The following is a 67,635-nucleotide window of genomic DNA, read 5'->3' as shown; positions in this document are numbered from 1 at the left end:
TATGTAAGACTTGTAAGTACTGCTGAGGGGAAAAATTCACTGTATCTACAAATATAGCGAATTATTGTCCAATGTTTCATACATTCAGTACAAATCCATATGAATACATAGTTTAAAGCCATAATCTTACATGCTGTTGCTTTTGTGGCAAAATAACATACATCAGAAACGCTAACTTTACAGGAGAAGAAAAAACTTTGTACTCTCTTTTTGCAGGCTTACTAGTGGATATTCCACCAGATTAATTAGGACACTGTTGGTTCTCTGTGTGTGAAATATTACAACTCTGTAATGAGCTGCTAGTGAGCAATGAGGACAGAAGAGGACAGGGTAATAACTCCTGTCTGTGGTGGACAGTAACTAAGTAAATGTAATTCATCACTGTACTTAAGTAATTTTTTCGTGTAGCTGTATTTTACTGAAGTTTGTGTAGTGGAGTGAAACTATAAAAGTCGCCCAAAATGGAAAAACTTCAGTAAAGTACAGATTACTTTACTGAAGTTTTTCCATTTTGGGTGACCTTTTTACTTTCACTCCACTACATTTCAAGTCAAATATCTTACTTTTTACTTCACTACATTTTGTGAAATCTGTCGTCCCTTTTGGCTTATGTGTGTATAAAAACGTAACCTATCAAAATGAACACCAATCAGGGCACAGTGTGCACTTTGTTTTGAGCTTGTTTTGACCTGTTGGGTATATCGACCCAGTGCATGCAAACAGTTCAACAGCAGCAGCGTAAAACTTCTATTAAAAGACTGGTTTACTAAGAGTGGCACTCGAGTATTTTCACCTAAAATGAGTTAATGAAGTGAGAGTCTTGTTACAAAAAATATAACAGGACATTAGAGTCATAATGAATTTTTTTAGTACTTTTACTTTTGATACTTAAGTACATTTGAAGGCAAATACTTCTGTACTTTTACTCAAGTGGAGGTCTAAAGGGAGGAACCTCTACTTTTAGTGGAGTAATAATTTACCTTGGGTATCTCTAAGTCAAGTACGTGATTTGTGTACTTCGTCCACCACTGGTAAAAACGCTTCACACTGCTCCAGACAGACAGCCGTGCTGAGATAAAACAGGCTGCACTCCTGCAGGTTTTTTCATACAAAAAACCCCCACAAAAATGTAAACAGAATAAAAACAGCAATAAAAGTATCAATCTGCTTCTTTGCCTTTGATTTTTGTAAATCTTACACATTTCAATGGAAATATATTACATCTTGAAAAAATATATAGTTCAAATAATTCCAAAACAGGCAGAAATCGCATTTTATGCTTGCTGTGGAAAAGTTTTAATGTGTTACTATAACAAGACTTTATTCTACATAAGTGTGGACCATTTCTATTGGTCCATTCATCAAGTAATATAAATAGTCAATAAGAAATGTACACAAATGTACACATAAAAAAACAATAACATTGTATATATGACTTTTTAATTTACTACATAGGTGTGTTAAATATATAATTCACATATAGATTGCATTGAGAAATTACATAGGGACCCACAGTGATTATTGCAATGTTTTGCATTATATTTACATTTACATTATATGCATTATATATATATTATATATATATATTGCATTATATTTACATTTACATTATTATACCACCTTCCACTACATGTTTTTTTAGGTTTTCTAGTAGTTTTGTGCCTGTTTTGTGCACAATAAACTCTTCGAGCATTTGCATCCAACATTTGTCTTGTTAAAGGTACACTATAGTCACAAGATTTTGGAACATGGAGACCTCTCTGGTGGAAATGTATAATTGCACAGGACATGTGGAAGAACATTGGTTGTGTTTCGGACCCCTTCCCCAGGTGGATAAATCTGACTGCAGCACTTTGAAAGTATAATCAGAGAGAACTTATCAACACTTTATAAGCGATGTGTCTTCTGAGGATGTAGGTGAATTATGTAGTATCTACTATGTACAACACTATAATATTATTTTGCTTTTGAGACCTAAACATCGGGCCAGATGTTCTTTTTGACTGTGATATTAATATGTAAAGACGCATGAGCTTTACGTATTATGATGTCCAAAAATCTCCCACGAAATCCAACCCGACACCTCTGACTTTTTAATTATGATTTCAGTCTTTACAGGGCAACTCACGACAGCGCACGCACACCATGGTTTAGCATGTTTTTTGTCTCCTGACTCAGTAATGCTACTTCTTACAATTTTAACAAAAAAAAATCTGCCATATTGTGGCTTTAAGTAAAGACTTTATCATTGTCAGCGGATGTGGCCCCTTTGCTTCCTGTTCTTGCAACCCTTCTTTCACTGGGACTGGCCTGTCAGACTTATACTTCCGTCCATCTGTGATGTGGCTTAACAACCAGTTGCTTCATTTAGATGTGTAGCAGGAATTTGTCACTTAGTGACAGCCCTGCCAGGTAAAACAAACAAACAAAAAACTCTGTAGTTGTTGCTGATTTGTCAAACTAACCTAGCAACATGGTCAGTTGTGCTAGGTCAGCAGACTGGTAGCAATGAGAGTTTCTGCACCCGCTTACATGATTTTTTTTTCTAGGACACAGAATTAGAAAGTAAGAGTCTTGTGGTCAGGGATCGGACACGTTCGTCATTTATCATGATTGAGACGTAAATGCCCTGCCATTGTGCCTCGTTCTTTTCACTGCAGGGAGCACAAGTTAACATTTCAAATTATTCTAATTTTAATTTTAGTTATAAAGCCAAAACTATAGTATAGTTCTAGGTTTCTAGTTAGTTAACCTTTAAGGCAAGCCATGTATTTAGTGTATAAAAAAGAAGAAGTTAAATAACGAGTCAGCCTAGCACCTCAGCGTGTTAATCTAACTCATGCAACATTCTCGAGATGAAAGGAAGCTGTCTTGATGATGCTGCTGATGTGTCATTTAAAGGTCAAGAAAGTTTCTCTTGAAGTAAATGGAAGTGACTTTAAGTACATCTCTATTCAGCAGATCTACAGTGCTGAGTAAACAGTGTATTAACACATGTAACAGCTATTTTGGCACATAAGCAAAATATATGTATAAGATTAGCACTTGAAGAGTGACTTTGTTTTCAGCTTTACAGCATTTTAGCTAACTGGAAACATATATAAAGAAAACTGAAGCAGACCAAACATGTGCCCATGTGGGGTGTTTTTGTCTTTGTCTTTTTGTTTTTGTTGGAATACTGACAAAACATCTGCCAACTTATTCAAGCTGTTACAAAGAATCCACTCTATTTCCAATTTTGAACATAATTACAGTGTCAAATGCTGCACTTAACTCCAAAAGGACAAGAACAGAAATGTTTTCAGACCATTCACCATGTCCACTAATGTACAAATGTTTGGCCCTTGGCATACAAGACAACACAGTCCATGTCCTATGATTAACACCACTGGGGCCTTAACACATTTTCAGCATCTGTGGTGGGGAAGTCCAGTAATTTCTGAAGATTTCATGCCTGGAGATGATGAGCTACAAACTAAAAACAAAACCAAGCATCCAAGAGGATTCATGTGCAGACATAAAAGCCAGTCTTCCATTCTTCTCTGTCTTACTTGCATTTTGCTTCACCTTTTAGTCTAAAGTCTCTTAGCATTTGGTGCCAAAGTGGATCTGAAAGTGATCAATTCAGGGCCATCAATGACAAATTTAACTGTGATGCAGAAGGAAACACACACACATACACACACACACACACACACACACACTAGCAAACCACAACATTTTGTGGTCAGTGCATTTCTTCTTGGTCACTTCTTATGTTTCCAGCAAACATGTGGACTTCTGGCTCAACAAAGTATTGTGGGAACTGAATCAAGTCACATGCGGTATCTTATACGTTGAAGCTCATCTTTCTTAACATTATCTTCCATATGCATTTGCATTCATGAATCTCAGTCTCGCGAAATGTTTCCAATCACTGGTTTATTTCTCAAACCTCCATGAGCGTAATTTTGTTTGTCATCGGGATGCGGTTGAAACATCAGCATTCACATTTTAAGATTTCAGGCAGTATTGTGGTCAGTCCATGTCTTTGTGAGGTCACGCATGAGAAAAAGAAACTGCTCCTAAAAAGTATAAGCTAAAAAAAGTGAGCAGTAGACCAAACCCAAAAAATGCCAGATTGTTTCCAAGAAAATTGGACTCTTTGTGAAGCGATGAGATATATATCAAAGTGTCAAGAGTCGAGAAGAACTTCCAATCATCCCATCCAACATACAAGTACACAATGGAATGAAACATTGTTCCTCACGGACTAGTGTTTACTGGACCACACAGTACAGGTGACCAAGGCATACTTTATACACTTTATGTCCCATTCATACACTAAACACAAACACTATATTGTACTGTGTATTATATTATAGTCTATTATAATCTAAGATTTTAGTAGGTTACAGAAAATGTGAATGTTCTCTACTATATTCTGCAGAGGAGTGCCTTTTTTTGCTAAGCTTACACGTATGTTCCAGATAGATTTTCTAAGTGAGCTAGCTAGCTATGATGCAAGGCTCCAATTTTTCAAAAAGCTGTGAGTTGGTCCTCTCTTTCCACTTTGCATTGCATTGTGAGACAATAGAGTCCACGAGTAGCATATTCAAACACATGACTGTGGCCAGAACTAAATAAAAAGTGGGCTATCAGAAAACCACAGCTTTAGAAATTACAGGGCAAAAAATCTATGGTAGATTTGTTCGAAGAATCCACGCATTCAGGAATAAATCAACAGTAAAGCCACATTAACAGCAAATCACCAAAGTTTGACTCATTAAGGAAATCTGTGTATTTATCTTCCCGCAACAGGCATCGCATCCCTACAATGCAGCCAGTTCAAAGTGATGCATGCAAAACCTCCCGTATTAAACATTGTTGCCTTCTAAGCCAGGTGCGGATTGCGTGCACATAGAGTGCAGTTTCACTTTGAGTGCTTTTTGCTGCTTGTCGCTATAAAGTCATTTTGCTGCTATTGCACAAAAACCTTACCACCCATTTTTGACGTTTTGTACTTCTTGCATAATTTGAAAACACTAGTTACATCACAGATTGTGTTAAAAGATCATGAAGAATGGAATAGAAAAGGTCAAAATTACTTGGAAAAAAATTGTTACATAGCTTCATTACAAGTAAAACCGTTTTTTTCTTTAAAGTTATCATTTTGGACATATACATTTTTGCGACAATATACAAACTAGTGTGTTTAGTGGGGCATGTTGACTGGTTGGCAGGACATTGCCCCATAAATGACCCTATACCATCAGGCTTGCTTAAAAGTTGAGTGAGAATGTATGCAAGCGTGCTTTGGCACTTGAGAATACAACATACCTCAAAAACGGGAGAACGCCTTAATTCCTAGAATGCGGTTGGAATGCAACAATATTCTACATACAGTGCGAGGAAACAGGTCAGTGCAGTACAACTGATCAGTGTTCCTCAAAGGATGAGTAATCTGATTCCTCTTTCAGAAATAAGGAAAAGCTTACCACTATACAAGTCACTGCTGCTTACTAGTGAAACATTGCGAACACAGCAATAAGGATGGGGGAGTATAAGTGAAAGACATGGCTGTTTACCACATCTTATCCAAACAGCTTGAGCTCATGAATCATGCTGTCCTGCGTCTTTTTTCAGTATTTACCTCTCACATCCCTCTTCTGCAAATTTCAGCAGGACGTACTTGAGCATTGCACCACGTTCCACTCCCTGCCATTTACTGTGCTTTTGAGCGTGTGGGGAATTGGGAGTGGGGTCTATTTAAGTGTCGCACCATGCTGTGCAGCACACCGCTGACTTTGACACCACGCTGACAGCATAATCACAGACTATGCGGAGGGGACGAGACTGAAGTTTTACGAGCCATCATTAAAAATATGCACCATCCGATTTTTTATTCTGGGCTGTAAAGCCAGCTCTCTTTTCCGTCAATGGAAAAGCCCACTTTGAAACCATTTGTAACACCATTAACTGTGTAATTTAATCTCTAATGTATAAAAAAGGTGGTTTGGCATAACAACAAAGTACTAAACAGCAATTTGGGATGAACAACTGAATTTTAGATTTTGACATTTTACCTTGCTTTGACTTTATTGTCTGATTGCTCAGCAGTTCCTTTCCAGAGAAGTGGCAGCAGAACTGCCATGACCCATCACACTAGTTCTACACGAAATGAAATGAAAGACATTTCAAAAGAGATTTCAAAAGATGATTTCTTACGATACTGTATTTTGACTGATTGTGTGATGATAAATGATAATGATGAATAATACACTGTTAGACTCTAACAGAAGAAACATTATTTACATGGTCACTAGAAGTCAGAATCAACTTGAGGGCGCTTAATAATAATAATTATTTATTTACAGTAATTCCTTGCAAATTTGTCAGTTTGATATTTCATCACCACTTTACAGGGGTTTACACTTTAAATATGATGCATTAAAGATGTTTTACAGCTTTCGCAATGTTTACATTTACTCATTTAGCAGATACATCATATCCAGAGGGACTTACAAAATGTGCAAAAATTTTCAAAATGTGAAAACACGGTGATACAATGTGTGAAGAGAATGGAGGCATCTTGAACTGTTTTAAGTATGAACTGAGTTAAAGTGGAAAGGATTGAAGAGAAATGACACAGCAGTTCAGAGAGTGAGTGCAGAAAGGTGTTAACCTAGGGGTTGTCTGAAGAGGTGAGTCTTCAGACCATGCCGGAAAGAGTGATTATGCAGTGCCGAGTTCAGGGGGAAGTTCATTCCACCACTGAAGGGCTAGGATACTTTTGAATGGTAGTGTAAGTACAGTTATATGGAAAGGTTTGAACAGACCCGGTCATGTTGTGTTGACTTTCTAGGTGAAGATAAGCTAACATGTCATCTACAGAGGACATATTTCAATATGGCAAATTGTAGTGCACTATTTCTATTAATTTGAATTTAATATATCGTGGAATAAATTAAACATTACTGTTGCACAGGCCACATTTTATGTTCTATTTTTTCCAAAATGTAGTCATTTGACCAAAACTTTTGCACGCAATTATATAATGATGAGCTAATAACTTCTTTTAATATTTCTATTTTTTGACATTTTTAGTGTGATTTCTGGAGGTATCTGGTGGTATATCCCCTCTTTGTCTATTGTTCTGGAGTGACTCTTGCAGAGGCGGTGTGAAATTGTCGACTGCAGCAGAATTTCTTCATGTGGGAGCGCAGAGGACAAAACCTCAACCAAAGGGACGCATCAAAACCATGACCCAGATCATTCTCACACATGCATGCACACACACACGCACGCACACACACACACACACACACACACACACACACACACACACACACACACACCTAAGCCCTCTTCTTCTCCTTTTTGCTCCCTTCAGAGCAGAGACGCGTCTGACTCCTCTTTCTCTCTTTACACAGCCATGCACACACACAGCGGCGTGACAGTGTGGAGGGTGTGACCTTGCTGTTGGACTAGGTGAGTGGTGGTTGTGATTATGAGGGGACTGGGGTGCGGGCTGTGACCCCCGTTTGGCAGCTGCCCTGCTGATCTGAAAGAGGCCCCGGAAACATCCTGACACATCGCGCAGGGTGAGGAGGAGAAGAGAGGAATGAGAAATTGTAGAGAGGAGTGAGAACATTGTAGGAATTAACTGATAGCAGTTTTTAAAAGCAAAGTGTTTTTTAAGTTTTATTGGTTCAGAGAAAAATCTAATTTACACAATTTATCACTGTAGCTGATCAGCTAAGACAAGTTTGGAGTCCAAGTTTTGCTTATTTAGTTTAGCACTGGAGCTGCAGGACTAACATTGCTCAAAGTGCATACAGATCTTCATGGTCACACATGGATGAAACTTTAGGGTGTAGTTGAGCGGTGGGGTCAACCACTATAGATAAAAAATCCTTTTTTTAGGCTGTTTGTGTGACTTCTATTTTTTTGTTAGCAAAGTTAGCCTCATATCTCCAGCGCTAAAGAACCAACATTTGGATACCAAACATTTCCCAATTGATTGACTACGTCCAGGGTAAGTGGAAGTTTGTGTACATGTGATTTTTTGCAAAAGCGTTCCTTTAACTGCTGCTAAGCTTGGACTGTTTTTCCCTCTACAGCAACAGTTATTTCTTGATAAAGAAACAGGCTGTTCTACTGAGGGAAAAGGCCTCAGTGGGACTAAACTGACATTAATCAATGTCAAATTAAGAGCTTGTTTCCTGACTACTAAGTTACTGTTTAAGAGGTTGTTGGGCAATGATATTGCCAAAACCCTTGTCAGAGCAAGACCAAGGCTAGTCTGAACTGCACAGAGCGACAGACAGAGAGAGAAAGAGCAGCATGGTGGGGGAGTGGTGGTGGTGGTGGAGGGATGGGTGGGTGAAGGGAATGCATACAGAAAGCACAGCACGAGATGGAGGAGAGAGCGTTTTTTTTTTTTATTATTATTATTCGTCAGGCTCGTCTCAGACAATGTGACATGGCACACGTTATTAATTCTGGCTGAGTGGAGCGCCTGCCCCGCCATCTGCTTAGGTCACCCCTGCTCGCTGAGGTCAGCGTCGCCCCTCCTTTACCCCTCCGTTAACTCCATCCCCCTCCCACTACTCCAACACACAACTAGCTTGTCTCATACACACACACACAAACACACAGTGCAGACAACTTGCTATGAGGAAGCAAGATAGAAGGGGAGAATAAGGGAGGGAGGGAGAGAGAGAGAGAGAGAAAGAGAGAGAAATGGTGGGTCTTGGAGAACAATGTCAGGTGATTGCATGGCACAAGTTGATATACATTACAAAAGAGCTTTCCAGCCCCCTTTAGCTGTGCACGCACACACACACACACACACACACACACTGCCTCTGTGTTTGAGCTTGCCGTTGTGGTCTTCCACTTCCCTGAAATCCCCCTCCCCACCTCCACGATCCCCACCACCCCTATGACCCCCTCCCCACCAACGACACACACACATACAAAAGCCTTTTCGCGTGGCAGGGCGTGTGTGTGGGCGGGGAGGGGAGCCGAGGGTAAAGAGGGGTTTTGTGTGTATGTGTGTGCGTGTGCAGAAAGGACATCATCTGTTATCCTCCTTCCTTTTTAATCAGCATTGATTGATGACGGTGTTTGGGTGTCTATGTGCCGCACGCTGCTGGTTAAAAAGACTCCTCTGTCCTGAATGACACTGCGTTCAGCCAGAGAAAACATGCCTAATGCGTCTGAATGGACTCAGAGACGCTGTAGAAACGAGGAGGATGAGCTGCATGTGTTCATGAGGTGGTTGTATCTCAACACTACCAACTTACTTTTTTTTTCAATTTTTTTATAACTTGTCAATACATGAGATATTTCATATATGAAGAGTTTCATTCCAAAAGGCTGTGCAGAACAATTTTGCATTACAATAAAGAGGTTAAAAAAGAATACCTAGTACCTACAATGTTAGAGATAAACGTACCATGCAGGTGCATGATTCATTCATCAAGGCACAAACAATGTAAGTATACCCTTGAAGGTACAACAGTGGTTTTAAGGTCCAATGGTCTACCTTACATGGGTTTTTCCTAGTGGAAATGTGGATATTTTTACCTTTTCATAACTGAATGTTTTAAAACAGAACAGTAAAATAAAAGTTCTGGAGATGGGACGGAATATGTGGAGTCAATACAACTTAACGAAAATATAATTTCAATGGATTGTGGTACAGTTATGTTCCCTGATTAAAGGTACTGGGATGTACCCTTGAGGGTACCTTCTGAGAGTGTATATGTAACATTCATTCAATAATCAGAAATAAATATATCAGCTTTCAGATTTAAGAAATTAAACCTGTCCATGTAAGTTTTCAGGAGATTGCAAGATTGATCTCTAGTGATGCACAGCCATCCAATGCCAGGTGTCCAAGAGCGTATAACTGGCCTCTCTCTCTCTGGATGGGTAAGATGGTTCTGCATCTCCCTCATCGTTCAGCACTATGTTAGCTAGCATGGGTGCCTTTTAGCTAGTATAAAAGAATTGGCAGTTAGCATTCTCTCCGTCACGTGTTTCAGAGCAGACATGTTTTAGCTTTCAAGGAATATTTTGCTGAAAAATCTAATTTCCCAGTTTTTCACTCACCCCAGATGCAGGTAATGAGGCAAGACATGTTTAGAGTCCAAAGTTTGCTTCTCTGACTTACAACCTTGAGATGCAAGGCTAATGTTCCTCACAAATACTAGAATTCTGTTGACACCAAAACTTCTCTCAAGCCACTCAACCTGTGTTCAGATCTTGATTGTGGTCCCATAGACTAGTTCATGTGGTTTAGGATGCAGTATAACTTGCTATGAACTATAACAATGATCTAAACCTTTGTATTGTGTACAGGGTTGTAGTCGGAACAGTCCAGGTTCATAAAGCCAACACGGAGAGATTGCAGGACAGACATGACACCAATGTACACAGACCCTCAAACAAGAAAAAAAACACTTCAAACAATAAAAACAGCACATCAGAACAAGCATACACACATCAAACAACAAAGACCAACACAGACCAGGGCAAGCACAGGGCTCATATAACAGGGATGACGAGGGACAGGTGGGAAACACAGGTGGGAACAATAAGGGGTGGAGTCACAAAACAAGGGGCAGGACTGAAAACCAAAACAAAGAAGCACATGGACAGGACTGGGAAGTAGACACAACACAAGCACATGGACAGGACAGGGAGGGGCCAATCGTGACGAGCCTTTTAAGATAGTAGGACCTTGCTAGGGGGACACGTAGTAAGTGGAATTGGTCCTGATTAAATTATGGAGAGAACCAAGTAAAAAATGAACATAGCTTTAGTAAAGAGCTCTATATCATACCAAGACTTTTTTGCTGATTCAAATTGTTTTTCTTTGTTTTTTCTACAAATGCAGAAAAACACACACAATGAGCATAGCCATGTTTTTCAATGGATCAGTCCACATCTTTATCAATAAACATATTATATATTGCGATTTAAGTCTCTGGGAATCTTGCAGCCAGGCCTTTGTTATAAGCTTGTTCGTTAATTGTTTATTTGTTTACTTGCTGGTGAATGTTGATGAGCTGAGGGTTGAGCCAGGCAAAATCTCTTAATCTCCTCACCGACCATGTCTGGAGGGCAAAACAAACAAAATAGCCAAATTGTCGTCTTGTCTGACCCTCCTGCAGGGGTTTGGGTTTCTGATCCCTCTCTGTCCATCATTGCTGACACAGAAACTCATTTACAGCTCATCTTTTACTCATCACTGCATCTGATCTGAGGAATAATGCAGATCAGCCTTTGTGATAATGTGTGGCAGTCCTTTATTGATTCACTTCTCATTTACTTACAATGCAAACAGTATTGACAGCTGACAGTTTCCTTCTGCTTCAACATTTTTTTTCTGTTCAGAAAGAAGCTAAATTGTCACGATATATATTGTTTTTAGGAGTAAGACTTTGTTCGGATAGTCCATGCTTTGTAAATAACTAAGTTACTTTCAAGTTACATTCAACCAAATATCTAATAAATTAACTCTAAACCTGGCACTAATCCTAACCCTTACCTTAACCTCAATGCAAAACCTAAACCCAACCCTCGCCCTGGTCCAAATCCTAACCCTAACCCCACCACTGTGTGAATAGATAAAAAGTGATTAAAAAGATAAAAAGATTAAAAGTGTCTAGCCATTATCATTGTTTTGCTGTACAGTCTAATTACTCATATGTAAAATTATTATAAATAACATATAATAATAAAACATTTCAGTTTGACAAAACTGAAAAAACACAACAAAAATGTAAATGTACACACGACTGTTCATCCATAATAAATCATAATAAAGCATAAAAGTGTTATTTCTCTAAGGCATTTCTCTGTTTGTTACAATACACTACAGGTGAGATACAGTTAAACAAAATGTAAAAAGCAGCATTTCAAGCCATATAAATCACGGGGGACGTAGGAGGGCAGTTGTTCATATTGTGCCATCATCAGGAACATCATAGTTACAGACTTGAAATGAGAAACACGACAAAATGTGAGGAAAATAAAAGAAACTGACTTCATGTCAGTCGAGGTATAGTGGTAGTGAGAGGCCAGTTGGGGATAATCACTAAACTACATAATAACACCAACAAACACTGGCAGTGAGACTTATTCTGTTTGTGTGTGTGTGTGTGTGTGTCTGTGTATGTACATGTGTGTGTGTGTGTGTGTGTGTGTGTGTGTGTGTGTGTGTGTGTGTGTTTGTGTGTGTGTGTTTGTCAGTGTGTGAGGACTTTGGACACGTTTCTGAGTAAAGTCATTCTCAGATTTTTTCATGTTGGGCCGTGTTTGTGTGTCAGCGAACAGATAGAGAGGTGAGAGGTGAAAGGTCAAAGCCAGCTAGTGTCAAAAACAACAGCCGGTAAGTCAGCTGACTGGGAGAGAGAGAGAGAGAGAGAGAGAGAGACAGAGACAAAGAGAGGCAGACAGACATAGGCAGTGTGTGTGTGTGTGTGTGTGTGTGTGTGTGTGTGTGCGCATGTGTGTGTGTGTGTGTGTGAGAGAGAGAGAGAGAGAGAGAGATAGAGACAGAGAAACAAAGAGAGAGAGAGAGAGAGAGAGAGAGAGAGAGGGAGAGAGAGAGACAGAGACATAGAGAAAGAGAGAGAGAGAGAGAGAGATAAAGCGTGACAGTAAGAGATTTAGAGATTTTAGGAGAAGGTAGGATACACCCTGGACAGGTCGCCAGTCCATCACAGGGCAGACAGACAGACATATACATTCACTCACACTCACAGCTACCCACTGTGTCACTGTGCCACCCATATGTGTTCAGTAAAAGTGTTTTTGTGTTATTATGACCAGTAGTTTTCTCTTTAGCATTGTGTGTGAAATCTTTTGAGAATGTGACTTCAGAGTTGACAAACTGACCGAGAAACTTTTCAAATTTTTTCAAAACAAAAATGAATTTTCAGCATTGCTCCAAATCCATAACTGTGAGACAGAGTTTAATCTCACTGTTCAGGTCTTGAATCCAGGGGCCTGTAAGACCACAATCCCGCTCAGCACCCAAGTGACAGTTCAGCCCCTTTTTTCTGAGAGTGTAGAGGTCATTATGAGGAACAGCTCAAGAATACAGTTCAGTATCACAGCCCAATGTGATCAGTCAGTGAGGTGAGTCGGTGGAGACTGTGGTTCAGTGTGAGAGACAAAGAGGTAGAGAGTGAGAGTTCACTCTTATAGAGCAGGTTCACAAAGTTCCCGTAAATCATCATGACTACAGCTGTTGTTTTAGTGTATAAATACAGTGTAAGTATTGTGGTGAGCAGGTGGGTTTTCAGTTTGAAACAATGGACCACCCTGCAGTAACCCCCCAGCACAGCAGCAGAGCACACTGTGGAAAAGCCCCTTTGCTTTCTCTGCCTTTTGTAACACAACACCACACCCCTGCGTTAGCACCACTTTCAACCGGACAGTCCATTTTTTCACCTCAAAAGAAGGATTTCCTCTCTTTAAACTCTTTCGGACTCTCTCTCTCTCTCTCTCTCTCTCTCTCTCTCTCTCTCTCTCTCTCTCTCTCCCTCCTTTCTCTCTTTTTTGGCTTGCTCTTGCTTTTTAATCGCTCACGTGTGCCGCACGGCCGTCCGGTCGTGTGTCCGTGTTGTTGTAATAGTCTTCCTCTCCTACGCGCTGACCTCATGCATCAAAACCAATGACAGATGGCATCCAGCTCCAGAACACTCTGAACGTTTGGGTTTTTCTTTTTTCTTAAAAAGAAAGCGAGAGGAGAAAAGAAGAAAAATGCCCCTGTTCTGTTCATCTTCCAGTTTTTTTTATCTCGTCACTTTCCTCCCTGCTCAGTTTTTCCTCTGAAGAAGAATGACATAGAGAGAGAGTGCAAGAGAGGGAGAGGGAGAGAGAGAGAAACAGGGAGAGATTAAGAAGACAAAGAGATCGAGTGAGACCGAGAAAGAAGGGACCGAGAAAAGGAGAGAGAAAAACAGAGAAGAGAACTGAGAGAATGAGAGAGGCAAAGAGAGAGAGAAAGAGAAGTGGAGACAGTGAAAGAAAGAGAGAATGACAGTGAGAGAGGGAGAAACAAAGAGAGAGAGAGAAAAATTTGAGAGGAAATGAGTAAAAGGGGACAGAGAAAGAGAAAACAGAAAGATGGAGAGAAATAGAGTGAGAAAAGCAGACAGGAAAAGTGAGAAACAGAGAGAAAGGGGGAGAGGGACAGAAAGAAAGAAGGGAAGAGAGGAGAGAGAAGAAAAGAGAAAGAAAAAAGAATGAGAAAGAGAGACAGATTAGAAGGAGTGAGAGAAATAGAAAGAAAGAAAAAGAGCATGAGAGAGAGAGAGTGAGGGAGAGAGAGAGAAAGAGAGAGAGACTGGAGACTGGAGTTGGTTCTTCGGTCAGTAAAGCATAACATGGAAAGAGTGAGTTTGACCCAGCCGGCTGAGCCAGAGCTCTGATAGAGTCTGTGTGTTTTCCATTGTTTTCATTAGGTTTTTTTCTCTCTCTGGTTCCACTTAATAGAGTTTAACACTGGGTTTCTGCTTCGGCTCCTGTTTGGTCGAATGGAGGATCATTTCTAAGGGGAAAGATTTAGTGTAATCAGGTTTAGTGGTTGATAACACCCTCGACTGCATCACATGTGCACAAACAGCGTCTTCTATTTCTCTGCTTCAATCAGGACTGAGATTTAGACTGTACACCTGCACTGTTTATACTCCTCAGTCACACATACATACATATACAGAAACAGACCAACAGTGTCTCACTGTCTGCATTCACTCTCAGCCTGCATCACACCTTCTCACTCCTGAATGCATCTCTCTACCCTCCTTACACTGCCTCTGACTCACAGTCACTCAATCACTCACTTACATACACTAGAGTCCAAAAGTCAGACCACTAGTACAAAGCTTTTCATTACAAATTATATTATCAGCATAACAACTTGAGTGAAAACTATTTCATATAAAGATTTACATACATTTGGTTCTGTATGTCCTGATAAGTAGATCAGATTCACCTGAGAGGTGAACACTTGCCTCATTGGAAGAGAAAAGACTGAAAATATGATCTGTTCTTTTTGTACAAATGTCTCAACATGATCAACTGCTTAAATTTGAACAGTGACCTAGAAATAGTGCACAACCTGTAATATGTCCTCTTCATCTTACTTGTTGTAACTCTTACTTGTTTTAAATTAGTATATACACTCACCGGCCAATTTATTAGGTGCTAGTACAAGGTTGGACCCCTTTTTGCCTTCAGAACTGCCTTAATTCTTTGTGGCATACTTTCAACAAGGTTTTGGAAACATTCCTCAGAGATTTTGGTTGGTTATTTGAGTTACTGTTGCCTTTCTCTCGTCTCAAACCAGTCTGCCCATTCTTCTCTGACCTCTCACATCAACAAGGCATTTTTTTCGTCCACACAACTGACCGCTCACTGGATATTTTCTCTTTTTCAGATCATTCTCTGTAAACCTTAGAGATGGTTGTGTGTGAAAATCCCAGTAGATCAGCAGTTTCTGAAATACTCAGACCAGCCCGTCTGGCACCAACAACCACGCCACGTTCAAAGTCACTTAAATCACCTTTCTTCCCCATCCTGATGCTCGGTTTACACTTCAGCAAGTTGTCTTGACCACCTCTACATGCCTAAATGCATTGAGTTGCGGCCATGTGATTGGCTGATTAGCTATTTTTGTTAACAAGGAACTGAACCTAATAAAGTGGCCGGTGTAGTCTAAGACTTTTTGTTGTTTGTTTCCAGGTTTTCATTTTAATCTTTAACTGGATATTGAAAATTCCAGATTTTCAGTGTGGTCTCACTTTTGAACCCTACTGTAAGACTGTCACAATGGTTATATAATCACATGACTGCAATTATTTATGCTGACCGCAGTTTTCTGTCCACAGTTGTTAAATTTCACAAATGTATGTTAATGCCCACGGGAAACAGAATGTGAATCAAGTGCAATTTTTAATCAGTATTGAAGCAAATACACATAAATTAAAGAAAGCAGAAGACGTATTTATTAAGACATCATAAAAACAGCTAAAGTTGTAACGTCTGACTGGGGCTAAAGCATTGATTGTCATCAGTTGGGAACTACTGAGTATCGACATTTAAGAAGCAAGATAGCTAATAAATTAAATTGATCACTAAAGGCTCATATAAGTCACATACAGTAAACAAAAAAAGACAGGCCTACCATTGGCCGAATGTGGGTTGTTGGAGTTGCAGAGTGGCAGAGAAAAGCGTGAGGAACAAGCACTTTGAATCACTATTCAAATGTTTCAATAATATAAGCCTTATACTGTAGATGGTTCTAAAACGAGAAAGCTGTACAACATTAAGACTGAAGTTATGATTAAAATCAATATTTTAAACACCTCAAGTACATACATGCATTTTAAATTTAGAAACAAATTGTCTTTCAACTTTTTGCTTATAAATATGAACATAAAATAAGTATTCATAAGAATAAACAAAGACATAATTTTTAAAAATGATATCTATGTAAAAAAATACATGTAATGCACACATACACATTTTCTAAGCCGCTTATCCTTCTGGGTCACGGGGGAAGCTTGAGCCTATCACAGTAGTTAATTGGCGGAAGGCAGAAAACACCCTGGACAGATCGTCAGTCCATCACAGGGCAGACAGACACACATTCACACCTAGGGGCAGTTTAGTGTGTTCAATCAGCCTGACTGCATGTCTTTGGACTGTGGGAGGAAACCGGAGTACCCGGAGGAAACCCACGCAGACACAGAGAGAACATACAAATGTCAAACAGAAAGGACTCTGGTCTCCCGGTCAGGAATCGAACCCAGACGCTTCCTGCTGTGAGGTGATAGCGCCACTGTGCCACCCCATATAATATAAATTATATGTAAAATATATAATAACATATAATAATAAAAATATATCAGGTTCTACATATTAACACTGCAAGCAAAATAAATAAAAATAATATCAATGTTTAATGCAAGTTACACCTGGTGTCACTATAAAGGGGGTTGCCATTAGAAGGAGCGCCCTAAATATCTCCAGGACAACATTATAATATGTGAATGGAAGAAAACTACAGACCCCTAGAAAAGACGTAAGATGATAAGCGCTCATGTTAGTACAATAGGTTTGATAATATACAGCTGGAAAGTTCATGGAACCACGATGAATTGTCCTCATGCAGGTGCATCATGCAAGATTTTTCTCAGACAAATGATAAGGACAGAGAGAAGCCAGCAGTAACCTGAAGAACTGCAGGACGACCTGAAAGCAGCAGCCAGCACAAATACACAGGGAGCAATAAGCAATAAACTGCACCACAATCATCTCTGTTCCTCACAAAACTCCCCTGCCAAAAAAGAAGCACATAGATGCACATCTTAAATTTCCACACAAGCAAACAGACAAATCAGAACCGCACTAGAAGTATATTAAAAAACAAAAACAAAGATGTCTGAAAATGGTTTTGGTGTTTCATTTAAAATGATTAAATCCATGTATAAGTTATTGTTGAATCATAAAAACATGATTGTAAACTTTTGAGTGGTAGACTGAGAGAGGCTGGGGTCATGAAAAGTCAACACACAGATAGGGGAAGACAGAAAGGCCCGAACAACAGACTGTGGGAGAGAAACAGAGAGTGTGATTGTGAGTGGACAGTCCAGAACAGGAGATTTCTGACCCCTTTCAAGGTCACCACTGTTTCCTCAACTGCACAGAGTATAAGGGTCAAATGTTCCATTCATCTGCTCTCCCTCCCACTCCTCTTTTCCTTCTATCTAACACACACACACACACACACACACACACACACACACACAGATTACACAAAGAGTTAGGCCCCAACAGTACTGATTTCAAGGAGTTTAAAACTCTGATAACTGACAGTATGGGCCAAAATTATTTTATACGGTCAAAAAAATGGCCAGTAATTTTAGATAAACTAAAAGGATTGTAATGACTGTTATAATAAAAATATCAGTTTATTGTGTGTTTCAGTCTTACGAATGAAGCAGAGACGAACGCAGGTTAGAAAACAGAAGACCTGGCCAGGTTTTATTTAACCAAACACTAAACAGGCTATACACACATAAAGCAGACAAAAACAGAAGCTCCAAAACTGGCATCCAAAAAAGAGAGGAAAATGATTCAATTTGGAGCATATCTGTGAGAATTTGTGCCCTTTCAGTCAGAGAGCATTTGTGAGGTCAGGCACTGATGTTGGACGAGAAGGCCTGGCTCACAATCAATGTTCCATTCATCCATAAAGTCTTCAGTGTGGTTGAGGTCAAGGCTCTGCATAGGCCTTCCTCAAAAGCCTGTTATACCTGCCTTTATAGGCTACATTTTATGCTAGGACACAGTACCATTAACAGGATCCTTCACAGGAACTAAAAAGCCTAGCTCAAACCTTGAAAAACAGCCCAAGAATATTATCCCTCCTACACCAATCTTTACTATTGGCGCTGTGCATTCTGAGAGGTAGTGATCTCCGGTCTAACACAGAATCATCAATCATATTGCTAGATACTGAAGTGTGAATCATCACTCCAGAAAACATGTTTCCGCCGCCACAGAGACCAGTGACAGTGTGCTTTACAACACTTTAGCCAACTCCTGGCATTGCACATAGTGATCTTAGGCTTGTGTGCAGCTGCTCAGCCATGAAACTCCACTTCATGAAGCTCCCACAGACACTTTGGAACTGCAGTTATAGATGCAAGAGAGGGCAGATGATTTTTTTCATGCTACATGCTTCTACTGCTTCAGGATTTAGCTGTTGTTGCTTCCATTTCACAATAATACAACAACTGACTGGCAAATGTAGCAGGGCAGAAATTTCACAAACTGACTTGTGGCATCCTATGACAGTGTAATGATACTGAGCTCATCAGTATGACCCATTTCACTGCCAACATTTGTCTATGCAGATTTCATGGCTCTGCACTAGATTTTATACACTTGTTAGCAATAGGTGTGCCTGATGCACCTGAACTCGATAACTAGGAAGGGTCTCCACATATTTTTGGCCATGTATATAAACACGGCAGTGCAGACAGCCAAACAACTGACAAAATTGTAATTGTGGCCATCTAAGCAAACAGTAAATATCAGCATGGCCTGCATAACTCAAATTAACTTGGCACCCAACGGCATGTTAGGTTATCGGTCAAACAGCATCAAATTCCTGAATGTGGTTTTCTTATGTAACATTTAAAGAGACATTATCAGTGTTTCATTGAAAGGATTTCCATTAATGCAGCTAAATGATGAGTTCAGCCTTTTATAGAGTAAATACAGAAAAAGCAACATGGGGAAGAAGAATGAGAAGGACAGAAAAATGAGACTGAAGAAGGCCACTGTGAAGCAGTTCTTCAGAGAGAGAGAGAGAGAGACACAGAGAGAGTCAAGTGAAAATCACAGAGAGAGCAGTTAGAGAGAATGAAAAAAAGCACCCAAAACGGAATCGTTGTAACTCCTGTCAGGTACAGTAGAGTGCTTCCTGTGGCATGTTTCCTGACGTGCATTTCTCTTTCTCATCGTTTCGTTCATTTCCTCACCCTGTCACTATCCATTGCTGTTCTTCAGCAAATCATGGCTGTGGATTAGAGCAGATAAAGAGATTGGAGAGCAGGGCCGTGAATGCTCCTCTGCACTATTCCCCCAACACAGCTCACGTTACAATACCCCTGCTTTCAGCCAACTGCCTCCTCTTCCGCCCCACTCCACAAGTTTACATGGGCAGAGTGCTCTATCCCCCTCAAGAAGCGAAGAGATTACCCAAGTGCACTTAATCTCTGTTGTTTTAACAGCGCTCTGAATCGGGACCCATTTCATCCAAATATTGTCGAAAGAAAGGATAACAAATAAAGTAGGATTGCTATATAAATTCTCTGTGTGCCCACATTTTTTAACAATGTCTCATAAAACAGTGACTGCAACAGACTGTTAAAAAAAAAGAGCGCAAGAGAGTCTTTTTCTGGACTTTCGTTCTGGTTAGGCCTTGGATGGAGGGTGGAAACGTTTTACATTCTGCATGGGCTTTTGACAGTTCAGTCAGCTGTGCTATGAGCAAATCTTTCACCCACAAAGAAACTATACCACACTCTCAAAAATGATGTTTTAATTAACAAAACACTTTTTGTGAAATAAGCGTTTGAAGTAGTATCGAATCATAGTTTCAAATCATAGTATTCACTCCTCAGGCCATATATGGGTAGTAAGCTGCACAACCTTTTAAGTGAATTATACATTAGTTGCCTAAACTAAACTAAACTCATGGATATACAGTACAATTGTTTTTAACACACCATTATCACCTGGTCCATTGCACACACGGCACCTTAACATCCTTCCTCACGTACTGCAACGATTTTTTCATCTCATTCTTTCTCTCTTCGTTCCTTAGTGTTGCAGTAAGCCAACACCAGTGCCGTGATCGCAAGCTGCACTGTTCCAAACCAGAGATGACATCACTCCCCCCACCACCACCACCACCACCTCTCTCCATTTTCTCAAACAAAGCCCGGTCCAAACCCAGGCCTGTAATTACAGGCCTAATCTGTGCGCTGCCAGGGGCAGAATAGAGCTCTGGTCTGGGCCTTCGCCAGCCTTGCAAACATGTGCTCCGAGTTTAGGCCACAGACATGGAGTTCAGTGGAGAACGGTCAGTATACAGTTGCCTCTGATGGGGATGACTAGCTTTAACCCTTTAAGCTGTACATTTATTATTCAGCTACTAATCTTGAAATTCCGTATTCAGTAATTTCTATGAATTATTGGGTAATGCATAGTTAATGTAGTTATGAGAAACAGACCTATTCATGCTTTGCCCATAAATCTCCACAACTGTTGCAAGGTTACACAAGATTTATTGAGTGGTGGCAAAATTCTTATTTAAACTAAGGATAAACTGTGGCCTGCAACTCAGTTTTTGTATTAAAAAATTTAGACTGTGTTATTAATTTTAAACAATATTTACTTTGGATGTGTGTGATGGATCACACTGTTGGGATACACTGAATGTAGTGTTTGGCTGTATAATCAATAACTATCACTGTTTTGGTGGCATTTCTAACCTACTTAATTATGATTTGCTACAATGCAACCCAGCTCTGTAGTGTAGCTTTTAAGAGAGAACTGAGAAATATGTAATGAATCTAAATTTAAAAATAATTCATTACATTCAAAGAGATTTAGGTTAACATTCTTTAAAGCTTGTCCAACTGCATAACTGTGAAAAGAAAGCCTACACGGGTGAAGCATTGTACAGTGTGGGCATACATACAAGTCCCTGAAACTTTGACATGGCTAATGTTTAATTGCATGGCCCATGTAATCTCCACATTTCATGTTAACAGCCACATTTGGCATCTAGTCCATGTGCCCTTACCTTCCTTTGCTTTTTGCTTAAAAATAATCACCCTTGATGTATTCAGTACTGAAATACACCCTTGTTATTAGCAGCCTTTTTTGGCATGGCAGGTAAAGACACACAGATTCATGGCTAACGGCCTTTACATGAGCACAACTTTAACAACACTTAAATCATAAACTGTACCATCTGAAATGTGAATATACTCTGTAATTCACTGTGGAATTTGGGATGGTTTTTCTCTTCTCAATCATTTTACAATAATTCCAAGGCAAACACTGTATTCATCAACCAAGAACGCTGCATAGTTGGTGGATGGTTTTATGATCATCACAGTCTGACAACATCGGAATTGTACTTCTGCCTTCATAAGGATGGTTCAGGCCTTCTCAAGTCCTTGGTGGGTCTGTGCTGCTTTTTTACACAAACAGTTAAACAGTTAAAAGGTGACTCCAACTACATTGTCTATTTTATATATCCCTTGCTGCTGACTTGAAGGGTCAATTCAGTCAATTCAGTGAAAAATCCAAGAAAGTATGCTCACAAAAATGCTTAAGGGTCTCCAGCAGCTATTACATAACCATCAAATTAGGTGGATAAGTTTAAGGAGCCTTAACTTTACCCTTGTAGGGGGAGGTATGGGCAAACATTTGAATCATGATAAAATTAACATTACTGATGGTTTCACTATATATTACAGTATAGTATTTTTATTATCTTTTTTTTTAATAAAACCATTTTGGATGCTTAAGCAAACCTTAATCTAAAATTATTTTTAATTGAATGAAAAAAATAAAAACAGAAATTAACAATATATAGACAGGTGTTAATATTGTTTTCTAACACTAATGAGATAAAGGTGAGTGTATGTAAAGCCCACAGTAGTTTCTCTGAGCCTGGCAAAAATATTGCTGAATGTTGTTTTACATCCAAAATCATTTCTCTCATATGTCCTACATTCGTTTGATCTTTGATCTATGAGTGTCAGTTCCTGCTGGAATCTGGTAAATATTACAAGCTGTTCACATTGTCAGTTTTAGCTGAGAAGCTGTGCACTGAGTGAGGAACGCCATACGTGGTGCACACAGAAAGCTGGCTAGTCTCCATGTAAGGCAAATGGCTAACAGATAACCCCAAGAGACTGGCTTTCCCTTCCTCTTCTCCGTTAACTCATCAATTCATTAATTCATTGGTGTCCAAAGTTTGCTGTATCAGTTTTGCACAGGAGCTATGAGGCTAATGCAGCTAACATATGATGATTAATTAGCACTGTGCAAACTGCACACCTAAATCATCACACACTTGCCTCAAACCATGTTGAGTTGTTGAATATTGTTACTAGTACTACTGTACCACAGTAGACTCTTTGGTGAAATGTTCTAGTTTAAAGACTAAGAAACCCCCTTCTGAGGATGCACAGGACTTTGTGATAGTCAGAAACCAACTCTTATATTTATTTAATTCCTAGTCTAAATGGCCATTAAGTCAATTATTTTCAGGATTGAGTGGATTAGATTTAAAATAATCCACTTGCTTCAGGAAGGGGAAAGTTAAATGAGTTTAAAACAGGAGTTTCCAAAATTGTTCAAAAAATGATTAAAAGATATAGAGAAAATGGGATTCTGAACAACAATGCAGGAAAAGAAAAAAAAAACACAGGTGTTTCTGTCCATCCTTCCACTGTGATAAGACAAAACAACACTATGAGTCTGAAAAGATGGGTAGCTGTAAAGACGCTGCTAGTATTGCTGAGAAAAGTAAACAGACAAAAAAGAAGATCTGCAAATCAAACAAAGAAGCTGTTGGGTGGTCTCAGAACAATGGACTGACTGCCCTATGGTCCAGAATTTCAACATCTCAGAATGGGTTTTGAGACCCCTTAGATTGTGAGAAGCAAAAAATGCAACCAACTTCTTAGACTGAACTTTGTAAGTATGGAAAAATATCCTTTCAGATTTTGGAAGCTGTAATAAAGGCAAAGCTTGGACACAATAAATAATGAAAAACTTAACATTATATGTGGTTGTTCTGTGAGGAATTCCCAATGGATGTATGGCATATTTGTGTAATGCATGCTGAATATTGTAGTGAAAGAACAATGAGGCACCAAAAAAAATGCAAAGAGTAAACAGAGTTTTGGATTTTGTTAAAAAGGATGAGGCTGAGGATGCAATGCTGTGCTACAGAATATTATATGACACGACAAACAATAGGTTAAATGTTAGTTTTAGGCAAGAACACCCCTTTAAGTGAACTCAAATAGATCTCCGTATGTGATTTCTGACACTGTATGGCATATTATATATAAAAATGGACAAAAGTACAATTAAAATAAAAGCCTCAAGTTGCCTTCTAGCAATGTGCTGTGAGAGCAAAGTTGTTTAAGGTTTTTTGCTGCACTCTCACTTTAACACGTAGCACATGGGGCACAGAGGTCCTGAAACGTGGCTTTACATATACAAACCCACAAGAAAGAAAACTCACAACAGAACTAATTCAGTTTGTTAAACCACTGGCTAAAGTTGTCCTGAGTGTTCTTGGCAGTATTATTAGTGGTGTTATTAATTCTGCACTAGGAGTAGGTTCAGTTGAGTCAAGCACGTTGTTTGAAGGGTTCCTCCATGGCCAGCCAGCAGTGGACAGCACTGTGTTCCATCAATGGTTCCAAAATTCCACTTCTTTCCCCAGAATCCTCAACCTCAGCCAGGTCATATATTGTGCTGTCATCCCTCGTGCTCTAATGAAAAGCCATTGGAGACAGCGGTTGTAAGCGCATTTGTGCACATGTGAGAGGACACAGAGCAAATGACTCCAGAAACGCAAAACCCACTGAATGTTTTATTATGGGGCGAATTGCATGGTAAATTCCTTGAGCTGCTGAAAATGCAGCATGGTTTGAATTGTTTATTTTCACAATTATTTGTGGGAAGCGCAGTTCCCCAATGAAAACACGGATATTGTGCTCTGTGCTTCAACAAATGACCAATGAAAACACAGCGGTGTCCAAAGCACACCATTTCTATTGGATAGGATCTCAGAAACCCCTATGGCATTTCATAGAGTCAAAAAAGCCTTTTCCTGTCTACCATTCATTGTTTCATAAACCCTTGATTAACTCCAATGCTTTTTCTTACAGAGGCATTTTGCTCTTGGGCGTTAAATGTTCGTCACTGCCATCTAAGACCCCATCTCCAACCCCCCCAAGAGCCACCGAAACGTTCGCACATGATCGCCTGGGGGTTTCCCTGTTTATTGTTATTTTGTTCTTGAGGTTAAAGCTATGAGTTGTTGCCAGGAAATATGAATAAAAGTCAGTGGAACTCATAAAATAACAACGGTAAAGAGGTTTTCATGGAATTTAATGTGGAAGATCGCTTTGATATAAAGTGGAACAATTTTCATGGCTGAAATTGTCAGCTTTTAATGAGAGTGGTAAATCAGGCATCTACTACACTCTTTTCACAGTGAGGATGGATGGCTATGCTATGACCACCTCCAGCTAGTCTGATAGAAACTGCAGCCCAAGGCAACTACCCCCCACTGCTTATGATTGAGCAATTGTTGCAAGGTCCCATACAGAACATGTATCCATATCAACAAATAAGTGTTCGTTCCATTATCGAAATTTACTTTCTTAGATGGTGCACATTTTATTTAAAGAGGTCAAACAGGTCAAAGAAATGTTACATCCCACCTACGAAAGCAATTACTACCAAAAAAGTGAACTGTAAAACAGGCTGTAATTTATCATTAGGTTACCCAAGAATTATTACAGTTGTTCTGCTATACTGTCTAAATGTACATTGATGAGCTATGACTTCATAAAGGTGATGGGAATAATGTTGATTATCTCAAACGTGTATGTCAAGGTTACGATATATTACATGGTAAGTGAACAGTCTATTCACGTGTTGGATCCGTGAGAAACGGACAGGCGTGAAGACCTGAGCAACTTTGACAAGGTCCAAATCATTAGGCCTGACAACTGGGTTGAAATATCTCAGAAATGCAAGGCTTGTGTGGTCAGCTTCGGTGAGTACCTACCGACCGTTAACAGGTTGTAGGGCGCCTAATGCTCATCAATGTGTGAGGACAGTAAAGGTTATCCAGTCTTGCCCTAACCAACAGAAGGAATGTGTCACCACACAATGCATCACACCTTTGTAAGCTTCATTTGCACCAGTGCAGCCACAGACCGGTCAAGAGTGCCCTTGCTAACCCATGTCCACTGTTATAAGCACCTACAGTGGAGATGTAAAAGTCAGAACTGAACCTTCGAGCAATGGAAAAAGGTCTGATGACTCCGGTTTTCTGTTACATCATGTAGACAGCTGGGTATGTGTTTGCTGTTCACCAGGGGAAGCGATGGCATCAGGATGCACTCTCTGAAGATGACAAGCCAGTGGAGGGAGTCTGATGCTCTGGGCAATGTTCTGCTGAGAAACCCTGGGTCCAGGCATTCATGTTGACATCTATGACTTGTGCCACCTACCCACACAATGTTGCAGACCAGATACACGTATTAATGGCCACGGTAATGGTCCCTCCAAATTCCTCAAGTCTCAATCCAATGAAGCATCTATGGGATGCGCTAAAACAGCAAGTCCAATCCACAGAGGTTCCACCTCACAACTTACAGAACTTAAAGGCTGTGCTGCCAACATCATGGTGCCAAATATCACAGGGAACCTTCAAAGGTCTAGTCCATGCCTTAATGGTTTCAAATGCATGCGGAGGACAGCAGCATATTAGACAGGTGGTCATGACATGATTGGCTCATTGGTGTACATTTACTAAACTTTAACTTCCTGCAAACACATGGCAAAAATGTAAAGGACTGTCTCTAAAAAATATGATACTAATTGAAGCTTTAGAACCAGTATTTCCAACAGAATTAGTGTGTACCTCCAAAGGGTTCAATTTTCTGACCTTAGTTGTCACATATCCACAGTACTGCAACACTTACTATGTTCATTATGTGTATACTAAATAACAAAGTTCAGCAGATATGTTGCTGTACACCACCTTTTTTTTTTTTTACATAAATGAGAAGGCAGCCCAGTGTAAAAAAGACCTAATATATCCAACATAACTCATTTCTCCAGTGGTTTAACATGCTGCACTGATTAGACATAAAAAAAATAAATAAATACACACAAATAAAAGATGTGCAAACAATGGGAAATACCCAAACATAAATGGAGAAGCAGAGATGCAACCCATTGCCAACCACAGCTTCGGCCTGTGGTTCTGAACCAAGCGCAATTTGTAGAAGACTTTTTTTTTGGCGGGTGCACACACACACACACACACACACACACACACACACACACACACACAGAAAAAAAATAGCCTTCCAGTAACCAGCTGTAGTTCTGCTTGTGCCTCAGTGCATGACTCTAAAGATGCTCTCCCTCTCTCTTTGGCCCTTAGCCACGCCATCAGGGACAGAAAGGCTTACCTCCTGGTGCTCATTTTTCCAGACATTGCTAAATACTTATGCTATCTGCTCTCTCAGCCTGGTAACCCAAGAATGCAGCCATCACTGCACTTACATTGTTCTGAGGCTAGGAAATATTCACTGTGGAGAACAAGAATTTGAGTCCTCCATAAATGAATGTGTAAGTGTGTGAGGTACCACACGTACGTGTTTCATGCATGAACCAACAAGCATACATGGAGTTCTACACAGCTCAGTGGTTCTATACCCTGATCCTGGAGAACACTGTCCTGCATACTTTGGTGTTTTCTCAGCCCTGAAACACCTGAGACAACTGATTAAATTTTTTAACCTTATCCATTATCTATGGTTGATTACCACAGAGGAAAATTTCAATGCGTTTCCATGTACACAGAATTACATAAAATAATAGGAAACCTACAAACTCTTATAACAGCAGCCATTGGGCAGTTGCTTCATTAAAACTGCACACCCCCCAGTACCCCCACCTCCCACCACCAGCGCCCCCCAAGCCCGCTCCCGCCACTGCCCCAGCCCCCGCCCTGGAAATAAACTCTTCAAAACGTAGCAGTCAATGGGCTATTACTTTGCAAAAACTGCCCTCTCCCAAAATATTTATGATAGAAATTGCTTCAGCATCTGCCCATTGGTTTCTATAATAACTGTGTTTAGAGTCAATGACTTTTCTGTTCTTTATGACAAAATGCCATAAAAATGTATCAAAACTGTCTGTGGTAACTGACCATATGCTACAAAATGAGAGACCTGGTTGAAAAATGCTAGAGTATTCCTTTAATGAAGTAATCATGTCTTTTTGCAAAGCTTTAAAACATATTTATAACAGAGGCCAATGGGCAATTGTTTGTTGCTTGTGTTTCGAGTCAATGGGTTTCTGTTCTGTTAACTGTATCATTCCACTGAACACCGGTCGTGATACAATGACTCGCTTTATGCTGCAGCTACTCATTACTTACTTTCTATTTTAGCACATATGGAAACAGAAAATGGATACATTAGATTACTTCTATAAGATGATATTCAACCTGCAGCCCATTCGCTCAGATTCTGAAGAATTCAGTCAAATTGTGTACCTGTTGTTGCTTCTAAGCAAGCTTTTCAGTTGACAGCTGTCACAGCAGAACAAGTAAACAAACTAAACAACTAAGCAATTGGCAAACAAGATGGGCTGAAATGCTTTAAAGACTGGCTGGAACAAAATGACAGTCAGGTGCATCTGGCAAGTAATGAAAAGCCGAGCTGAGTTACTATTTTTGGCCAAAGGAACTGTCAATATTAAATCACATTTGTTACAATATTCTGGCTTCTTCGCTTGACTTTTTTTTTTATTAATTATTTTGCAAAATTGTGTAAAAGCAAAAGAACACTCAAGGTGGTGTGTCATCACGAATAATATTATGGCTGTGATGGTCTGTGGCACTCAGCTCATATCTGCGACTGTATCACAGCTGTGATGTTTTCACAATAACTTTTGGGTGTTCTATTGCTTAATGCTCAAACACATGAAAACCTTTTTCTGTGGTAATTGATCATATGCTGCAGATGAAAGATTTGGTTAAAAAATGCTGGTGTACTTCTTCAGCTAACCTGTGTTAGTGCAAGCAAATACTAAAATATGCAGGACAGGGGTACTTCAGGACCCTTACGGCCTTCAACCTGTAGTCTCTAAGGATCTGCATATGGACCCACACCTCTATCCCATAACTACCAAGTAGTTTTGATAGCAATTACTGAATAATTTACAGTGGTTAATCAGTATTACGGTTAATAACTGAATAAAAGTCTAGCGTAGAACAATGTCTGACAACAACAGCCCATCATTACCTCCCAAAGCTAAGACACTGAACCAAAGCACTTTCCCTACAACAGCACAACAGAACTCACCACATAACTCTGACCATTGTTAATTAAAGAGGCTTATTTTCTGAAAGCATAGTCTTGCCAGCGCTCTCCTTTTGTTATTGTTCTCTCTCAAATGTCCCAATGCACATATCAACCTCATTTGCTCTTCCTGTTCTTTTCTAATCTGACAACTCTGGTCATGTCTGGAGGCTGCTTGGGCATTCATCTTCTTTTCCTCCGTGGAAATCTTTCCTGCTATTTCTCAATCGTGTTGGCTTCGCTCACCAGTCCCTGCTCCCCTAGCTGACACAACCTCTGACAATTAGAACAGCTCTACGAAGAAAACTCCCCATTTGTGCATATGTCAGCAATAACAAGACATGCACTGAAGATTGATATCACTGCTGAAATGGCCCAAAAAGACCTCCGTTGATGGCTTCTATTTTTTTGGACAACCAAAGATTCGTTTCGGTGATAAACTGCTTGTAGTGTACTTGTAATTGGAGGCATTTTTAGGTTCTTATTACAAGCTATAACAACTGTGGAAGAATTTTGGGCTGTTTTTTCACTCTTTTTCCTTCATGACACTATCCCCTGATGGCTCGGTCTACTTCCAAGGCCTCGACCGTTGTCCTTTCAGGAATCTGGAAAACACTGTGCGAGGAATGAAAGGAATTTTTGCACTCTTCTCGCTTGCCTTTTTTCCACTCTCCGCTTTGGAAGTCCTTCGTGCGGCCCGGGGCCCCTGGAGTTTTTTCCCTTTTGTTTTTTGAATGGTGACCAACAATAACAGCATCCCATAAACAATGGGGTTTGTTGATTGGTGAGGCAGAGAGGGGAGAGAGCTGGGGAAGAGGGGGGGTGAGTGTTATTGCGTTTGGCAGCTGCTGCGCTGGCAGCCTCTCCGCTGAGGGTTAGCGATGTGCTCTTTGTGGTAGTGTGGAGATATTATGTCAGTTCTTGGCTATGTGGCAGCTCTCGCGGGAGACAGGACCCTGCTTCCCCTCATAAGCCCTCTCACTTTCCCCCCTCGCTCTCCGTCATTCAGATCCTTTTAGCAGACACAATACCGTTCAAAAAACCCCCAAAGCACTTCAAATGGAACGTAGGAAGACTATCCAAAAACACTGGAGCGGCGTTTAAAACACGCACTCCTTCTGTGAACTGCTCTTTGAGGACAAATAACAGACCTCTGCAAGACAGACCTTAGACAGATATAGAAAGCTGGATCTCCTTTCAATTGTGGCTGTCCCCAACAGCTCTGCATTATAAGTACTAACAACTAAATGCAGCATAACATTCATTTTTTTTGCTGTTCTGTATATTTATATACGTTGGATTTATGTAACAGTAGCACATCATTCTGAAAAGCTGTATTGTGTTCAATAAGTAGTGTTTAGTGCTTAATAAGTGGTGTTTTATTAAAAGCCCATCTAAGGACAAACACTGCAAATGTGCATATATGTGTAAATGTTGTGGCATTAGACACGTCCCTGTGATGCTCAATGCTTCTATGCTCAAGTGTCTGTCTCTATTAAATAAACGCTGTAGAAGAATTGACAGAGCTCTAGATAATCATTCACAGTATTGTTGGACACTCAAAGCACATTTGCTCTTACACATGTACACATTCCCACACACATTTGCTGTGCAAAAGTCCACCCATTTATTTAGTTTCCAGTCCAAGCAGGCATAAAGTACAACCTATTCATTATTTATTGTCTAAAAAATGAAAAAAAATATTTAACAGAAAGCCTCCGCAACTAAACACAATGTAAATTTTTCCGGTTCTTGGTGTGTCCATCATTCGCCTTTATTACAGCTTTCATTCTTTTCAGCTTGCTTTCAGATTCTCAAAGTAAGCTGCAAGTATAATTTTGCAAGTTCAGTCTTATAAGCTGGTTGCATTTTCTGTTACAATACAAGTAAAATATTGAGGTCTGGACTCTGAGGTGGTCAGTTGTTCGGAGGTCACCAGCAGCTTCTTTGTCTGATTTGCAAATTTTCTTTTCTCTTTTCTTTCTCTTAACAGCTTCTTGACAGCTACACACCCTCTCAGACTCACAGTGTTGAGTTGATTTCTCACAGTGGAAGGATGGACAGAACCACCTGTGTATTTTATCATATCTGAAGCAAGGTTGGCGCTTGATTTTTTTTGAGTGATAAAAAAGTAAAATAAATAGCTTGCCAAGAAATCCAAAATTGACTCCTTTAACTTGAACTGGAGCCAACGGTCACCCAAACAGCCCCTAACTGTTTCTGTAAAAATACACCCCCCCAAACTCTCAGTCCTCTAAAATCAAATCAAGGTTTATATTTACCTTAAACAGACTATTGATGTGGTTTAGAGCATAATATAGCTTCCTGTGAGCTATAAAAATGAACAAAACTTCACCGCTACAGGGAGTTACTTCGGACAATGACAGGACTGGTCTTGAATCAGATTTCTCTGTATTTATGGTGGCCACTGTCACAAATACTGATTCTAGAACAGCACAACTACTCCAGAGGAGGTTTGTGAATACAGACTGTATTCATAGCTCACAGTAAATCATAATGAAGTTTTATCAAAGACTTGGATGTGGTTTGAGTGGACCGGAAGAATCTTTACTGAAAAGATTTGGGCTCTCTGAGTGACTACGGAGTTCTAGTGTTTGTTTGCAGTGTTAAACTTGCAGCTCCAGGTCTAATCTAAAGAAGCAAATTTTTTATTTCAAATGGGTCTTGGCTGATCGGCGACATCTGGGGTGAGTGAAAAGTTGAGTAAATTAGATTTTTTGCTGAGCCATTCTTTTAAGTGCTGTTCATCTAATGAAGTCTACCAGGTCTCACGTGGTTGTTAGGAGCCCAATTTAACCTGTAACTTTTTGTACTTAATGGCTGCTTTGACTGGAAATGAAATAATACATTAAGGGTGCTCTGCGATTTTTGCACAGTACTTTACACATGCTGCTTGTCAAAAGTTTGGGGACCTCTTAACACCTTTTGAAAACTTCTGCTCATGGTTACATCTGGTACACTTTGCAACACTCAGCTTCAGCTTCAACAAAGTTTCTTTCCTGATAACAGCGGGTAAATAATAATCTGACAGATTTCTTTTCCAAACAATTTTTAAAAACATATATTGAACACCTTTTGGCCCAAATGTAGTTTAAACCACGGATAGACTTGAGTGCTGATGACTGCTGGGTTTGGCATTAACCCCAACATAGAACTCTCACACAGAATTAGACTTGTGATGTTTTCCTAAAAAAAAAAAAAAAAGCTAGTCTTTAATATGATAACCTAGTATTAACTAACAAAGAAAAAAAAAAAGCTTATTTGTATTAAAACATTTTGAAGGTATCTCTACCTGAATACATGTACACATGCAGTACTATGCTGGGATGGGCCCTCTGCTGCACCGCCACCCAGGTGTAGGCTCAAACCTGTTGCTATGACAACGGGACTTGCCTGGAGCGGTGCTTTGGCCCTCGTGCGCTTCTCTCAGGTTACAGATTTTGTTTCGCAACTTTCTGCTGCCAAAGGACACTTCCAAGTCTTGCTGCCAAAATAATAGTAGAAATCTAATCAAGGTGCAGCAGAAGGAAACCGAAGGAAAGCTGAAACTATTGCAAAGCTGGTGTAGAGTTTAAGATGTATCCCCATACTGTTCACACTCAGATATCGGCAAAGCTTTATTCAAAACTAACAGGCTTGATAAGTTGTTTTTATAGTGCAATACAATCAATGGGTAGTTCAGCTAATCAGAAGTGAACCCTCTGTATCAAATAGGCATGTGTGATGTCTGATATTCAAACTGCACTTTAATAAATACAGCAGAGCAACACCAAACCTATGATTTTGTAAGGAATCATAGTAGTGGTATTAATCTCATACTCTGGCTTTGTGGTCCTATTTAAGCAACTGGAGTATTTCTGAAGTTTCTAAAATGATGAAGGTAAGGTTGGTGGAAAATGTGGTGTCTGAGCTCTGTCTGGAAGAAACATTAGCCAGTGATATAATTTAATTTTTAAGACATTATTTTTTAAATATTCACACAAACACACAAATATTTATGTACATATATTCATATATTATAAACCTGATGCAAACCAAAACAGCTTTATTCATCTCTGACTATGGCCTTAACAGGACCTACTGGATGTACAAGGCTCTGTGCTCCCCCTACAGTATGATCTGTGCCATAACAAACAACACTAATTATTCGCATGATCCAGATAAGTTTTATTCACTAAATTGAGAACATATCACTCCACTACTTGAAAGGTAGAATTAAATAGTGTACACCATCATTCAGAATTTAAATTCACTAGCCACATTAACAATTTTCTTTTATTTATATACAATAACAACTTACACAATGACGCCTTAAATATTACAAACTGTTCATCAAAAGGTATTCGATGTCTTATCAATATTCCAGGATTCCTGGGAAGAAGCCTTTTTAAATGCTTGATGTACTAAATTGTCTGTTTAAATTAGATTTTGTCAAGTTATCTGCCTTGAGATATGATCACCACTTTTGAAATATGATGAATTCTGGATATTAATTCTATTAAAAAATAATTCTTGACGCTATAAAACCTTCTGACTCATCTTTTATAGACACATTAACATTTCTAAAGTTATACACAACTACATAGCATAACAGAATAATAGCATAATTATACACATTTGGACCAAATTGATCTTATATCTCTAAAACAGTGAACAGCATCTCCAAACTTTTGAATGGTAGTGTATATTTTTTAATTTTCTTTTCTTTTTTGAAAGCATGTAGACTGCTTTTTAATGTACATTTGAGGAAGATTTTTTATTGATCTTTACGTATAAGACAATGTATTGAAGAAGTGGCAGCGTTTACAATAAAAGGCTCTCAATCTCAAGATCCCTGAATTTAACATTTTTGCTGCAACAAAATTTATCAAGCCCAGCACGAGCTGAATCAGGTCAGTTACATTCAGAAGAATACTAAACAGTGAAGTGCAGGTGCCTTCCACTGGAAGAAGTTTCCTTCACTTGCTCACATGCTTGATGACTGACTCACTCGGGAGAGGGGGGTATGATGTCCCAGTCATCTACGATAATGTCTTCATGCTCATGTACCTCCTCCCCTGTCTGCTTTCACCACTTCAGTCATATCACGACTTTGGTTTGAATGGATCTGACCAGATCTTCAATCCTAATAAAAGAAAAGGACCATTATTATTATTATGCATTATTATATGCATATTATGTATTATGTCTCAACTCTGATACAGTACAGCTTAATTTACATGTCAGCAGTACAACTGTACAATCACAAGTTTCCTCAGCTATTAGCTTCTGATCCAAACCAATGGTGGACATGGCTGTTAAATTACTGTAGGAAGGACTTGACTTACCAACAGGCTGCACATCTGCCTGATGGATTCCAGCTCGATTAACTTTCTGGAGCTCCTCTGTAGAAGTTCAGGATTTAACATTAGACAGCTGAGCGATGAGGGGCGACTTTGAGGTGGACTATTTTAAAAGGCCCGTTTCATGGAAACATTTTTGAAACACAGGTAGCCAATCATAACAGATAAAACTTGCATCTTTTTAACAGAGAATTCTACAGATATTTCAAAACTGTTGCATAATTAAATTGTTAAGATGTAAACAAATTCAGAACTGTTCATAACAGAATTGTTGTTTTTTTTCCTGATACAGTTATGATGGAAAGGTGCATAAAGGGAACTGTAAGATAAAATATTTAAACAATTCTTTGGTTAAGATATCACTTTCTTACCATTGTTAATATTACATATACATATAAAATGAAACTGTGAATATTTACATAGAATACATAAAACTATATGTGTGTAATTATGGCCACCACTGTAAACAAAGTCGACAATACCACTTCACAGCAAACCACTCTGAGCGATTTCACATCTCATCTACGCAGAAATTCTGAAAAATTGTGGAAATCTCTCTCAAAGGCACTGAAATAAGAAATGATGATTGTGTAAAAATGAATTAGGACTGATTTTGGTATAAAACCGCGTTGTAAGTTATGAGGACTTTAAAAAATCTAAGTGTAGGACATGGGCTCTTTAAGTGACACTAGGTCGAAGATTAATTCTCATACACTGAAAGAAAATCAGCAACCAGGCTTAATTCTCACAAACTGAAAGAAAATCAGCAACCAGGCTCGTAATAAACCTAGTTTTAAAACAAGCTACTTCTGCTAACCACGGCTGGGTCCTGAGCGCTGAAGATGAAGCTAACCCCCTGATCTCAGACCAGCGGCGGCCCAACTAACAGCCACATTAGCCATGAAGTGCAAGTAACTTACTGTATTCATCTTTGTGACTATAAGGATGGAAAAATATAGGATAAAAAGCTGCTGCTACCGCAGCTACGAAGCCTCCAAATATGAGCGTTATTCTCCTGTTAGCGGACATGATCACTGCCTGAAGAGCACAGACGAGGAGAAAGCGTTTCCCCTTTTCCGGGTCAAGTTCAGAAATGTGAAAAAATAACCCCTTCATGTTCAACCGCGAAATGTAGCGTGATAAAGAAAAGGTGAAACTTCATTTGTTTTGGGCTGTCTAAAGTGATGAAATGATGTATCTCACTTTAACATTTGTTTATTGTTTTATAATTTTTTGACTTTCGTTTACATTTTCATACTTTTATTCACAATCAAATTTGGATTGGATATTGTCGCGTTACGTATCAGCCATTCGTGTGACCAAAATACTAAATTTAGAATAATAAATCACTGGTAGAATCACACTTTTTTAGCCATATGCTTTGATCGATTTGAACATTTCTTCTACTTTGTGTTCAGCAACGTTCAGAACACATACGAACCAAATGAAATTTAAAATTTCAGAAATCAACATGAAGTAACTAGATTTAAAAAAAGGCCATAAAATAAAAATACAAAACGAAGGTGCTTTTTTAACGATTAACAAAATGCAGCTATTTCCAACGACTTCCTCCGCTTTGCTTAGACTCAGTTCTTCAGCAACTCCTGAGAGCTGAGTGAAGTCCTGCAGAGGACTTTTATCTTGTAGAGCTGTTTTCTGGGCTGCAGACTCTGCCGGGCCGCTCCTGCTCCTCTCTCAGTTCCGGGGCTGAATGAGTTTTCCTTTTTTACTCTGTTCATTTAGCGCATTTCTGGCTTTCCACAATGGCCTCCAGCAACACATACAGACTGAGCTGCTCCATTCCGGGCCATGAGATGGACGTGAGGGGTCTAGCGAGCACGTTTTTCCCTGAAGGAGCTTTCGTTTCTGTGTCAAGAGACAGAACCGCCAGAGTCTGGGTACCAAACTCCAGGTAGCCGGCTAGCCAGCTAACAGCTAACAACAGAGCTGTGTTTATAGCAACCAGAGTGACCGCAGTCGATAGTCCAGCGAGCTGAGTAGCTGTTTTTAACATTACATGGTTTAGGTAATGTACTGAGAGAATAACAGTGTTCATATTACCCCACAATAGCGGCGGCTAGCTAACCAAAGCTAGCGGCAATTAGCTGAAACTAAATTATAGCCAGGCTTTGTTTTTCAAAACCAGCTCTACCATAACATTTATTATGAGTTATACATGAAATCGACCGATAATAACGCGACAGTTGTCTACTAATAAGGCTGGGTATCGTTCAAATCCTTTTGATACCGATATCGGTACCTTAAATTCGATACGGGTTCTTGAGCGGTATTTTTTTCTCCATTCCTTCGTTTTAGTAGAAAAAAACCACGTGATATTTTAAAATTAGGTTACAAAAAAACCCCAGTTATAACATTACACCCAACAGGTTCAGATTTTAAAAACCGTGCTACTACATTTGAATTCTTTCGTAGTGTCATTTGCTGATATAGGTTCTGATGTGGGTAAGATAGCAGGCTTTAATGTTAACTGTATAGCAGAAGCAGTGATGTTGCTCAAGCATTTGCTGAGAATGAGTAGCAGGTGTGCAATTGAAAACTTGTCTTTCAGCTTCTTTGTGGTTTCTCATTCTGTAGTGAAAATAGGGGTTACAAGGAGCTGCACTGTATGAACGGCCACACGAACTTCGTTTCTTGTGTCTGCATCATTGCCCCCAACGAAACCTACCCCAGGGGCCTTATAGCGACAGGAGGCAACGACAACATTATCTGTGTGTTTTCTCTGGATCGACCAGACCCTCTGTTCACCCTGAAGGGACACACGAATACAGGTGCTACTACTGTGGCTTAGTAATTTACATGCACATGTCATGTTATTGCTCATTCGAGTCTTCTACCTTCCCAGCTTTGAGTGTCATTAACAGTTAAGATTACAGCTTGTTTTGGATGGACTCTGGGAGTGGATCCTGTGACAGTTAAATGAATAGAACAAAACTAGAAAAACTAAACATGAGTCATAACAAACAAAAATCTTGATGGCCAGTTATTCCAACTTACTGCTTGTGCTGTCCACAGTGTGTTCGCTGTCGGCTGGGAAGTTTGGAACGTTACTGAGTGGATCGTGGGACACCACAGCCAAAGTCTGGCTCAGTGACAAGTGTATGATGACCTTACAGGTACTCTCACCTTGAGAACTGGAAACAACTTAGTGTTCAGACCTTTATTGTGTGATGCTTTTTACAGTCGTGGACTGTGTTAATATGTTCTGTATCTGCTTACTGTGTATTTTGCTGTAACAATGCAAATTTCCCCCAGTGGGATAATAAAAGTCTATCTTCTTATCTTATCTTATGATAATGTATGTAGTAAAGGGGGTACAAAACCACATACATGTTGTTTTTGCTCTTGCTTTATGTTAGGGGCACACAGCAGCAGTATGGGCAGCTGTTATTCTACCCGAGCAGGGTCTTATGCTCACAGGATCCGCTGACAAGACTATCAAACTCTGGAAAGCTGGCCGCTGTGAGAGAACATTTTCAGGTGTGTCTGAGACTTTGATTTCATTACCATTCATTTCCTCTTTTCATAAAGAGGTGTTTGCTGGCAATGAACTCATTCAAGTAGCAAGTATGCAATGTTTTTTTTTTTTTTGAGACAGGTCACTGCTTTCGTTAGCTTTTGGAAAGTTCACTAGTTTCTTTTTCATTTTGACAGATCAGTCCTGTTTTTACTTTAACCACTAGAGGTCAGTGTTGACACGGCTGTTTTTTTTTTGTTTTGTTTTGTTTTTTTCTGATGCAGGGCATGAAGACTGTGTCCGAGGACTAGCTGTGGTCAGCAGTGTTGAGTTTTTCTCCTGTAGCAATGATGCCACCATCAGGCGATGGATGGTGACAGGAGAATGTGTTGAAGTATACAACAGTCACACTAACTACATCTACAGTGTGGCTGTCTTCCCCAGTGGACAAGGTGAGGGACTCCTGTCACTGCATTTTTCTGCCACATTAAGCTGCCCTGGAAAAGAATGTCTGCTAAAAACGTAATGAGATGGAGATGGGGAGACTAAAGACTTAGTGCCTGAACTGATCTTTCACCACCTAAAACAGCATCACCTACAGTAAAAGAAATACGAAACAGTTTTTTGTTTATTTCTGCATAGTCGTCTTTATATTTTAGTTCTGCATGCAGTTAATATTTTTAATTTACTTTGCAACTGTTTTCTCTCAGGTAAAATTTTGTAAAAGCTGATTGCACTAAATTATTACTATATTATATATTATTACTATATTATCACTATTATATATATATATATATATATATATATATATATATATATATATATATATATATATATATATACACACACACACACACAGAGTGTATATTCATTTATTAATTTATTGCCAAAAGGCTGAAAAATTGTGAAATATATTGTTAGCCATATCGTCCAGCCCTAGTAAGAGAAAACACATCCTGGATGTGATCTGGACATGCATGTGTTCTAATAATATGAACAGAAGGCTATTTACAAGAAAGTGAACAGTTGTTATTTCTGCTATGTTACAGGTCTATAGAGATTAACAACAAACTTTCTCTTTCTTTCGCCATTAGACTTTGTAAGCACAGGAGAGGACAGGACAGTAAGGATCTGGAAGAAAGGTGAATGCACTCAGACCATCCGTTTACCTGCCCAGTCAGTTTGGTGCTGCTGTGTTTTGCCAAATGGAGACATCGCTGTAGGGGCTAGGTACACATCATCTTTACTCTCTATCTAAATGGCATCTTGACTTACTAATCCAGTTCTGTTGAAACCTGTCTTATACATTTGAAATGTTTTGTTTTGTGAACCGTCCGTAGCGATGGCATCATCCGTATATTTACTGAGAGCGAGGAACGTTTTGCAAGTGCTCAGGACCTGCAGGCATTTGAGGACGAGCTCTCTAAAGCTACTATTGACCCCAAGACTGGAGACCTGGGGGACATCAAGATAGAGGACTTGCCTGGCAGAGAACATTTGAATGAGCCAGGTAAAACGGGCTGGCATTTCTTATAAGCCTCAGACCTGTTGTGGTTGTACTAATGTGATCAACTAACAAACATCAGTGAGTAAATGCCATGTATTCCTGCAGTAAAGTAATTCCAGCTGACCTTCCTTCACCTACAGTAGATGAGTGAGTAATAAACATGTCACTAAAAGCATATAAAAAGGCTTGTTGGTATTTCATGTGCTTATGTGTAGGGAATCGGGATGGGCAGACACGACTCATAAAGGAAGGCACTAATGTAGAGGCATACCAGTGGAACATGAGTGATGGGCGCTGGTTGAAGATCGGAGATGTGGTGGGAGGGTCATCCAAGGAGAGCTCCAAGAAAGTAATGTATGAGGGAAAGGTAAGAAGTCATACAAAAGCTTCATATTAGATGTGTGTACTATAAGACAACTTGCAGGAATTCACATTCCACCTGGGTGATAACTTACAAAGCACGAATAGATAGATATAGAGAGACAGACAGACAAATAGATACTTCATTGATCCCTAAGGAAATTTAGCAAATAATTTGGCTACAAATCTATGACAGTATTAACTAGTTTGTTTCATAAGTGTTTTTTTTCCTCATTAATACTTGTGCTCATTTGTATTCGTCATATTTTATTTGTATTATTGCTGACTTGTACACATTACATTATTATATTACATTATTGCTGACTTGTACACATTAATGTTGTATACTGTGAGAATAACTGAACGATGTAACAAACTAATCAATAAATGCATCACTGCTTATCTTCCTCCTTCCTTTAGGAGTATGATTTTGTTTTTACCATTGATGTGAATGAGGGGGGGCCCTCTATGAAGCTGCCCTATAATGTGAATGAAGATCCCTGGCTGACAGCCCACAACTTCCTGCAAAGAAATGACCTGAACCCCATGTTTCTGGACCAGGTGGCTAACTTCATCATCGAGAACACTAAAGGCCATACAATTGGACCAGCTCCGGCCTCTGCTGTTGACCCATTCACAGGCAAGCAGCCCAGCAGCATTATTCCTCTGTCTGGCTTGAATGTGCAATTCACAGACTGGCAGTGCATCTAAAAACCCATTCAAAACCGTTTCAGTATTTGTTACTCATTTTTAAGTTTGGATTTGGAATTGGTTATACTACAGCTGTGTCATGTGATCCTTTTCAGGTTCGGGGCGCTATATCCCTGGGGCACCAGACAGTAGACAGGGCTTTGGCACAGACCCTTTTACTGGTAATCTTTTTTTACAATGATCATACATGCTTATCCAATTTGGAGCACAATAAACGTATTTAAGTATGTATATATTTGGGCAGGGGCTGGGCGTTACATACCTGGATCAGGAACAACAGGCACAACACCTGCAGGCATAGCTGACCCCTTTACAGGTAGGGGAGCAAGGCACAGTCTCTGCATAAAGATTCACACCTCATCATACTTAATGAATGGATACTGATGCCTCTCGTGTCTCCTCAGGTGGTAGTGCCTACTCCTCAGCTGCTTTCCAGAAGTCTGTCACAAATATTTACTTCCCCAAAACGGACGGAGTCATGTTTGAACAGGCCAATCCTACACAGATTCTTGGTAAGGCAGCTGCCCCAGTATAGCTGAGCACAAGTGATGAATATTGATATATTTAAATATAAAATATTATTTGCTTATAAATGAACAGCTTTGATTTAAACAATATTCTCATTTCTAAAATAATCTGATTTCCCTTTGTTTCTAAATGTTTTGCTTGTTCGTATGTCTTAGCTAAGCTGCGGGAGCTGAATGCTAATGCTCCTGAGGACCACAGGCTAACTGACGGGGTTCTTGACAACCTAGAGAAGCTACTGCTCACAGTCTCTGATTCTAAGAGCCAGGATCTACCCACAGCAGATCAGATCAGCATTCTCTGGAGGACCAGCCACTGGCCCGAAGGTACGTCTCTCACACAAATAGCATAGTTTATAATAGGAGACATGATTATTCCCTTTGCCACAGCACCAAATGTTTGGCATGTTGGGGCAGTGTCATAGCGAATTATGTTGTAACTCTCCACAGACATTGTCTTTCCTGTGCTGGACATCCTGCGCCTGGCTGTGCGGCACCCTGAAATTAATGCGCAGCTCTGCGGAGGTACAGATGGAGCTAGTCTATGCAACCACTTGCTGGGCCTCATGTCACCACAGGGCCGGCCAGCCAATCAGATGCTGGCCCTCCGCACCTTCTGCAACTGCTTCTCCGGATCCCACGGTCGCTCTCTCCTCCTAGGCCAGCGTGAAGCCGTGCTGTCCCGAGCTGCGGACCTCCGATCTGTCTGCAACAGAAACCTCCACATAGCGCTAGCCACTTTGGTGCTTAACTATGCAGGCATACTGCATGGACGACCGTCTGAGATTGAAGCCAAGGCCCAGTGCTTGTCGGTGGTTAGTAGCGCCCTAGAAGTAGTGCAGGACAAGGAGGCTGTGTTCAGGCTGTTGGTTGCCCTTGGAACTACAGTGGCTGGGGACAATACTGCCAAAGACCTGGCGCGTTCTCTGGGTGTCAGCTCGCAGATCACAAAGTATGCTAGTGTGTCTGATCCAGCTAAAGTTGGCGAGTGCTGTCGGTTGTTGTTGGATGAACTACAGTGATTATGCAAATGAAGTGGGTGCTGTCAAAGACCACACAAATCCTCCTAAAACTCCCTTATATGATTGTCTCCTACTGCCACCACCCACCATCCCCAAATCCATAGTTTCTATTTAACTTGGTCTGCTTTCTGGTGATGAAGGAGTTTGAATGTGGATGTGCATGATGTGAATAAAACACTGATGTATAGTAATCTTTCATAAAGCAGGGTCACATGATTCTTTTCACATTTTACACGGGTAAAACTAATAAATATGTATATAATGTGTTTACACTTAATCATAAACAAGAACACTACCCTCAATGATTTTTATCCTTAAACTTTATTTCTTAAACACTTTGCATATGCAGTTAAACCCTGGTTAAGTCATAACTGTCAACAAATGTTTAGTTTTCATGTTCATGAAGAACCTACATGTAATATTTAGCTAAATAAAACTCAGCTGTTTAACCACGCCAATGCTAACGAAGTAGCCATAGGTTGTCAGGTATGCTACTACTGTCACATTTTTGTAGAACCCCACAGATTTCATGCAACCTGTTTACTCTAAATAATAGCACAAGGAAATACTAAATAAATAGTGGCAAAGTCCAAGGCCTTCATTTAATCATGTGGAGCTTCATCACATTCATGGAAGAATGGGAATGTTTCACTAGCTTTGTAAACAACTTGTCAGTCTGTCAGACTCAACTGAGCTTGACCATGTAAACATCATTCCCATGGAAAAGAATTTGGACTTGTTTAGAAATATTTATATTAACGATAGCAAATTGTGGAAATCTTACAACACAAAACTAGTCTTAATTTTAAACATGCCTTTTGCAAACTAGACATGAGTCAAATTATAATAACCCTTTAAAATCTGGATTGTACCTTAAATACAATATGCCTGTAGCATAACACCCAGGCTTGGTGGAGGTGCCTTGTTGGTCTTGGATTACTTATCAAACTTGTTTGACAAAGCTTGCTTTGATTTAATGGACCATCACAATGTGTTTTACATACACTACTCACAAAAAGCTCAGGATATTTGGCTTTCAGGTGAAATTTATGGAAAACGTAAAAAGTTCACGCTACAGTGATCTATCATGAAAGTAGGGCATTGAAGTAGAAGCATGCACTGGTGATTTCCTCATCTCAAACAATTTGTTGTAACAAAAGCCAACAACAGTGGTGGGTATACCCCAACAAAAAATGTCAGTGTCTCAATAACTTGTAATGTGCCCTTGAGCATCAATTACAGCTTGACAATGACATCTTATGCTGTTCACAAGTCAACTCATTGTCTACTGAGGCATGGCATCCCACTCTTCTTCAAGGGTGGCCCTCAGGTCACTGAGGTTCTGGGGTACAGAGTTATGAGCCTCTACATGGCAACTCAGCTGATCCCATAGGTTTTCTATGGGATTCAGGTCTAAAGAAAGTGCAGACCACTCCATCTGAAGTACCCCAGTCTCCAGCAGCCATTCCCTAATGATGCGACCTCAATGAGCTGGAGCACTGTCCATGAAGATGAAATTAGGCCTGTGTTGTTCATGCAGAGGCACAATGACTGGATTAATGATGTTATTCAGTAGTATGGGCTTGTCACTGTAGCATTCACAAAGTGTAGGGCAGTTCTGTATTGACTAGACACACCTGCCCACACTGTAACACCACCACCACCTTGCCATTAAGCTCCTTGTTAGAGAACAGCAAGTTGTGCAAAAAGTACTGAAACATTGAACAGCTGGACATGTGCATTCAAATGTTTAGAGAAGGTCACATTAAGTTCACCTGTAAAGGTTAGAGTGCATTTTAGGTTCATCCTGAAATTTCACCCGAAAGCCAAATATCCCTAACTGAGTAGTGTATGAGTAGTGTATTTAAAGGCAACAGCAGAGCTTAGAGTTGCTGCCTGCACTGAAAAGATAGACTCTACAAGTAGTATAATGCTGCCTGTCATTATCGTAGATCCTTGCAGCTACACTTCTAATTGGACTAATTTAAGAGTTAGTCTTTACAAAGAAATGAGGTCTAACCTTCCATAACTTAGACACTTCCCTGCGTACCTATGTCCAAGTCAAATGGGCCCTGTTTACACCCGGCATTAAAATGCATACCATCGCTGCATGTTGTTCACATACGCGTTTAAGGGCAACATCTGATTGGAATGTGTTTGGATCTTTCTTTCCTGTTTCAGAGGTAATGAAGCACACATTGTGACTGAATTTGTGCATAAATGCAACGCAGCCAATGTGACTACATTCTAACGTCACGTGCACTCTCTCCACTCTTATTTAAGATTTTTTCAGGCATCTGTGTACAAAGGTAGGCTTAAGAAGACAAAAGCTGAAAATTTAACACATTTTTTGACTGCTTCAGCTGTAGGTGCTAAAGTAACATACACTATGAAGTATTGGGACACCTCTTAATCATTGAATCCAAGTGTTTCATTCAGTCTCATTGCCACATATGTATAAAATCAAGCACACAGCCATGCAGTCTGTCTTCACAAATCAAGGTCCATAAAGCCATTTTTGGGTGAACTTGTGGAAGACCTTGACTGGCCAGCACAGATCCCTGACCTCAACCCCGAGAGATTGTGAGCCAGGCCCTCTCGTCCAACATCAGTGTCTGACCTCACAAATGCCGTTTTGGATGAATGGGGGGAAAAAAACCCCACAGACACACTCCAGAATCTTGTAAAAAGCCTCCCAGAAGAAGCAGTCATAGTTACACAGGGGGGACCAACTCCATATTAATGCCTATGGATTTAGAATGGATGTCATAACAGGTCTTCTAGGTGTCCCAATACCTTTATCCCTATAGTGTACTCAGCTCACTATTGTATTTGACTTCAGATGCCAGGATGTTCTGTCTTGTGAGTGCGCATTGTGTCTAGTTGGGATGCAGATCAGATTGGGATGCAGATAAGATTACGATTAGATGTTGATGCCAAATGTAAACAGGACCTGTAAAGAAGCAGCGTGTGCAGAACAACCCATGAGTGCGCACACACACTCTTTTAAGAATACACACCAACAGATAACCAAGGCTGCTACGCTGCTTTAGTGAGCTCATCTGCAAATTCTGCCATGATGTCATGGACCCAGATGTCACGGTCCTCTTGAGATGTGTCCACCAGGAAGACGGTGACCTTCCGGTCCCAGGGATGCGCTGCTTCCTGCACTGAGTCCAGCTGGGCTACTAGAGGCTTTTTCTCCACATGGTTTCTGAACACAATGGAAGCCTCTTCAGACCACTGCCTGGGTTTCACACCTATAACCACATAATAAAGGTTAGGAATGCATTCTATATTTGAGGCTTGGGATTATAATGATTATGTATAATGTATAAGTGATGTAAATGTGATTTAACACTGATTACATACAGAGAGGAAAAATTCCCAAATTTCATCTTCAATTGATGCGATTAATTTCAGTTTTTCGTGGCATTCAGCATTTAATTTTTAAAAACAACTTAATTACACAACAGAATACACCAATATTTTGGAGGATTTTTGCATTTGAAAATAGCCAGATAATAGACTTTGGATATTATTAACATGATTATAATTATATTTAACATTCTAAAAGCAATGCAGTTAAATGACCACATTCACACCCCTATAATGCATTCAATCTAATTTAGAATATATTCAAAAAGAATAATGGAGAGCCATGTTTAGGTTCTTCAGCTAGTCAAATCCCCTTTTTAAAAAAGATTGAAAATGAAAAGATTAAAAATTAATATAAAATGTACTGTAATCTGTAATCGAAACAAGGATTTTAACGCAATACCCTTTTTTAATCTCATCTTGCAAAAATGCTTGATACAGATTGCATAATAGGTTTGTTTGCGCCATTAGACTCTGCAGGTGTAACAGCGATTTAATCTTACATTGAAACTTATTTCCCCAATGTTCCATGAAAAGACTTCCTAGTGAGGAAAACTACTCCGCCACTGCAACTGGGCTGTTGTAATGTTTTTTCACACAATGAATCATAAAGAAGTATTTTTAAATCATGTAATGCAGGTGAGTGTAGAGCTGATGTAAAATGGAGTGTTAATGTCAATGTTTTACTCCAAAATACTTTGTATTTTAGAATATTATGCCTCAGTATTGTAAACTAATGCCTTCAGGTTCCTGGTTCCCACACACAGAACTGCTAATCCACTAAAACATTTGTTTGAAAAAACATGAGCTGAGGTCAGTGAGCGCCAACTCAGCCTTTAAAACAAGTGTAAGCAATTTGCCATCCAGAGATTTCAGCTTGGTGGAAATACTGTTCATAGTTGCCACCAGATGGCTCTTTTCTGCTACCAACTTTGCCTCGTCAGTTACAATGGTCTCCATAACTATTTGGACAGTGAAAACAGTTTTAAAAAAAGCTAAAAATACAAATAAAAGGCAAGAAGAGTTTAACACTTGTTTCTGAGAATATGCAAACGTCCGTCCACTTTATTGAGTATACTATTTGAGTAAAACTATTTGAGTAATTACACACATTTTCACAAAGTATAATGGCTTCATAATTGCATTTAAATTAGCTCACAGTTCAATTTTTCAATTTTATCCATAATGAACTCAAACTTTGATTAGGTGATTTATAACTTATTGTATAGGGAATCTCCTCCCACAACACTCTGCTTTGTCTCATGTTTGTGCGTTCATCTGTATCTAAAATGTTAAATTAGACAGAAAAAACTTGATTTCACTGTGTTAACAATCACAACAGATAATGGAATTAACTAAGTAAAAAATAAAATAGATAATTAGAGATGAGGAAACAAAGCAGTTGCTCTCAATAAACAAGCTCTTACCTGCTAGTTGAGCAGTGATGCCCTGGAATGGGAGTTGGCAGAATTCCTGGATGAGAGGTCTCAGCAGAGTGCAGCTGACCAGCTCATGTTTGCCGTAATCCAGCTCATAAACAGACACCAGGCCATTTGTCAGAACTCCTTTCACAAGCACTCGATGCCAACTGTAAACAAACACACATAATATCATACTTTGTGTTATCATGTATACCCCCCCCCACCCCCACCACCGATTCAACTTCCAATCTGCAAAGATTCAGCTTATTATATCTTTTAGGCAGTTGTATAGCTGAAGCAACAACTAACAACAACTAAGACCTTTTAAAAGTCTAAATGATGAAAGGCATTGTGATATCTTTCATTAAACCCAGTAATGATCTTACAACCACCATTATGAAGGAAAACACTTTTTCCAGAATGGCAAGTATAGGACTTGTGACTAAATACACACTCACTTGTTCTCCACTTTGGCTGCATACACCTGGTTCTTCTCCACTTTGAGAGGTTTCTCTTCTGTCTTGTTATAGTACAGAATCATTTCTCCCATCAAGACCACCAGCTTGTACATATCCTGCCATGGTTGTAGTACAAAATGACCTGGGTGACATGCTACAGACACATAAATGTCCATATTCTGCCCTACTGGAGGCAGCTCCAGAACAGGTGGAAGAGCCAGACTCCCAGGCGGGGTGCTTGGAGGTGTGGAGCGGGAGCTTGACTGGGGTGACACCTTTTTTAACATTTGTGGAGCTTTGCCTCCTCCATTGCTGCTTGGGCTGGAAGTACCAGTGGAGGCTGTGGTGGGTGGTGTTGTGGGTGGAGTTGTTGGGGGAGTAGGGGTCTTCAGAGGCCCCTGACTGCTCAGGAAGACATCCTTCTGGTGCTTCCACAGATCAGAGTCAGCAAGCTGGCGGTTAAGACTGCGGCTAGGGTCATGGAAGTTCTTACTGGTGAACAGGTAGACATGAGCCAAGCGCTTGCTCTCCTCCACCTTAGCAATCTGGAAAAGGAAATGATAAGAATGGATGTAAGTTTAAAGCTTTCTTGTATATTAGTGGAAGTCAGAGTTTAGCTAACCACTTATATTTACCACATACTTAAATTTCAAACTCTATTAATTCAATCATTCATTAATAACCACCTATTATGATTTAAAACTCCTTTAATTCATGGTACCATTTAGAGCTATCAAATAATACAGATTATTGAAACCTTTGAAGTCACGAAGTCACATTTATTACCAGCAATAACAAAGGAACATAGTTTTCATTAGTTGTTCTGACTAGTAGCTCATTGAAACAAGAGAGACCCTGTTGATGTGGGTGTTCTTTTCAACTAATGCCACATTTGTAAGTAACAGAAGAGACATTTTAGTGCGATCTGAATTTGATGAAAAGTTGTTATTGTTGTGCTTTTTTTCACGTTGACACAAATGGAAAAGTCTAAAGCACAGATATTGCTAATATAGATAATTACATAACTTATTATTATTATTATTATTATCATCAGAACTAAGTGCCCTCAAGCCAATTCTGATTGAGCAGACTGTTTATCCAGAATATCCTGCCTTCTGTTTGGGTCTTTAGATTTCTTAAAGGTCTGCTCATGATTCCTCTGATCATATCCATCCATCTTGGTCCTGGCCATCCTCTTCATCTTTGACCTTCAACAATTCTGAGCATAGTTGCCTTTTTCAATGAATTGAAGTCCAAAATACGATTTGGTTTGATTATCTAGGCTTGGAGTGAGAGATGAGGCTTGATTCAGTCAAATATCCATTTGTTTGTATTCTTTGCCATTCAAGATAGTGTCAAAAGTTCAAAGGCATGAATATTCCTGTCCACATAAGTAGTTATGTGATAAAATATAGAGCAAAATGATATTAATAACTGTGAGTCCTGAGGGTTAACAGGGTAGGAATATGTAGTATACCATTTGAAACATTTATTTACCAGTGGAATGTACTGATAATGTATCTTAAAAAATCTAAACATTAATCACAGCTAGAACTTGTAATGAGATTTAGCATTTAAAAGGACTGGCCTTCAAGCTGCAGTCATTGCAGTGTAGTGCTGTGTCTCTCAGCCACTGTACAGCATCTGGAGTCCATGAGCCCACACTTACAGACAGGTCTGCTAAACAGCACTTAACCGCCTATGTACAAACAGACAAAGAGAAAATCCACATAATTCCAGTGTTTCCAGCGAGGCTCCAAAATCCCTAGAGTTGAAATAACACCTGCAGTGTTGCATTAGTACCAACAGTGTATATTTAAATGCAGCTGGACATAAATAAAGACTAAGAGTTAATTTTGCTCCAGACATGCCACGTCTAGATCTACACAGGAACACACACAATCTGAAAGTATTTACATGACTTACATGAACACTTCATGAATCAGATATTAGTTGTTCTCTGACCTGAGGTGGGATTGAGATAAGGTCACGTAGGAACGGGGGTGGGATTTCCCTCAGCTCAATGACCTCAACGGATGCCTGGACCCCCAGATCCACAAACAGAATGTCCAGCACTCGGGTGCCATGCAAATTAGTTATCTGAATTCAACATGCAGAGACACTGCCTTAGCAGATTTACAGTAATTTGCTTGATCACACGAAACCAACTGTAAATTTGTATCTGCTAACCATCTGAGCTAATGGATTATTACAAGATGAACCAGTCAACTCTTTGCAATGATGCAATAAAATCCAAAATATCTAAAACCATTAAGAATTATATATATTATATACTTTACATTACCTAATAAACACTTTAAACACATGCAGCGCTTTAAAAAATACAATACTTCATACCAATATTTTGATGTCTTAATAGAGCAGTATAATTTAACCATTCTCATTCCGACATTTCCATTTTCTCTCTCATTACTCTATTCAAACATTTGGCCTTTGAAAGAAAAGCTTTTGTTCAAACAGCTATATTACCATGCTGACACTCTCTTACCTCAACCCGGGACCATTTTCCTTTGTAGCGAGCCAGACAGCTTTTTCCACAGAAAGGTCTAGAAACTAACGACTCTGATGTAACCTTTCACACAAGAAAAAAAGTTGTATACATCTGCATTACTAGCTAATTACAAAACAGTCCAAGTAAAACTTAAAAAAACGACAACATTTCATACACATTTTATATGATACACAGAAATATTTTGTACTTGGCATATTTGGTCAGTTTGACACTATTAAGTTTATTCTTTTCATATACACTACAACAATAGTGAAGGCTATTTGAAGTACACCATACAGAATTTATGTCAGCAGCTCGCTGTTTACTAGCGATTACCTAGCTCACGGCTTCTAATCTGATTATGCCCTTTAATCGCAATCTGTCTGTCCCTACTCGCACATCTCTACAGAGGAACAGTCTAGTAATAATACACACACACACACACACACACACACACAGGCTATAGCCTTTGCACCTGGGAGTGAAAATAGGTCTCTGTCTTCTCCAGGATCTCATTGAGTTTAGACAAGCCTCGAGATGGCAGCTGGCAGCAAAAGGTCCCATCTGAACACACGCTGGTCACATTCACATTCATGTAGGCACTGTTTACCTAAAGGAATAAAATATATTAAGATTTAAATCTCAGCTTTGCCAGTGATAACTAAAGCATAATGTAATTAAATCTTCCTCTCCATTAGGGGTCGCCACAGCGGATCATCTGTCTCCATCTTGCCCTATCCACTGCCTCCTCTACTTTTACACCAACCATCTCCATGTCTACCTTCACTACATCCATAAACCTTCTCTGAGGTCTACCTCTTCTCCTTCTACCCGACAGCTCCATCTCCAACATTCTTTGCCCAATATATCCACTATTCCTCCTCAACACATTTCCAAACCATCTCAACCTGGCCTCTCTGGCTTTATCTCCAAACTGCTCCACCTTCACTGTCCCTCTGATTATTTCTCACTCATAGCTCACTGAAACAAGTGAGACATTTTGTCAAAATGCAGAAATTTTGTCATCAAGTGCCAGTTCTAAACCTTCAAACGATCCCACATTTGTGTTTGTAAGTAGAAATGGAACTTACTATGATCTGAATTTGCTAAAAATTGGATATGTATACATTCTTGTATTGCAGAAAGAAAAAAATATCCTTTGTGTATGTGTATTTTTTGGCACTAGAACGAACGTAAACGGAGTCATAAGACTCAATCCTGTCAATATGTAACATAAATGAAATGCTAATGTAATTAATTACATTGCTCATTGTGTAATGTAATAATTACATTTAAGTCGTATAGCAAAACAACAGTCTTAACCTGAGATATCTAGCACTGAACCTACTTCTATAGACTTTATCACAGATCATGTGGCATAGTTAAAATGAGATGAATGCAAAGATGTTGATGAAGAGATGGAAGTTGAAGAATTCAGATGAAACCACATAAGGAGTTACACTGGCCTAGTTGATGTTATCATAGTTTTGGAAGCCATGCTCAGTACCTGTAAAGGGCTCTCTAAAGACTTGTCTTGTAGGGCTTTCAGGCAGGCAGCATTGATATTAACATCATCATCCTGCGATGTGTCATATAACACCATCAAAGGAATATCATCCCGCTCCAGGATCTCAGCCAGCAAGATTTTACCACTTGCCATGGAGTCAAACTTTTTCAGCACAGCTGGTTCCTGAGAAAAGGGCTCAAGGCCTAACACATGTGTAGACACACATAGACAAGCACACACATCCAGTGATGTCAAAACCACATAAGCACATAATGAATGTATATTCCTTTCTCAATGTAAATTCATTCATTCTGAAATTAAACTTACCAGCCAATTTACATTTAGTGGCTTGGAAAGGCAGTCTGAAAAACTTCTCATGTAACTCCAACAGCTTGCTTTTAATAATGATCTCAGAAAAGCCATGATCCACATAATAAACCTGCAACATCACAAATTAGTAATGGCCTATTTATCACCTTCGAGAGATTAAATGACCTATGATTAACTATCCCTATTTCTCAACATACCTTGACCTTGTCTGACATGACCTCACAGACTTGTGCTCTGAGAATCTCTTCCTCTTCTTCAGCATGAACTGCAGTTAACTGGCCTGATGAAGGTGAGACCAGGGGTTTCTTGGTGTTATCTTGTGCATAATAGTCCTTCATGTCATCCTCCAGCTTCTCCTGGGCCTTCGAATATCCCTCACCTATGTATCTGTTAACAATCAAGCATACATGCTTACATGCTTACAGATCCAAAGCTTCCACACTGTATTGTGTTTATGAAGCAATTATGCTTTATCTAGATCAGAGGTCCACGCTGTATATGTGCTTGTCTTGCCCATGTTATTTGCTTATTTATATAAAATTAACAAATATTTGGTTAATATATTAAATAAAAACAAATTATAGACCCTAAAACACTGCTTTGACAATCAATGTTCATATGCGGTTAAAGTTTTAGTATAACTAAAAAAAAGCCAAGTTAGCCTAGTTATTCATAGAAGCTTTAACTCATAGTTGATTGTACTAAATAAAAGCCTAGCTTAATAATTGTCTGAAAAACAACTGACAACATACCTTTGGCTAACCACACATAGATAATACTCAGAGATTATATGCTAGAGGCAATTTCAATGAATGAAATTAAAAGCCTTTTGACTGCCAGTTGAGGACAAGTTCAGGTTGTGCCCACTGTATTGTATGGACCAGTGATCTAGAAGAATAGTCAAAATCACATGATCTTCCTTTCACCTGAGAACAACACTGTTAGTGCTGTTTGCTTCCACCACCAGCACTGAGGGGTACTCTTCCCTGGGAATGAGTAGAGGGGGTACGGCCTGAGAACTGAGACGTCTCCCTGCCTCCTCTCTGGCCTTCATGTCAGCCAGGTCTTCCCGGTTGCAGTTCTCATCTTCCGCTGCTTTCACATACAAGATGGCCCTTTTGGGGTTGTCTGGCATGGGGTAGTCAATAGTGCAAATATCTGACAGCAGCGGCAGGTTGTCAAGAACATAATCTGGCAGTTTAGTTTTGTAGGTGTCCTGGTAGAGTTTAGGGAGAGCGTGAGCCCATAGACCACTGCTGTACTTCAAAAGGAGCTCGCCTAGCTTTTGCTTGACATCTGCAGATACAGCTGTGGGGGATGCCGGAGGGCTGGATGTGGAAGTTGGGGGTGTCCTGGGTGCTTTCTGTGTCTGGCTGGGGGACTTTTGGAGAGATGGAGATTGCCCGTCTGCTGTAGAGGGCACACCAGGTCTAGGCGGGGTAGTGGTTTGGCTAATGTCTTTAGCAGGGTATAACAGTAGCTCCTGAGGTTTGCTACTGAATGGTTTCTCAACCTGTGCAACGCAAAATTACAGCTCAGAGATTTAAAATCATGATCAGTATAGCTATTATGTGAAGCTGAAGAGTCAGTGTACTGCTGAGCGTGTAGTTACACAATGAACTCCTCTGATCAGAATCCATACAAACATGAAGCCATCGATTTATCTGGGAACACTTCATGTGCGCATTGTTTACTCTTAAGGTTCATTAAAGAAAATCTCAAAATTTAAGGGAGTGAGCCAAAAAACATTATAGAATCAAGAAGTAATATAGTTTTAATGTAAGTTTGATTGCAGTGAATCTATTAAAAGTCATGCTACAGCTGAACTCACTGTGCAAATGTGCGTCCACTGTTCCAGATCTTTTAAGGCTTCACTGGGCAGGTCTTGCTTGTATAGCTCTCTGTATAGTTGAGGGAGTTTAGACACCCAGAAGCCATTGCTGTGCTTGCTCAGAACCTCTCTGAGACGAGATTGCACCAATTTGGGACTGTAGGGGCTTGGATGGGGTGTCCTGGGTTTTGGCGGAGGGGCGTTTTCATTCAGGCTAGTAGGAGCTGGAAATATTCAGGGACATCAGAACAGAAACATATACTATAAAAGTATGAAGAACTTCTTTATGCACAACAACTGAAAACAAAGTAAATTAAATCTGTTAGTATATACAGCACTTTACTTCAGGTTTGAGCAAAGTGATTAAATCAAAATCATAACTCATTAATACTACAGGCATACACAAACACATACATAGATGAACCCACTTTTCATATTCAGTGCAAACATTTAAACAGAGCTAGCTAACAGCTCCAAGTTTGCCTCAGGCTGGCTTTTTTCATGCCTTAATGAGGATCCCATGCACAGCATCTTCCCAGGAGGACATTAAATGGCAAAAGCCTAAAGCCTTGTTGCAGCCTTTAAAGGGGCTCCTTGTGGAGAAGGAGGCCTGTTTTAAACCTCCTACACTGTTCTTTTAGGGAAAAAAAACCCATCTCTGCTTGCATTTCAAAAGATGAAATGAAAATTCTACATATACAACATATGTGGACACCCCTTCTAATTACTGAGTTGAAGTATTTCCGTCATACCCATTGCTAACAGGGGTATAAAATCAAGCACATAGCCATGCAATCTTCATAGACAAATACTTACATTATAATGGGTTGTATTGAAGAGCTCAGTGACTTTAAACCTGACACTATCATACGATGCCACCTTTGCCACAAGTCAGTTTGTGAAATATCTGTCCTGCTAGATCTGCCCCTGTCAACTGTAAGTTCTATGAATGTAAAATGGAAGCATCTAGGAGCAACAACAGTTTAACCATGAAGTGGTACACTATGCAAACTTATAGAGTGTGGCCAGCAAGTGCTGAAACATATAGCACTTATCCTCTGTTGCATCATTCACTACAAAGACACAAACTGCTTCTGGAAGCAACATCAGCAAAAGAACTGCATGTTGGAACCTCCATGAAGCAAGTTTTCACAGTAGAGCAGCTGCACACAAGCCTGACATCAAAATGCACAATGCCAAGTGTTGGCTGGAGTGGTGTAAGGCAAGCCACCACTTGATTACTGAGCAGTGGAAATACGATCTCTGGAATGATAAATGCTTTCTGTCTGGCAGTCTGATGGATGAATCTGGGTTTGACAAATACGAGGAGATCACAATCTAGCAGAATGCATAGTGCCAACAGTAAAGTTTAGTGGAGGAGGCATAATAGTTTTGGGCTGTATTTCAGGGTTTAAGCTAGTCCCTTTAGTTCTAGTGAAGGGTAATGTTAATGCTATAACATGCAAAGACATTGCAGACAGTTATAAGCTTTCAACTTTGTGGCAACAGGGGATGTTCCAGCATGTCTGTGCTCCAACTTAGGTCCATAAAGACATGATTTGATGAGTTTGGAGTGGAGGAACTCCAGTGGCCTGCAAAGAGCCCTGACCTCATTCCCAGTTGAAAATACATTTAGGATAGATTGGAACATCAACTGCGAGTCAGGCCTTCTCGTTCAACATCGGTGCCAGAGCTCACAAGTATTATTTTGACTGAATGGGCACAAATAGCCACAGGCACTCTCCAAAATGTCATGGGAAGCCTTCAGAGAAGAGTGGAGTGTTATAGCTACAAAGGCGGGGCAAATTCATAGTAATGCCCATAATTTTGGAATGGGCGTGAAGTACATACTTTTGGTCATGGAGTGTATATTTCTACTCAAGGCCAAAATCAAGGCAGTGACTTACCATTGCTTTGTTGAGGATTTCTAGACAGGTGGGCATGTACTTCTTTTTGGAATCTGGATGGCAGGGTCATCCTTTTGTCTGATCTGAAAAAATAAAAATCAGTGAATGACTGTGCTTTGGAGTTGGGAAACAGGAGCATCGTCACTTCTCAGCTGGAGGCAGTCAAAAAATGCCAGAGGCAAAATCACTGTGTTATTATAAGCGGCTCCACTTCCTCCATACCCTAGTGTTTCAGACTAACTAAAATCCTGCACAAGTTCAGTATAGCACATGAGAGCTGTGTTTGGAGCCCATCCTCGTCCTACCTGGCCTTTCAACCCCCTCCTGAATTTTAACAATGACTCACATAACACATGCTGCTTTGAAATTGGGTTGCTAGGCAAATAAATCTCATAGATGTTCTTTGTAACACACAATAAATTAAAAAAATATGGTTCAGTCTAACTCTGTTAATAATAATAATCAACTATAAGGTTATGACACCTAAATGTTCTTATAAAAAAATCACAATGGATGTTCATGAACTGTGAAGTAATTAGGATTTATGTCAGTTGTAAACTGAAATGTCTCTGGTTCCCATTTCAGTAAACTGCGGTGGCACGATACTGCTCTGTATGTGTTAGATAAAGCAGAGAGGGTCTTATTTCATTTGATTCTAGGTGTCAGATAGGCTGAGCTTCCACCAAACGCTGTACCAAAGGAAAAATGCTGATTCATTGCGGACTCATTTAGAATGGCTAATCTGTGAGAGAATGGCAGGAGGATTAACGACCCCAGCCCACAAGCTCAGCGATGCTACCCTCGGCTCCCCACACTGCATTGTATGTGTGCCACAGAAAGTGATACACAAAACACCCGAAAGGGTGAGGTCAGTTGTTTGGTCTGAAAAGCACTGGCTGATGGCTGGAGTGATATTCGCAAACACACAAACACACAACACCCGCACACATATACACACACAGCAGTGTTCGTTGCACTGCTGAATAAGCACCAGGCTCACTCAACACTCAGCTGAGCCATACTCTGCAATTCTGATTCGAGTCAGGGAATGTCCAAAGCGAGGGGGGAGAGGAGAGTAGCAGGGAGAAGAGGGAAAAAACAGAGGAAACAGAGAAGCCTCTGAGGGAGGAAAAAGTGAAAAGAATTTGTATTCCTCCATCAATTCTCATTTCTCTTTTATTAGCTCACTGCCTCGTTCTCAAGTCTTAACTCCTTTAATAATACATACCTCCTTTCACTGTTTATGACTGTAATTATACCCTAAGGGCGATATGTGGGCCCACAATTAATTTACTTTTGTAACTACATAACTTTCATATAATTTCATAGTTTCAGAGTTTTTTCCTGAATATTGTACAACAGCTACTGAATAACAAGGAGTTAAACAGTAACATTTATGTAACTGCACATTTATTACACTCTGCTTTTCTATACTATCCTACCTATCAGAGGGCAGAGTAGGTCTTCTGGTGGGTGTATTGGGTGGTGTGTGCTGGGTACTATGGTGTTTGCTGCCTCTTCCATCAGGCTGTGACTCTCTCATGCTTCCCGGGCGAGAGTCACCATGGCCCCCCGGGCGACCCCCACCGCGGCCCTGACGACCCCGGTGTTCAGGCTGCCTCAGAGACGTCCTGGGCTTGGCTACAGAGGGGATAATCTTCAATTAGAGACTTAGTATAAGGTTAAAAGCCAGTATGTATGGGTGTGTGTGTGTGTTATGGGGGGGGCTAGTGTAAATTGCTGCGAATATGTGTTTTTCTGCAGGTTATGGTTTTGAAGAAGGTAAAATAAAAGAGGTTATGTCAAAAGGCAAAATGGACCAAAATACTATGAAAATTACAAAAACAGTTATTTGAAATCTTTTTAAATTTCTTGGAAATTTCCCATTCAATCAGTGTGTGTAGTCAAACTTCAAAGTGCACACATAACTGGTGCATTCTCAGATGTGAACCACTAGAAAGCTCTGTAAACACCCTAACAGACTGTGAAAGCCACAATTTTCCTCAATGCAAGACATTAAGGTCTCTCCAAACACCCAGTTTAAATGTCTGACTTAAACACCAGTGGGAGAACACAAGTCAAACAACTAATTATTTTGACATTCAGTGTCTGCTTCCAACATTGCATTACATCATCGGTCCTGTCATCCAACCCCTGACTGCATCATACATTTCAGCAAGTCCTTGCAACATCAAGCACATGATCCTGCTTACAATCACTATAACATGACTTCATACCTCTCTACTCCACTGTAAGACGATGACATCGTACCTTCCAACCTGGCACATATTAGAGCCTTCTGCTATGCAAAGAGGATCAATAGAGTCAGCACAGCGATAATGCGTATAAGTCTTCTTCCCAATCTTCACTGAACGAGCAGAGGTACATATAATGTATCACCGACTGGTGTGTTTCTACAGTAAATGCTCCGCAGGTTCCCAGCCTCAACGAGAGAGAGAGAGAGAGAGAGAGAGAGAGAAAGAGAGAGAGAGAGAGAAGCTGAAGAAAGAAGAGGAGCAGAGAGCGCAGGCAGCAGAGACGCTGTGTAATAGAAGGAAAGAAAAAAGAGACGATTTCTCTGACGAGACCAGTGCCAGTTCCAGCCAAGTGATGAACCACTTCATTCAGCTCTCTCACCTCTGTTCCGTCTCCCTCTCTTTCTCTCTATCCTCCCTCTCCGTATACCTCTGTAGTGAGCAAGATTACGGCTGCAGTGTTTCTGCTGTATCATCATACAGCCTTGGCGCTGCACTGAGATGCTGATCCAGAGTCAGTGTGAAAGCTGAATCTGCCGGAGGAGGTAGGAGGCCAGCAGTGCTGGGCACAGACTTCCAGATGGCCTCATATCTAGCTTTATTCTTAGCATCTCCAGAACTCTCCTCACATCCTCAGAGGAGTTTAACTAGGACACATTCACAGTAAAGCCGCACCCCAAAATGTTCAGGGTGCACAGCAGAAAACCCTTAATTACAAAGTTCTTAGAGATCAAACATACCACATTCTTGTTCCACAAGAACAGTCACGTTCATAGTTTAAAGTGTTGTTACATCAGTCATGATGAAGCCTCTCGAGAAAATTCTGATTCCTTTAAGCATCCTATTAGGGCAACAGGTGGTTTTCTTACACTCACAGTTGTAGCACTGTGGATGCAGTCATCACTGGACCACCTCATTTCAAACCACACACATCCCGGAGGGCTTTTCTTTGATTTAATAAAAACTATTCATAAAATATATTCATATTTCCAAATATATAACATATCCAAAACAAATAAAACTATTCACCCTAATAGTTTACTGCCAAAATGACTGTTGGACACTAGCAAGAATTAGTGAAAGCAACTGATGCTGTCCTCTCCTATTATTACTAATGTAATGAGCCACTTAAGGCTGCTTCAATTCACTGCTGCATTGACTGATAATAGTTGAGGCTGCACACCAAGGATTCATTCACAAATTCCCTAATTTCACTTTGTTATTCCTGCTGATAGGAGAGGATGGCTCTACATCCTAGTCAAGGGGTGTATTCAGAATACCCCCATTATCAACACTAAGAAAACTGCTTTTGATCTCGCCACTGACTTACACCCAAGTTCTACATTAATTAATAAGGAAACCAAGCAACTAGTAACCTAGGTGTGCATGTAGATGCCACCTTTTTCATGGAAATTACATTTATTTTATATACAGTAATTTACAGTAGCATATTTACTTCCTTTGTAAATTAACATTTTTGATGCTTACAATAAGATTTTACTTTTAATGTTCATATAGATCAGAGCTTTATGCAACACATTGATGCAACTTTGCGTGACTGCTTTCTGAATACTCTGATACTGATTCTGATTATTATTCTGTTATAAATCTGGACAAATTACTATTCAGTAACTAGTGTAAATGATTCAGTAGCTACTATGAAACTAATATGTAAGTTATGTAGTTAAGAGAGTGCGGAATTGAAGTGTTGGCCCATTGCAGTTTAAGGGATTCAACTTAAAGCTAGGCTGTTCAAAGTAAGATGGGGATCCGCCCCTATTAGTTTTTAGTCCGTAGACTTTTTCACGTGTTCTATAGTAAATACTTAGTTATGTCTTCAAGCAAACAGCTTCCTTGTAGAGTTCTATCATCCAGCCTTAAAGTTTCTTTATTCCTCAATCAATTATGGTCCTAAACTAAGACAGTGTGGCCACTCAGAGAAATCCAATCATAGAGCCATGTGTGTTTATAACCACTCTGGAAAGACCTGACATAAAGCAAAACACATTTCAAATTAGGAGTCAAACAGTAAAGAATAACATTATCATTAATTGTAAAGTAGTTAATTACTTTTTGAATTCTTCATCATTACTGCTACATCTACCAAATAGTCAAATAGGACAAATGATTATTTTCCAAACACTGCAGTATCTAAAGTGTCCTCTACTGTTGGCTATAGAACTAAATCTCCAATACACAAGGACTGCGTTCTTCCCACTTACAGCCATTGCAAACACTGATAAAACAGTTGTACAAAATTTTGTCTGGTTTACCGTTTAACACTAGAGGGACAGAGGGTTTGACTCTCATCTGGCAGTTGACCACCTGTGGCCGGCCAGTCTTCTTAGCCGTATGCTGACGAGCCATCAGCTTTGTAATGTGAGCTATCTCATTGACCCCTGTAGCATAACACATCACCTAAAGAACAGAGAGAGAGTTAAATTCAAGTCTGCTAAAGAACTTGAATGAAGTCTAGCAGATAACTACAACAAAAAAGCCCAACATATTATAAACATAGCACATTACTTCAAAGGGTGCATGACAAACACTCTAACTGGTATATAAGAATGTGTTACGTGAGAATTTCCACTCTTCTTCCACAGCATCATCTTATTATCCTTAGTTAAATCTAAACAGGATTTTTATTTCATCTTCCCATTTGAACCACTAATCTGTTTAAGTGTTCTGGCATAAGAAACGTTCAGAGCAGTTGTAGCTCACCTCCCCAGAGCGGCCCCTGTCCAGACGCACCACAGAGGGCATGCTGTGCAGAAGAGCGTCCAGTGTGGCGTGACCCAGCTGTTTGTGGGGTATGGCTTCACCCGTCAGCTCCTTATACTCAGCCTGCAGGCGAGACAGGGACAGCCCACTCTTAGTGGACTGCAGAACTGCCCGCAGCATCTTCTTCACCAGCTCCTCATCTGCCATCTTCTAAACACACAAAGAATGATCACCTATAAGGGCCACAGACTAAATGTACTTTTCACTTGCTATTCATCAACTGGAAAACAGTAGATGCATCTAGGTACAATATGATTGCAAAAGCAATGGATGATTTGACTGACTGTAGTGCCACCATTAAAGTCTTTTTATGAAGCCTTTAGGTCAGAGTGCAAATGTAAAATCACTCACAAAAAGAAGGCTTAATGGAACCATTAAATGATTAAAATTCACTTACACTGAAAAGATTCAAATAAAACCATTCACTGCTGATCACCTACACAGTCAATAAAAGAAACCAAGCTTTCGGTAATGTTAGTGACCGATGATTTACGTCCACTTTAATGGCGTCTATTGTTCTGATTATCTAAAACTTGTGAAACAACAGGTGATAAGACAGGTACACAATGTCAGCCAAGTAAACATCAAAACTGGCAAACCAAATCTCAGGCAATGCTGAGGAAAGTTACTGTCTACATGAATATCTGACTATACTGCGGTGGTAAGTCCCATCTGAGTGGTAAAGAAGTAAAAAGTTGTTTTTAAAAAGTACTTAACATAAACACTCTACAACAGCCACACGGTCTGCCTCTGCTGGACTTTATGGGCAAGTAGTTTGGTTCTGTCATTAAATACAGACTTTCCTCGATGTGTTACACCTTGTTAAACAAGAATACAAGTCTTGCGATGAAAGGAAAGTGAAAGTGGCTCTCTCAGTGGCGACCTAGGAAAGTGTAATATACAGTGATCCGTCGGGCATTAAGTGTCGAGGGCAGATGACAGAAGACACACCCTGCAAAACAGTGCAGCTCGCCTAGCAGCCAAAGTTCGCACAACTCTCAGCCCATTATACGGACAACAGCAGGAGTCTTTTTACTTTATTAATATGTGTTGAATTCGGAACTGAGCTCCATGAAAACACCCGGGTTTTTTTTTGTAAAATACTTAACTCACGTTTAGTTTGAGTTGAGGAATTTGTGTAGAAGTGGTGACGTCAGCCGGCGAGCCTACAGCTCGGGCTTCGGGCATATTCGCTGTCGTTGCCATGGAGAACCGAGCTTCAGCCGGGCTTTTATAACCGACATAAACACCTCCATCATTCAGGCAGAGAGGTTTTAGTAAGAAAGTACCGGCGAAGTGCATGGGTGTACCGCCGGTATCACAAGCCCGAGTGAGCGCCCTACACTTGTCACTTATCCTGTCACACTTCTTCGAAGCCTTATCTTTCGGCTGAGACAGTCACCACGGCGTTAATGAAGACAAAACCAAACCCGAATGAAGTCGGTCACTAAAGTTTCCTGTGTGGGTCTCTGTATGCATGTCTTACCGCGCTGTCTAGCTTTCAGCGGCTCTCTGTAGCGTCTCTCCCCGCCGCTCCGCTCTCCTTCGCGGCTTCACCGCCTCCTCTCCGCGGCTCAGCGGCTCTGGGAGAACGGAGGCTCTCGATTGGCCAGCAGGGCACCCTCATCATCGCCTGCTAATTAACCAGAAGAGCGCATGCGCAGTGCTAGCGCAGCAGGACGGCTCTAACTTGAATTGAATTGAGAACCATTTGTCACTGTCAGTTCTCTCAGTTTCATCAAGCTTATCTGTTAAAAATCTTGGTGTCGTGATAGACGCTGATAACTAATATTACTAGAACAGCTTTCCTGCATCTCCGTAATATCGCTAAATTAAGAAATTCATTATCTCTACAGGATGCAGAAAAGCTAGTTCATGCATTTATTACTTCAAGGCTAGATTATTGTAATGCCCTGCTGTCTGGATGTCCCAGCAAATGCCTTAACAAGCTTCAGCTAGTCCAGAACGCTGCAGCCAGAGTCCTCACAAGAACTAGGAAGTTTGACCATATTAGTCCAGTTTTATCAGCCCTGCACTGGTTACCAGTTAAATTTCGCATTGATTATAAAACTATATTACTGACATATAAAGCTCTAAACGGGCTCGCCCCTCAGTACCTGAGTGAGCTCCTCTCCCACTATGAACCATCACGCCTACTTAGATCACAAGGTGCTGGCTTACTACTGGTACCTAGAATTAATAAAGTTACATCAGGGGGGAGAGCTTTCTCATACAAAGCCCCCAGCTCTGGAATAATCTTCCTGCCAATGTTCGGGAATCAGACACAGCCCCAATCTTTAAGTCTAGGCTAAAAACTTATTTGTACAGTCAAGCATTTGGTGACTAGTCTTCCCTGTCAGGTCTAGACCTGCTGGAGTCTAAACTGTGGTCAGCCACTCTTTACAGTACTAACTCTGTTTTTTCTTCTCCTTTCTCTGCCGAGCTGATCAGCTGCCCATCCTGTGCGCCTGATGCTGTTGCCTCTACTGTCTTGATTGGTGCCGCTGCTCACCAGCCTTCTGGACCGGTTTGACCACCACTGAGCCTCTTGCTGTACAGCGTTGTGCAATCCTTACCCTCAGATCTTTTTCCCACTTTACTATAATACTTCATACTAATAATGTTTGCTATCCGGTGTCGACCATAGGAGGATGGGTTCCCCTTCTGAGTCTTGGTTCCTCTCAAGGTTTCTTCCTCTTTTAGGGAGTTTTTCCTTGCCACCATCGCCGCTGACTTGCTCATGGGGGCTCGGACCCGGATTTTCTTTCTTCTTTTCTCTTCTCTCTGTAATACTGATTGTTCTGTAAAGCTGCTTTGTGACAACACCTGTTGTAAAAAGCGCTATATAAATAAATTTTGCTTGCTTGCTTGCTACTGTGAAATTAGACCTCTGCATTTAACCCGTCCCTGCAGTCAAACACATCACTAGTGTGCAGCATGCACACTAGTGAACACACACACACTAGGGGGCAGTGAGCACACAGTGGGCTGCCCTATCCACGGCGCCCGGGGAGCAGTTGGGGGTTAGGTGCCTTGCTCAAGGGCACTTCAGTCATGGACTGTCAGCCGAAGGGATCGAACTGGCAACCTCCCGATCACGGGGCTGGCTCCCTAACGTCTATTCAACTCTATTCAACGAAATAACAACTTATTTAGTCGGTTTAGACTTCTGTTGTTGTTATAGAGCAGCAACTGGCATCCAGTTTGTAAAGCGTCTGTCATGATAAAATGATATGGTGACTTGATCTTACTAATTTATTTCACGTCATGAGCAGGTAGACCCCGGTCATTATCAAGAAGAGTGGGTCTCAGACTTTTTTAATGGTCTTTAGTAAAGACTACGGAAATTTTACAACTGTTAAGCCTCAAAGGTGATTGAATAGTATACATTTGAATTGATGGGGTCTTAATTACAAGATAAGCATTAATTTCATTAATTCATCCATCTCTCTTTCTTTCTCCCAAAATAAGACATTTTGGTGCGTTAGAGTCACGTTTCTGCCTTTATACTGACCTGCTACGCTTACTTGCTGGGACAGTTTATCACAGTAGCTCATTGCTGTATAAGCTAAAGGAAACTTCAATTAATGGTTCCTATCTAAAACTGATTTCTGCACTGGACAAAAACATTTAGCATGGATTGTTACTTAATCCCTCTCCTTGGATCACCACCTTATCGTATATAACAGGACTTGTGTACCCTGCCCGGAACAGGGTTACCGGGGCCCCACCCTGGAGCCAGGCCTGGGGGAGGGGCTCGCCAGCGAGCGTCTGGTGGCCGGGCATTTACTCATGGTGCCCGGCCGGGCCCAGCCCAAAGGAGTTACATGAGTCCCCCCTCCCATCGACCCACCACCAATGGGAGGGGCAGTAGTAGGGGTTCGGTGCATTGTGGATTGGGCAGTGTCCGAAGGCGTGGGCCTTGGCGTTCTGATCCTCGGTTGCTGAAACTGGCTTTTGGAACTTGGAACGTTACCTCACTGGTGGGGAAGGAGCCTGAGTTGGTGCGCGAGGTTGAGAGATACCGGCTAGATATAGTCGGGCTCACCTCAACACACAGCTTGGGCTCTAGGTCCAATCTCCTTGAGAGGGGCTGGACTTTATTCTTTTCTGGAGTTGCCCATGGTGAGAGGCGGCAGGCAGGTGTGGGCTTTCTCATAGCCCCTCGACTCGGTGCCTGTATGTTGGGGTTTTCTCCGGTGGACGAGAGGGTAGCTTCCCTACGCCTTCGGGTTGGGGAACGGGTCCTGACTGTTGTCTGTGCTTATGCACCGAACAGCAGTTCAGAGTACCCAGCCTTCTTAGAGTCCTTGGGAAGGGTGCTTGAAAGTGCTCCTCCTGGAGACTCTATTGTCCTACTGGGGGACTTCAACGCTCACGTGGGCAATGACAGTGAGACCTGGAGGGGTGTGATTGGGAGGAATGGCCTCTCTGATCTGAACCCGAGTGGTGTTCAGTTTTTGGACTTCTGCGCAAACCACAGTTTGTCCATCACGAACACCATGTTTGAACACAAGGATGTCCATAAGTGCACATGGCACCAGGACACCCTAGGCCGCAGTTCAATGATTGACTTTGTAGTCGTGTCATCGGACTTGCGGCCATGTGTTTTGGACACTCGGGTAAAGAGAGGAGCTGAGCTGTCAACTGATCACCACCTGGTGGTGAGTTGGATCAGGTGGTGGGGGAAGATGCCGGTCAGACCAGGCAAGCCCAAACGCATAGTGAGGGTTTGCTGGGAATGTCTAGCAGAAGAACCTGTCAGATTGATCTTCAACTCACACCTCCGTCAGAACTTTGACCAGATATCGGGGGAGGTGGGGGACATTGACTCAGAATGGGCCATGTTCCGTTCCTCCATTGCTGAAGCGGCTGACTGTAGCTGTGGCCGTAAGGTAGTTGGTGCCTGTCGGGGCGTTAATCCTCGAACCCGGTGGTGGACACCCCAGGTGAGAGATGCCGTCAAGCTGAAGAAGGAGTCCTACCGGGCATGGTTGGCCTGTGGGACACCAGAGGCAGCTGGCAGGTAGCGACAGGCCAAGCGATCTGCGGCTTCAGTTGTTGCCAAGGCAAAAACCCGTGTATGGGAGGAGTTTGGTGAGGCCTTGGAAACTGACTTTAAATCGGCTCCGAAAAGATTCTGGCAAACTGTCAGGCGACTCAGAAGGGGAAAGCAGTGTGCCACTAGCACTGTATATAGTGGAGATGGTGTGCTGCTGACTTCGACTGAAGACGTCATTGGGCGGTGGAAGGAATACTTTGAGGACCTTCTCAATCCCACCGACACGTTCTCCAGTGAGGAGGCTGAGTCTGGGGACATGGGAATAGGCTTGTCCATTACTGAGGCCGAAGTCGCTAAGGTAGTTAAGAAGCTCCTTGGTGGCAAGGCTCCAGGGGTGGATGATATCCGCCCTGAGTTCCTCAAGGCTCTGGATGTTGTGGGGCTGTCTTGGCTGACACACCTTTTCAACATTGCGTGGACATCGGGGGCGGTGCCACAGGATTGGCAGACTGGGGTGGTGGTGCCTCTTTTTAAAAAAGGGGACCGGAGGGTGTGTTCCAACTACAGGGGAATCACACTCCTCAGCCTCCCTGGCAAGGTCTATGCAGGGGTACTGGAGAAGAGAGTCCGGCTTATAGTCGAACCTCGGATCCAGGAGGAACAGTGCGGGTTCCGCCCTGGTCGTGGAACACTGGACCAACTCTTCACCCTCTCCAGGATTCTGGAGGGTTCATGGGAGTTTGCCCAACCAGTCCACATGTGCTTTGTGGATCTGGAGAAGGCATTCGACTGTGTTCCCCGGGGTATTCTGTGGGAGGTGCTTCGGGAGTACGGGGTACATGGCTCTTTGCTACGAGCCATTCAGGCCCTGTACAAACAAAGCTGGAGTTTGGTTCGCATAGCTGGCAGTAAGTCAGACTCGTTCCCAGTGAGAGTTGGACTCCGTCAGGGCTGCCCTTTGTCACCGATTCTATTCATAATTTTTATGGATAGAATTTCTAGGCGCAGTCAAGGGATGGAGGGTGTCCGGTTTGGTGACCTCAGGGTCACATCTCTGCTGTTTGCAGATGATGTGGTCCTATTGGGGACATCAGGCCACGAACTTCAGCTTTCGCTGGATCGGTTTGCAGCCGAGTGTGAAGCAGCTGGGATGAGAATCAGTACCTCTAAATCCGAGACCATGGTTCTCAGGTGGAAAAGGGTGGAGAGCCCTCTCTGGGTTGGGGATAGGCTCTTGCCTCAAGTGGAGGAGTTCAAGTATCTCGGGGTCTTGTTCACGAGTGATGGTTCAAGGGAGCGGGAGATTGACAGGCGGATTGGTGCTGGGTCAGCAGTGATGCGGGCTCTTTACCGGTCTGTTGTGGTAAAGAAAGAGCTGAGCCATAAGGCAAGGCTCTCGATTTACCGGTCGATCTACGTTCCCACCCTCACCTATGGTCATGAGCTTTGGGTAATGACCGAAAGAATAAGATCGCGAATACAAGCGGCCGAAATGAGTTTCCTCCGCAGGGTGTCTGGACTCTCCCTTAGAGATAGGGTGAGAAGTTCAGTCATCCGGGAGGGACTCGGAGTAGAGCCGCTGCTTCTTCACGTCGAGAGGAGCCAGCTGAGGTGGTTCGGGCATCTGGTTAGGATGCCTCCTGGACGCCTCCCTCGGGAGGTGTCACAGGCGAGTCCACCTGGGAGGAGACCCCGGGGAAGACCCAGGACACGCTGGCGCGACTATATCGCCCAGCTGGCCTGGGAGCGCCTCGGAATCCCCCTTGGAGAGCTGGTGGAAGTGGCTGGGGAAAGGGAGGTCTGGGCTTCATTGCTTAGGATGCTGCCCCCGTGACCCGAACCCCGGACAAGCGGAAGATAATGGATGGATGGATGGATGTTACTTAATCTAGCAATCAATGCTGTTCGAATAAGAAAAAGATGATTTGTCATTAAACAAGAAAAATAATGAAAATAATGAAAGTGTCATAAATATGTCATTACATGTAAATTTCTGATGCAGGTAGACACTGTTAAAATGCTATTTTTGTTTTAAACCAAAGTATAAACTGTGTTCCTTAAATACCACTGCTTCTTTTCATATTTTGCCAGACAGAACCATATAATTCCAAGCAGAAACTGAGTTTGAGGTTCTCTTTATATAGGTAGGATTTTGCCATTAATGTAATTTTTATATTGCACTTTTAGAATAAATTTAAGGTGTCTTATTTTCTTGTATGAAACAGATGTGTTCCACACTGAGAATGCAGTTAGATCAAGGGGACGATTCGTTAACAACTGATTAACCACTCACTGCAAAGTTTTAAACATTGTTTTAAAAAAAAAAAAAACATTTTCACACCAATGTTTTATTCTAATGTTAACTCAGCAAAGAACTCTCTGCTACGATGTCCTTGGCTAGCCTGTCATATTAACAATGCCATCAGCTGACAGCCGTGTTCATCCATCAGACTTAACACATTATTATGAAGTTGGTAGATATATTTCAGATGAATTAAGGTTAAACGCTTTTCTCTTGTGGCTCGAAGTGAAAACAGATTGAAAAATCTGAATTTTAACAT

General features: G+C 40.7%; 3 protein-coding genes and 1 long non-coding RNA gene across 9 annotated transcripts; 2 read left to right on the top strand and 2 right to left on the bottom strand.

Moving 5' to 3' along the window:
- Positions 1-7,391: 7,391 nt before the first annotated feature.
- Positions 7,392-24,885, top strand: LOC119265104. Its single transcript, XR_005131402.1, has 3 exons — positions 7,392-7,470; positions 20,405-20,662; positions 24,507-24,885. It is a non-coding gene; the product is annotated as an uncharacterized LOC119265104 (long non-coding RNA).
- Positions 24,886-32,897: 8,012 nt separating this feature from the next.
- smim20 (small integral membrane protein 20) lies at positions 32,898-35,160 on the bottom strand. The gene is made up of 3 exons (XM_017699588.2): positions 35,014-35,160; positions 34,079-34,135; positions 32,898-33,876 (listed from the first exon to the last, which is right to left on the bottom strand). Exons 1-3 carry the CDS (start codon positions 35,120-35,122, stop codon positions 33,836-33,838), a joined length of 207 nt encoding a protein of 68 aa, XP_017555077.1. The 5' UTR covers positions 35,123-35,160; the 3' UTR covers positions 32,898-33,835.
- Positions 35,161-35,750: 590 nt separating this feature from the next.
- plaa (phospholipase A2-activating protein) lies at positions 35,751-41,894 on the top strand. Its single transcript, XM_017699622.2, has 14 exons — positions 35,751-36,005; positions 36,689-36,882; positions 37,127-37,227; positions 37,471-37,591; positions 37,853-38,020; positions 38,663-38,798; positions 38,909-39,078; positions 39,291-39,442; positions 39,856-40,075; positions 40,242-40,307; positions 40,391-40,462; positions 40,551-40,658; positions 40,830-40,997; positions 41,121-41,894. The coding sequence occupies exons 1-14, from the start codon at positions 35,857-35,859 to the stop codon at positions 41,690-41,692; spliced, it is 2,397 nt and encodes a 798-aa protein (XP_017555111.1). The 5' UTR covers positions 35,751-35,856; the 3' UTR covers positions 41,693-41,894.
- A 1,517-nt stretch (positions 41,895-43,411) lies between these two features.
- Positions 43,412-61,697, bottom strand: tdrd7b (tudor domain containing 7 b). 6 transcript variants are annotated; one of them, XM_017699618.2, is made up of 17 exons: positions 61,559-61,697; positions 60,013-60,222; positions 59,565-59,709; positions 56,479-56,677; positions 55,037-55,119; positions 53,130-53,353; positions 52,225-52,811; positions 51,496-51,685; positions 51,296-51,407; positions 50,969-51,171; positions 49,937-50,071; positions 49,459-49,542; positions 48,915-49,049; positions 48,538-48,648; positions 46,950-47,494; positions 46,498-46,658; positions 43,412-44,952 (listed from the first exon to the last, which is right to left on the bottom strand). In XM_017699618.2, exons 2-17 carry the CDS (start codon positions 60,217-60,219, stop codon positions 44,732-44,734), a joined length of 3,342 nt encoding a protein of 1,113 aa, XP_017555107.1. In that variant the 5' UTR covers positions 60,220-60,222; positions 61,559-61,697; the 3' UTR covers positions 43,412-44,731. The 6 variants fall into 6 exon arrangements, with proteins under 6 accessions (XP_017555107.1, XP_017555108.1, XP_037391642.1 ...); XM_017699619.2 differs by having other exon boundaries at positions 60,013-60,219; positions 61,559-61,687; XM_037535745.1 differs by lacking the exon at positions 61,559-61,697 and adding an exon at positions 60,470-60,570.
- Positions 61,698-67,635: the final 5,938 nt, after the last annotated feature.

Source organism: Pygocentrus nattereri, chromosome 2, assembly GCF_015220715.1.
Source record: "Pygocentrus nattereri isolate fPygNat1 chromosome 2, fPygNat1.pri, whole genome shotgun sequence".
Classification (NCBI taxonomy): domain Eukaryota; kingdom Metazoa; phylum Chordata; class Actinopteri; order Characiformes; family Serrasalmidae; genus Pygocentrus; species Pygocentrus nattereri.
This window is presented reverse-complemented; position numbering and strand designations above follow the sequence as displayed.

Excerpts from the sequence above, each read along its gene's own strand:
- smim20 (XM_017699588.2), bottom strand. The coding sequence starts at position 35,122 with ATGTCCGCTAACAGGAGAATAACGCTCATATTTGGAGGCTTCGTAGCT. Across the intron at positions 34,136-35,013 it reads TAGTCACAAAGATGAATACA|AGGAGCTCCAGAAAGTTAAT; the intron begins GTAAGTTACTTG and ends GAACTTCTACAG. Across the intron at positions 33,877-34,078 it reads GGCAGATGTGCAGCCTGTTG|GATTGAAGATCTGGTCAGAT; the intron begins GTAAGTCAAGTC and ends TTCTTTTATTAG.
- plaa (XM_017699622.2), top strand. The coding sequence starts at position 35,857 with ATGGCCTCCAGCAACACATACAGACTGAGCTGCTCCATTCCGGGCCAT. Across the intron at positions 36,883-37,126 it reads GAAGGGACACACGAATACAG|TGTGTTCGCTGTCGGCTGGG; the intron begins GTGCTACTACTG and ends TGCTGTCCACAG. Across the intron at positions 40,463-40,550 it reads CATAGCTGACCCCTTTACAG|GTGGTAGTGCCTACTCCTCA; the intron begins GTAGGGGAGCAA and ends GTGTCTCCTCAG.
- tdrd7b (XM_017699618.2), bottom strand. The coding sequence starts at position 60,219 with ATGGCAGATGAGGAGCTGGTGAAGAAGATGCTGCGGGCAGTTCTGCAG. Across the intron at positions 59,710-60,012 it reads ACAGGGGCCGCTCTGGGGAG|GTGATGTGTTATGCTACAGG; the intron begins GTGAGCTACAAC and ends TCTGTTCTTTAG. Across the intron at positions 46,659-46,949 it reads GCAGCCAAAGTGGAGAACAA|TTGGCATCGAGTGCTTGTGA; the intron begins GTGAGTGTGTAT and ends GTTTGTTTACAG.